Raw genomic sequence first — 72,089 nt, 5'->3', positions numbered from 1 at the left:
GGAACAGAAGAGATGTAAGATTTGTTTAAAGCCCCACATTTCCATTTAAGAACGTGATTGTGTTTGCAAAGATCCCTTTCAATCTTCGCATCTCCCCCTCTCTACCCCTCAGCGTCTCCGAGGCTGCTTTGCAATTCATAGAATTGGTAATTTGCTATTGGGACAAAACGTGAAGGGAAAAATAATCAGATCAGCCGGGAAAGGAATACGGAGGAGGCCAGAAGGGAAAAAAACACTGGATTTCTCTCAAAGTTACTGTTTAGAAAAATGCTTCGAGTGAAGATACTGTCAACACACCGCAGCTTTTGTTTGGACTTTGTATGTTTGTTAAAATTTGTTGGCTTAAATATGAGTTTATTAACCCAACAACTGAAATTAACTGATTTGTAAAAGCTCAAGTGATGTTTGCTGAAATTTACTTCAAGTGAAATGTATATGAAATAGCCTACTAAAATGCCTACACACTGCATAAATAAAACGAGATGGATAGTGATTTTTATAGGCTCGGTGGTATTGCTTATGCATATATGCATAATGATGCGATTGTCTTGTATGTTACAGAGTGGGCGGTCTGTATTTCTGTGTGATGTTTTATTAATTCGATGCATGGTTCTGTGATTGTGCATTTGTTTGCTACTTCAATAACACAATCGTCAAAAATAATTGTGCATGTGCATATAACTTAAATTACATTTCTGTATAAACATATTTTAATGTACCTACATACTGATCTTCATCTTTCTCGTGGGTGGCTCCTGAGATACTTTAGCATACTAATCTACTTGCAAAGAGGAGCGGTACAGTTACTAAAAGAGGCAACGCAAGACGGGTCATTCTTCCACCCCACCAAAAAGAGTACCACACTCCCCCACGTGGTTATTTGCAAAACAACCCTCAAAGCCCAATAATTTCCTACGGTTTTGCTGCTCACGCTCTCTTGACTAGCAGGGAGAGGAGAAGAAAGGGAAAAAGGGAGAAAAAAGGGAAAGCGTCTAGTGAAAGCGGCCAATTGCGAGTAACTGGGATCACGGCGCCCGGCAGCCAACCAAGCGGCCCGCGAGAAGTAATAAGGAAACCTGGTGGGCTGTAGTCGGCGAGGAACCAATGCACGCGCAGGGGAGGCGTGTCTTAGCTCTTCCCTAAGACCTCCCAGAGCAGGTTGTTGCATTTCGGGCTCTAAAGCTCAAAGATCTCCGAAGTGCTTGTCAGTTTTCTAAGTCGGAGCCATGGCGACAACAGCTCAGTATATTCCACGGAATAACTCATTGCCTTCGAACCCGCTAATGCATCCGGATTCGGACAGGATGCACCAAGGGACGACCTACAGAGAGGTGCAGAAAATGATGCACCACGAGTACTTACAAGGGCTAGCGACCAACACGGGACATCCGATGAGCCTAACGCACCACCAGTGGCTGCCCACCTCCAACACCGACTGGACCAGCGGCACCCACATCGGACAAGCGGAGCACAACAAAGGCAGCGTGCAGAGCAGAGAAGACCTAGGGAACGGCTATCACAGATCTCATCTGGTCCACCAGCCGACACAAAACAGCCACCACGGATCATGGGCGCCGGCCACAACGCACCACTTATCCCCGCTCTCGCCCGCCTCCAACGGTCACCAGTCGCTGGTCTACTCTCAGACGGGCTACACTATGTTAAGCCCCCAGCCGTCGCTGCACCACGGCTTGCGGGACCCGCTCCACGACGACGCGGGGAGCCATGATAACCAGATGGAGTCACCCCAGCAGCCGTTCAGCCACCATCAGGACCACTCTGACGAAGACGCGCCAAGCTCCGACGACCTGGAGCAGTTCGCCAAACAGTTCAAGCAGAGGCGCATCAAACTTGGTTTTACGCAGGCGGACGTGGGCTTAGCGCTGGGCACGCTCTACGGAAACGTCTTTTCCCAGACCACCATCTGTAGATTTGAGGCTCTGCAGCTGAGTTTCAAAAACATGTGCAAACTTAAGCCTCTGCTTAACAAATGGCTCGAGGAGACAGATTCAAACACGGGCAGCCCCACGAATTTGGACAAGATTGCAGCACAGGGCCGGAAACGAAAGAAGAGGACCTCCATCGAAGTCGGAGTCAAAGGGGCACTGGAAAACCATTTCTTAAAGTGTCCCAAGCCCTCCGCCCACGAAATCACCTCTTTAGCTGGCTCTCTGCAGTTGGAAAAAGAGGTAGTGCGTGTGTGGTTTTGCAACAGAAGACAGAAAGAGAAAAGAATGACGCCGGTGGGGGTCCCTCATCCAACCATGGAGGACGTATACTCACAAGCGGAGACACCCCCTCTCCATCACACGCTACAGAGTCCTGTCCAGTGACTGCTATCATAAACAGTGTCCTTGTTTGAAAAGAAACTACAATGGATTTTGTTTATCCCCTTTGTTTGATTAGGCCTATCCCAAGACATCAGAGACAGAAAGTTTGGGAAGAGTTCGCTGACAGTGAGCGGACAGTTCACGGGACGCCAGTAATTCTGAATAACGTGAAAATGCATTAATTACCGCGCAGGCTTCGCGCGCATTTATCAAATCAGTACCAGTGTTTACGAAAATAGTATCGTTTGTGCCACTCTGGAAAAAAATCGACTCTTCACCGCCGATCAAAGGAAAGCTACGAGCCACAAAAAGGGCAATGTCTCCTTGGACAAAGGAGATGGGACAGTGATTCTATTAAAGCGAGTAACCAGATTAATTATCACCGTGAATTATCTGATATTATTTGTGTTGTTCACTTTATTTGGAATGTTTTAACGTTAAGATCCTTTTTTTCTGTCTAGCGAGTATTTTACTTTAAATTCAACTAAGACAGAGGAAAATCTTGATGTAAAGAACAGGCACTTGGTCAAAACCTCCAAAACAAGCAAGTGCGACAGAAACTGTTTACAATAATCATTTCTTAGCACCTGAAACCGTCTGAAGATGCATAGACGTTAAAATGGCAACATGAATACACTGTCTGAAACAATATTTTAGTCATATTGAGTTCTACTGCTTTCATTTTTTTTTCCTCTTTGCATGAGGCACTTATAATGTTATTTTATTATTATTTTTATTATTTTCTCACAATGTATTTGTTCGAGATATACGACATTAATGCTTTGCTTGTTTACAGTTTCCTTTTCCAATTTCGTGTTATTTTGGACCGGCACTATTCAGCAAGTCTGCTCTAGCTAAACATATTGAGAGTGATGCGTCAAAATGAAAAAGAAAGAAATATCTCAGGTAATTTTCAGTGCCCAAAAATCGTGCTGTACTCTTAGTTCTTCTTGAATATTGGCCAATTCTTGACACTCTCTCTATGTCAGCTGTGCCCGTTTAGTTTATGTGAATTACATTTTGCATCCTACTCATGAGCCTGGACAAGGACAAAAGTAGATGTTGTTGTGAATAACGGATGTGTTTTCGGGACTTCTTTTCAGGATGGGGAAAAAAAAATAGGAGGCTGATAACGTTTCGTGTTGTTTCTCAAGGTCTGGCATTTTTCATTGGACTGCAGGTGTTCATCTCTCCAGTGTTATTTGAAACCGTGTGAATATACAACCTTTTCCAAAAAAGTAATAAAAATAAAAATAAATTACAAGATAAAAGATTTTAAATAAATAGTTGTCAGGATTATTTCCAATATGTAAATATGTCGAATATGTAAACATATGTATTTGTTCTGGGTTAGTTTTGTTTTGTTTTGTTTTCCGGGCAGTTTTGTACACTTACTAATTCCAAGAAGATATTTTAATATTTCATTTATGACCATTTATATATCTATATATTTATTTCCTACGTGTGTTTGGAGCTTTTTTTGTTCGGCTCTGTTGATTATGTTGCAGTGGATTACAAATGTTTTCTTTACTACATTGGTTGTTTGTTGATTGCGAAATGTAGACTGCAAAGTCACGTTTATATTTATGTTATAGTAATATTTTATTACTTACATAAAACATATATACAAGAACACGACTTCTGTCTTTTTTTGAAGCACATTTTCACGAATATTATGGTGATGGTGAACGAAATAAAAGTTCATGAAACGACTCTCAGGATTTTGTGTTTGTTGCGATTCGAACCTTGAAAGCATTGGGACTCACACAATCTCACGCTATACTATATTGTTTATGCACGGTGAATTAATGAAAAATTATTTACATAAGAAACTACATTTTAACGTAGACAATCACACAGTTAAAATAAATAAATAAACGTTTTAATGTTTTAACCTATATTTTGCGCACTAGAAATGTTGCCCTATTGAAACATAAGCCTAATTAAAACTTCTATAAATAAAAATGTACAATCTGTGTGAGAACGCTAAAACATAACGGAACTATTAGGTCTACAACAATCCATTTATCTATTGAGGTGTGTCAAACAGTTAAAGTCTAATACACCATTCATTTAATACATTTCCAGTTTTTAATTCTATAAACTCCAGTGGTTTTTACATTTTAAAAGGTATAGCCTTGTGGTTGTTCTGACTAAAACCCAGTGGATTTTGACAGTGATCTGTTTAGAACACCAAAATCCTGATCGTCCAAATTTCAACTCTTTATGGCCTTGACTATTTTCTAAGAAAAATGTTAAATACGGAAAAGGACATAGCTAAACTCGTTTGATTTCACATGAGCGTGGAATAAGCTGTGATAGTTTGTTTTTACCCGTGACTTGCGAATCAAAATCCGAAGATTCTTATTTCTCTTCTAAGCATCTTCTTTTGATGATGCTGATTTCCCGTATCAGTTCATGAATATATAGTTGTTAGCTCTCATTAACCGTTATCGTTTGCTATGATATAGCTTATATTTCTCCTGTTTAATAACTTTTAATAAAGGCTTGAGACTAATCAAACCATATATGCTCAGGAATATAAATATAAATGCTGCTTAAAAATGAACGAGGTCATATGAAATCTATGATTAAAATGGGATGTAAATAGTGAGTGATTTAAAGAGTAAAAAAGGGCATTGCCATCTTTGCAGACAGGGTCTAATTAAAATGTGATAATATTTTAAATCTGTCGATGGAAATGTAAATATTTTTCCAATTTAATAAAAGTTTTCATTAACTAGGCTTTATTATTTCTATTAGTTTTCCCAGGCTCTTCTTCGTTCAAATTGTATAAGGGCTGCTTTGTGTTGAAGAGAACGTATATTTATACAAACTTAATTAAAAATAGTTAGTTTATGTAGTAAGCTACAAATCATTTTTACAACTATTATTATTTTTTTTTAAACTATTTTAGTATAAGTTAATCTCAGCACGAACAAGCTTCACCAATAGTCAAAATTAAGATAGCCTACCAACTGAGAACAGGTTCGTTAGCCTTTAAAATAAACATAAGTGACAAAGTTTAAAATTCTTTTACCTTCTTTTCTATTATTATTATTATTATTATTATTACTCATTTTCTCTTAGACAACTAACATTTCTGGTTTGTGATAATAGGCCTATGTGATGCGAGCTGTGTGTCCAATTATTCAGGCATCGCATAGGAAGAGAAGTTATGAGAAAACTGATTCCCAAGCGCCCCCTAACGACGTAAAAAATAAATGCACGAGCTACGGTGCAATAGGTTCATGATTCAAGTTAACAACAATCCTCTTCAAAAGTCACCCTAATAATATATTGTTTCTCAATATATTTGTTTTCTTTAATCGCATGCTAACATTTATCTAAAAAATAAAAATGAAGTAGCCTAAAATAAAAATACCAACATTTCAAATAATAAATTATAAAATAATGTAATAACTTAGTCCTTTTTTATAATAGATTGTGTTTTGCCACACGTTTTGTTCTAATAAATCAGCTTCCCAAAATGGAAAATTATTTCTAAAGCTTAACAGTCTATAGGCCAACTTTAAAAGAATATGTATTACTCCATTATTTGCTAATTTATTATTTATATCAGTTGTAAAAACAGAAAAAAAAGAGACAAAAGGACCAGAAAATATATAAGCATCTTATAATATGCAGTAACCTGCTGGGTTTTAGCCCAGCCTGATACAAGGACTGTATGGTGAAGACTGTGGAACTGAAGAGCGATGTTACCTGGAATGCGAATTTGTGGCACAAAGACTATTCAATCATTTAGAGTAAAAGCCAGGGATGTACCAAGAAGAGAACATAACTTTGTTTGTGTGTGTGTGTGTGTGTGTGTGTGCGTGCGTGCGTGCATGCACACTTTAACATATGTGCATACACAAGTCTTTTTTTAATAAGCCATTACAACTACTAAATGTGGCATCATATTAATCCACAACTAAAAATGACTTACCACTGTGGATATAAATAGACACAGTAAACCATGAATGAATGTGTGTGGAATGAGTCTCCGGGGCCAGAGTTTGTCCAGATGTCACTATGAACGACAGCTCTGTAGGAAAGCAGATAGCATGTCCACAGCAGACAGTATTCCCAAAGAGTTAGGCTTTTGTTCAAATGGGATGTATGCCCAGATTGACTGTGATTTATGATTTATTAAATTCTGGACCATACATTTCCAGTGACCACCAGCTTAACTCTCAGGACAAAAGATGTGCATTACTTTATCCTGCTGTGAGACTGTAAAAGTCATATTATGGTGGTTTGCTGGATGTTATAATTATATTCCATTATTTCAGTTTCCCAGTGGTTATGAAATAACCATTCGTATATGTAAGACATAACTGATCAGTGCTTTCTGCAAAAAATGGATTCTCCAACTGCCTTCGAAAGTTCTAAAAGTTCTCAAACTTCACTATGGGTTTAGTGTCTAAAGATACAGAATCCTTGAAACACCCATTCTATAGGAGAAGAGCACTTATATGTGCAAGTCTGATGAGTACAGCTTTGTTACGTATGCATAATTAAGCCGAAATGCACTCTGGGATGACCAATGCAGTCAGGCCTACCTTAAAACCCAGTGGCTTCTTTCTCTCTACAATGTACAAATCACTTCCAAGCTCATGCCCATGTCTGGCGAAGCACAGACCCGGGCAACGCCACCTCCTTCATCAGTAGAGTATCATCAAACACAGGAGATGTGGATTAGCAATGATTAGCAGGGATTATAGCTGGTTAATGGTGGGAAAATACATTAGGAGCCACGGGCTCAGGGAGGGATTTCGCTCACGCTAGCGGATTTGCATTGATCCAGAGCAAATGAATGAGGATTAGCCACATCTATCTACAGATAAATAACATTAAGCATATTATTTGGGCAAGAGCTGTTATTAATGACATTACATACACCACAACAATGCCGGTAATTATAACAAATGGGCCGAATAAAAGTATTTTTAAGTTTGTGTCTTGTTCTAAGAGGGTGTGAAGATTTTCAAGAGCTGAGATTTGTTTAAAAAATAAAAAAATAAAAAAATACTGTAGTGTGAGATTTCATATTAGAAGACTTTAAAACTTTCTCTTAAAGGGATAGTACACATTAAAAATGAAAATTCTGTCATCCTTTACTCTCCCTCATGTTGTTCCAAATTTGTATGACCAACATGCAACACACGTTATGTATAGCAATACTCGTTTTGACATCTAATGTTTGGAGAGAAAAACTTCTAATTTCATGTCCTGCAGAAAAAAGAAAATTATACATGCAGGGAACGACATCAGGGTAAGTAAATGATGACAGCAGTCATTTATCTTTTGAATTAACAAGATAATTGTATCTAAAACATGTCAATTTTGACAATTTAAACAATTTTGTTTTTATGTCCATATTCCAACCCCAAAAAGTAAACACCATTTGTTGCTTCTGTGCCTTTAAGATTCCTACAGTAAAGACCCTTGTATGTACATATGAAATGAGTAATAGCATATTTACACACAGGTTATGTGTTTTTATTTTGATCTAATACTGTAGATTTTAAACACATTTTTCAATAACAACCTGTTTATGAAATCTACATTACATTCTGAAAGAATTTAAAAACAATCTATGCTGAAGCATGCCACTCAAACTGTGAAGATCAGATCCTAAATGTAATTTAATTTAATTTAATTTAATTTAATTTAATTTAATTTAATTTAATTTAATTTAATTTAATTTCATTTCATTTCATTTCATTTCATTTCATTTCATTTCATTTCATTTAAAAATAAAATAAAATAAAATAAAATTAAATAAAACTTCAGTTGCATATCTTCAACACTGGTAATTTCTAGAATGACAGAGCAAGCAAACAGCGAGGAACAGCATTATTATTATTGTTTCATTCATCATTTGTTATTCTGGTGTTTAATAAAATTAATAATAATATTAATCTCATTTATACCAAATTACTGGACAGGTTAACTTTCAGAAAACAATAAATAAGTATAAAAGTGGGCAGTTGTGTTCATCTCTGGGACAAAGCTACAGAGCCATTTCTGGAGCTAAGTTTCAACAAATGCTCTTATTTTAACTGTGGAGGATGTTTTGAGTTCTGAAAGTTACAGTATGTTTTCGTAGCACAATGAACCCTTTTATCTCAAGACAACAAGGAAAATTTGATTCTACATGATATGACCCCTTTAAGTAGAATTTCTTCAGCGACGGCCACACATTGTGGTGCGTGATAGCATGCTGCTGCACAAGGCTGTGTTTGTCCCATTCAAAGCAACTGATGGGAAGGCAGTGAGGAACAGAAGCACGGAGAGACATGTGCGGTCGAGCTTGCATCACCACAGTTTCCAAGCAAGTGATCTGATAATATTTACCATTGTTCTGTCTACCCTAGTCTCCTACACTCACAGCCTACACTCGACTCTCAGTGCGCTATCATTTATGTAATAAACACCTGACCCCGACAGTGAAGGGCAGAGTGGTTGAGAATCAGAGGAGGAAGGAGGGGAAAATGTATTTTTTTTTTTTCATCAAAAATTCTCTCTCTTCCATACCTCAAGGTTTCACCTCAGAGCTGCATGAAAGATGGGCAACAATGTGGCCACACAGCGATCAGCTGTTTACCATATGAAAAGCTTTGGCTGAGCACAGGAGGAATCAGATTCTTAGTTATTTATGATGCCAGGGCCCTGAATCTATATGGACCCTCCTTCAATTTGATTCTCAAATACAGACCTGTATATAGAGGGTTCAAGTAAAGTCATGGAGAGTGCTCCAACCTTCCCACTGCTTCTCTCCTTCGCTTCAAGTGGGCCGCAGCACCTGTCTGTGCCAGTGCTCTGGTGATGTAATGAATCCTCAGAACTGTAAAGGGATTTTTGGGGTTAAAACTTGTGCTTCTAAGGTCTTAAATATTTAGTTGCATCTCAGGTTTGCAAGAAATAAAAATCACTTTTACAGTAATGCGACTGAAAGTCCAAAGGTCATTTGTACTGGAGGGTTTAAATCTAAAATTTGAAGTTTGCATTTTTGTTTAAGCACATACAAAAATGTTTATTATCTCATCTGTAAAGTCCAAATCATCTTTTTGAGATGTAATGGTTACATACATCACTTTTTTGTATTCCTGTGTACATCAAGGTAAAGTTTTTGAGATCACTGGGTTTAAATGCTCACAACATAAACTGGAAATCCTCGATTGCAAATAACTTTGCATAGACGAGGTAAGTAAGAAATTATGCTTTAAACTTCATATATTCAAAACAAATAATCCTACACTTAATCAGTGTTTTAGTTTAATAATCCAGTAATAAAATTTAAAAATCCTTGCAAATCAAGTTACTTGACAAGCAACACATAGAATATAACAATGTTTATATGTGTGTATTTTGCATTAGATTTCCATTTGTTTTAAGTATGAACAAGGGGAAAACAAGTGAGAAATCTGCCAGGGCTGTAAAACAAAAACATTTATATTTAATATACAATCTGAAATATTATAAAGTGTTACTTTTAAGCAAACATTACGATTTCAGATGCAAAAACCTCTAAGTCTGTCTGAGATTTTCTTTCTTTTAAATGAGCATTTTTATCAGGCTCCTTGTGTTTAGGTTCAATAATTTTACTTTAATTACAATAAAAAAGGTTATTAGTTTGTTTATTGGTTATTAGACAGTAATGTCATATTCTCAAAAAAGTAAAAAAAGTAAAAAAGTAAAAAAAACTCCAGTGTTATTTACATAGGAGTATGATAAAAATGCTCATTTAAAAGAAACAATCTTAAATGAACGTATATTTTTTTTGTACAGTAGTTTAATTACATAAGTTTTTTTGTTGTTGTTTTTTTTTTTACTGTAAAACAAAAACAAGTAAAAGATACAAAAAAAATCATTATGAAGTCATTTTTGTGGTGTATAACTGTATGACTTACACCTCTAGGTGCATTTTACTGTTATTTGTTTGTTTCTGGGGCAAGTCATGTATTTACTGTTGTAATTAATGGTACAGTGTAGTCACAGATGCTCACAGCAAATGTTTTTCTCTGGAATGGTCATTTAATCTTCATTGTTGGAGTTTGGCTTATTAATTAATTAGTCTCTTTATTACAAGAGAAACTGAACATCCTTGATGCATTTATTTGCTCATGCACTGATATTGTGTCTTACATTAGAATCATGTGCCTTATGATAACTTTGAATGGCATTATCAGAACAGTCCTAAATTCCTCTCATCTCTGATTTGCTACATCTCAAATATTATGTTATAGTACAGATGTCCAGCTCTCTGTCCACTATCATTTTTTCTAAAGCTAAAAGCTTCATAAAAGCTTCTTAGGAAGGTCACAAGTTAATAACTCACCCCAAAGGCCTTCTTCTCAAAGGTGTAAGTCAAGCTATAGGTTCTCCAATACTTCACATTCAAAACCTAGCCTTTGTGTGGTGGCCATAGGGGACAGCTCTTTCAAGAATTAAATCACAAGGCTGACAGCAGCTCTAGAAAAACAAAAAATAAAAATAAAATGACAGAGTCTGAAAGAAGGCTATGCTAAACAATGGGAAGGTCACAAGGGCTGGGAGATTTCCAGGGTCCTTCAGACAAAATCTGTAGGGTTTTGTGTTTAGCACTTCTAAAAGCGATAGATAAACACTTGTTGTGCTGTGCATTTGTTTGTATTTCCACAATTCTGCGAATGGTCTGGGTTCAACAACATGTTGCACATGAAGGTTTTTCTTTTTTAGTAAGCAAAGAAGAAAACTAATCAGATGTCTGTTTTTGCTACAAAATGTAATATGGCATTCGCCCACAAACTCAACTTGACATTACGTATTTGAGGGTGATGACCAACTTCTTTGAAATCTCTTTAATATCTATGCATGTTCTGGTTCAGGCCCACCCTCATTGCCCTCCAAAGCACTGCCACAAGAGAGAAGAGCAATGTGCAAACGAGCCCTTCGGCTCACAACTGCCAAAATAACAACAACAACAACAACAAAAAGAAATAAATGAGAAAGATGAAACGAGGGGAGACAAGGAGGGAGCGCGAGACGGATCGAGATGAAATAGAGACCTGCTGCTGAGCTCAAGGACGCAGCGCGCGACTGCGTAATTAGAAATGTACACAGACGATTTAGATGCAGGGATGTGATTAGGGAAAGCAGCCCGGTCTTCATCTTAATCAGCTCACTTCTGAGAGCTCCTTATGGATGGGAGGGGGACATACTCCCAAAGAACAAGACTGAAACCATCCACTCAAACAGACTGAAGAACTGAGGGAAAGAGAAGGAGAGATGTGAAAAATGGTGGAGAGTAGGAAAAGATTGACTGGCAACAAAGAGAATGGAAAGAGAAAATGGAAACATTAACGATGGCAACAGTGAACCATTTTCAGAAGACAACTGGTAATAATAGTAAGTCAAGTAAGAGTGAAGTAATGCAACATTAAAAAAGAATGAAAAATGTATTCCAATAATGTGATCATAACTATAAATAAAAACATAAAAGAATATATAATAATAAGTATAATTATTTTAAAATAAATTACATGTAAATCGTAAATCGTATATATATTTTTTAAATCATAAATAATAATGTTAAAATTATTTAAAATCAGTGTTTTTTTAAATATTGTTTAAAAATTACTTAAAAAAATAAATTCTCAGATTTAAATATGAATGTTTTCTTGGGGGGAAAAAATATAATTTTAGGTGGATTAAGAAATGGAAAATGTAATGTGAAATTAATCAAAATAGTTTCCTAGACAAATACTAACCATTTTGTATTAGACACAATATTTGGTGATTTGACAGGTGACCAAGAAAATGTGCTTATGTGTTGAATTAACTGATACTATTTAAGTAAAACAAAATCAATGTGACTGAATCAATCTGTATGGCACCTAATGGCACATCAGTTTTTGCAGTGTATGCAAGGCCATTTTAATGTGTACATAGTACTGGGAACTAAGAGACATTATGCAATGACTAAATAGTGGACAATAGAGGTAATCACAGACAGCAGAGGCACAGAGAACAGACAGATGCTAATGTCCACTATCCATCACTGAAATATGCCCACTCATCCACCTCTCTTAGTTAGAGAAAGAACAGTTCTGCTCATGAGATGCACACACACAAAAAAGAAGACTGACACACAAATAGTCAAATAATGAGTGTGGGCATTTAAAAAAATAATACTCAGCCTCCATCCCTCTCTTTCTCTCTCGTTCTCCATATCACCAGCCATGTTATTGATCACCTTTAACCTCTGCTTACAGCACTGTCAAACCTACCATTTAGGGCCTTCCCCAGGGCCGAGCAGCCATCAATGACACCCCTGCCCCATAAATCATTACCAAGCCTGTGAGGGTCTGCTGCCCAGGGGCCTGACATTCAGGGGCAAAACCCAGCCGATCTCCCTTAACACGCCCCCAGGGGTCAGAGGTCATCCCATCAACCCTGTGCCATCCGCTCCCTCGGCCCACTGCTGGCACTCGTTTGATTTTTAAATCAAAACAAAGGTCAGGAAGATCGTCCTCTTGCTCTTTGCACCACACAAGTGACACTTTCACACTGTTAACACTCCTAATCGGGCTCACAGCCAACAGGACGTGGTCGTTCGACAGGGGAGGCAGGTGGTGTCAGAGGTGACGGCTCCAAATACTTCTGGAATAATCTATAAGCGTGGGCCTGGACCTTGTCGGGTTCAGGGAAATAAGATGATTCATTTATAGATACCATCAAAGTTAGGAGACTAAGAGGTTTTGTGACTAAACTTTCCTCATCACTGATGTGGAAGTCTGTGAGGGCTAAAAATATTGATTTTTATGATTAATTGCAGTCTTTATATGAACAATCCTGATATCAATATTTTAAACCTCAAAAATAATATTTTACTTTATTATAAGTGTCTGCATGAAAAATGCATTTGTACAGCAAAGTAAATATACAATAGCCAATTCATGATCATATGTGTCTTTATGAATTGGGGCTTTTTATGGATTCAAAAACATACAACGCAACCAGTCTGATTCCCAAAAAACGAATTTCTAGTAACTGGCTTTTAAGCTTTTAACAATTAGCTTAAAGGAATAGTTCACCCTCATGTCTTTCCAAACTTTTACACGTTTATTTCTTATGTTTAACACAAAGGAATATATTTAAAATATTTTTTTTCAAGAACCAAACAGTTGTTGGTCCTTACTGGCTTCTATAGGGAAAGAAATACTATGGAAGTCACTGGGGACCATCAACTGTTTGATTACCAGCATTCCTCAGAATATCTTTTAATGTTCAACATAAGAGAGAAACTCATATAGGCTTGGAACGACGTGAGGCTGAGTAAATAATGGCTCATTTTGGGGGTGAATTATCCCTTTTAAAAAGCGAGTTGCCAATTTGAATTGATCTGAAACTGCCCTGTATTCACAGCATTAGCTATGAAAAAAAAAGGATATTATGACTGAAACACACCTAAAAGAATAAGCTTCTAATAGTTTCAGAATAAAAAACTGGACCGAGAGTTTGTGAATTAGAATTGAATCAGAAAATGTATACTGATATAATACAATTGGATTACAAATAGTAAAACAAGTAAAATACAGTTTCACAAAAAATGTAAAAAAATAAAAAATAAATAAAAATATTATATATATATATATATATATATATATATATATATATATATATATATATATATATATATATATATATATATATATATATATATATATATAATATTTTTATTTATTTATTTATTTTGTAAATTTTTCTATATATATATATATATATATATATATATATATATATATATATATATATATATATATATATATATATAAACAAGTTATCACATTTGAATAGTACATTTACTGTACTGTAAATTTTATTGTGGTAAATTTACTGCTATTAATATTAGTAAATGTTACTGAACTTTCATTCATTTACACCAAAGAAATAAATAGTTAAAGGTCAAATCAAGTAAAAATTTCAGTGCCCAATACTAATATAGTGCAGTTCAGTGAAGTTCAATTAGTACTCTGTATATACCAATTAGTATATCTATGCACCCTGTTCACAGATAATTTTGTAAGACAGAGAAAGTTTACCTTAAAATGCCTTCAATATATACTTCTCAGTCCACCACATAATCATATTCCCTTAGAAAGACTGAGAAAAATCTATGGTACTCACAATCCAACTCCGATCAAACACTCTCATTTTCAAGTTGCAGGGTTTTGTTTCCCAAAACATGAATGATGAGCTGATAAAGGTGACAGCTGGATGTGAAGGAGCTCGGCATCCCCTCAGGAGGAAAGCCTCATCCCCCTCGTCTCTCCCCAGTCTGGAGGTGAAACAAAGAGGATTAATTGGTTTAGCGCCTTTTTCGCTATGCTTGGTCCCAGCAATTAAATATTGGCCCTGGGCCCTCTGTGACCATTAGCGTACAATGCCATGTTAACTGGGGCCGCTCCGGTCTCATGTTTGTGTTCACACAGGACCACGACCGCATTAGCGAAGCGTTAAAAAGTTAGCCGGACTAAAATTCATCTCCACGTTCTGAGGGCCAGCGGTAATTGGTTGTTGTGCTCCACACTGATAAGTAGTTTCTCAAAGGGAAAGGAAAGAGAGTAAATAAGGGATTTCAAAAGCTTATCGGGGTTTACTATTTACAGAAAAAGTAAGGGACGAGGCACAAGAAGTTGAATGCACTAAAGAAGAAAAAGCAAATAAAAAAGATAACTCGCATTTTAAGTCTGTATACGCCGGGAGGAATAGTTTAGTGGGGTGGGTTTAGCAGCTTTCATATCTTTCTTTCCTTCTCTCTGTCTATGTCGCTTCCACTCCCTCAAGCCGTCAATTAGTGGGCCCGAGCTTCTGAGGGCCAGGCTCTTCCTCACATGTCCCTTTGTTGCAGTGACATTGACTCTCTCTCCCAGCAAGACGTTTGAAGGTTAGGATAAGACACTGTCCAGGTTATCCATGGGTGCTCTCTGGGGTGCTGGTCTATGCCTCCCAGGATGAATAGTGTGTTGAGGAAGCAGGCTAAAGGGCCTTTCAACTGCACCAGGCTGCTCACACACAAGAGTAGCTTGGCTTGGGGCCAGTATTTGTGCACTCACAGAGTGCTTCAAGTTGTCTTCAAAGAGCTATTGAATGCTGGAGTGTCCAGCTGTGGAAACTGGACTGAAGAGTCAGTGGGGACATGCTTGCCGTTTTCGCAATATTAATCAGAAAAATGGCTAGTTACGTCAATGCAACCATTCCGATCATGGTGGCTAAGGCGAGTTGTTGTGGTGTTCAATGTTGGACTATCTAGACCTTCTAGAGCATCTTTAGGACTACATTCATCACAGTGTCTGCTATACACACCCCCTACACCCTGCTGGGAGACCGGCGCCATAACTCAACCCTGACATGACCATCGATGTACCCTCTCTGCACTCGTTTGGGCAGGTCCAGCCGGCTCCTGTCCTAGACCGCCACCCCCACCTCTTCTCCAGCTCCATCCATCAATCCTGCCACGCTCAACAGATGAGTGGCTTGTGTGCAAAATGCCAAGAAGCCCCAAAAGGGACCAATTGGTGGAGAGTGACAATTGTGATGGCATTTTGAAAGAGCAGGTTGCCTATCGAGCAAGATGTCCTGTGTTCTTTTCGGTCAAGATTTAGTATTTATCCGACATTAATAATGGAAAAAAAGAAGAATTTGTTGTGAAGTCTCAGCACTGAGTGTATTCATAATCTAGTCCGGAGCTTCAGAATGTGAGAAGGCTCTGACAATGGCACAATTGTACTCATGGCCGACCGTTATTAATTATGTATGTGTCGATTGCTGGACAACAACAAAACAAGTGCATGGCATTATCACTAACAATAACATTGACTATCGCTCCTACACAGCGTTGGTTTGAAAGTCTGTCTGTCTGGGTTCGGTCCAAGAAGACTGGATATTTCCAGTCCACTATTTAACATGAATTTCCCTGCTGAAAAAAAAAAGGTTTAAATCAATCTAAGCTGTTTGCTGGTCTTAGTTGGTTTAAGCTGGTCCTCCCGGTCTGAAAACTAGCATAAAAAATGAAAATGAATGAAAACATTTTTGTCCCTTGAAACAAACGTAACTGTGAAATACACTTTCATGACTCAAACACTAATCCAAATAAAATGAAATTGTGAGAAAATTATTTTAGACTTTGAAACATTTTATTACACCTAAAACTAGATATAAATAACTAGATAACTAGATAAAAGATGTACTGTGAAATCTAAGGGCATTAAACATTTTAAGTGAATTAAAACCATTAAAATTAAACAATTTAGAGAATTAACTATGGTAGATCTAAAAATGTAATTAAATTAAAGCAAATTAAATTCAGGCCTTAATTCTGCCCTGGCTAATAAACCATTAAAATTAAAACCATACAATTTTACCATTTATAGAGAATTAATTGTGATATCTCTAAATACATAAATACATATATACATATATATATAGTTTAAAAAATAAAATAAAATATTGACAATATTCTAGACTGGCTAAATTGGTATTCAGCTGGTTTATCCACAAAAATGTGCAAAATCCCCATAAAACCCACCAACAGACATATTACATATTGCCTGCTGTAAAATGCAGAAAATGAACCATATTTATGACCATTAGACCAAATGCAAGCGTTTATGAGTTATCTCAACCCATTAATAGTGGGTTCAGCAGAACTAAACCAAATTGTTTACAGCCCACTCAATGGACCCACATGAGCACTTCTCAGGGTTCAAGGGTGAACGGCCCACCCACGTCACTACACGGTGAGGAGACACCCAGGAATGTTGAAGGTCAGTGCCACGCAAGACCATATCTCTAAACCCCACGGGACGCACGCCCCTGCCCTGTCACACCCCCATCAGTAGCCCATAACCTCTCCTGCCCTTCAATACCCTCAGTCCTGAGCATATGCACCCTAAAGCCTGCGAGACCCTTGCGTTTGTCACTAAACTTCTGCGTCATAGCCGGCATACAAAAGCAACCCAGTGTTTGCGTGAGCATGCGAGCGCGCGCCTGGGCGCAGATGTCCTGCAGCGGTGCCGTGTCAATGCGTCTGTTGTGAACGCAGCAGGGAAACGCGTCGGAGGCCTGGCCTACACAGTAGCTGCCATCTGAATGGATGGAATTCAAGATGGCAACTCTGACGAGCTGAGCATGCAGACGCGAAACAATACCCCTCTCTTTCTTTTCCCTCGCTCGCTTTCTCGGTCTCTTTCACAGTGGCTTTTCATTATCCTTTCATCCCATTCTCTCTGCTCGCTGGAGTCCCATGCGGCACTATCGCTGTGATGGAGACCTATCCGGGGTTCTTTGGTGCGCACGGATATCACACTTTGCCCCAGCAGACTCGGGCTGATTACAACGGAGAGGCCTTCAGATGTGTGTTAAATCACAGGGCTGGCTTATAGATTTTTTATGTTGAAGTGGGTGAGGCTTGGGAGGTGAAGAATGGCTGAACAGGGTAGTGTACCTCCTCTGATATTCCTCTGTGCTGTTCCATGCTCTCGTTTTCGCCACCTCGTGCACTTCGGAACACTGTCAAACACACTACTCATATTTTAAAGAGAAATGTGGCAGGATAGAAATAAATGTGTCATAACTACGCCCCGTTCGATGGAACGTTACGGAGGAGAGTGCGCTACCCTTCGGCAGCAGATGATTGATTGCAAACGATCATTCTATGATTGATCTATTGATTATGTGTCCGGCAGCCCTCACCCGGTTAACAGGAGACATATGGCATCACTCTGGGGACATTAGAAAGGCATGCCGCAGCCCATAATGCACCTCTTCCATTTGCCCTATAGTCTCCCAGCAGGTGAAAAGGAGTCTGGAAAAGAAACAGAGGAAGTATAAGTACATTGCATCAAGATTCACATTATAAAAACTCATCTCCCAGCATGATCTGAATGATTCATTTGAATGAATATCATGTTGCCCTCGGAGCACATGTGTTTACCTCAAACCCAACAAGGTTTGCGGCTAAAGATTAATGTGTGATCCAAAGGGCTTGCTGTGGATCACTGACACCATAATGGGGGTCTTTCAGCGGACGTGTATTTTCCCACAATTAGCAAACAATGTAATTAATGTAAAGCAAAGTAGTTTAAAACTAAGGGGTCTCTGGAGAACGCAACTGTAGACTGAGGCTGAAAGCCAGCCTGTAACTAATTATTCATATAGCTTCTTTGAAAAGATGTTAGAAGGGATCTGCGGTATATCATTTCAATATCTAAAACAGGAAGCAGTGTGTTCAGATAATAAAGATTAAGAGGAATGGAAAAACATGAATTCTCATCAAACAGATAGAAATCACACAGATGCTGATAAAAGCAGTTGATCTCCAGGTGAGTTCATGACTAAAGTACATGAGTGTGAAATTCAGAATTAAAGAACTGGCTCGCGTTCATAATTGTGAATTGGCCACACCTCACATGAAGTTTAAAAGGATTACATCTAATTATCTATCTATCCATCTATCCATCCATCCATCGTTTTCTTTGTCCATAAGGCCTACAAAACATTGGTTATCAACATTTCTAACTCACTTTCTGAGGCCCCTTATTGTCAAAGGCAATATCTGAAGACACCCTCAAATATTTCTTGCACTTTGGCTGTAATGACAGACCTATTTTTACAACTATTTTTATTTATAGGAACAACAAGTTGAAATACAAATGTATTTAATTAACTGAATAATTTCAGTAACTGATTGCGATCCATCGTTTATATATATATATATATATATATATATATATATATATATAAATTTTTTTTTTTTTTCATGAATTAATTTACTTGACATTTCTACTCATTTGTGATCACAGGGTTTTTTCATTTTTTATGTATTTTCAAAAATAGCAATTTCCAATTAAATTCCCAATAAAAGCTTGACATAATTAGGTAAATGTACATTTCAAATGTACATTTCGCAGAAATTTCAATTAATTTGTAACATTTGATCAATTTACATTATTTCTTTAACTAAAATAAGAAATATGATATCAGCATACATCTCAAGTTTCTGATGTTTTAGCTTATTTTAAAGTTTATAATTTTAATCGACATTGCAACCCCCTTGGAACGGTGCTGAAAGCCCCTAGTGGTCCCCGAACCCCCGGTTAAGAACCACTGCTATAAACCCTCAAACTTTAGGGCTTTATAAACTTTTTTCAGAACTTTCAAACAAAATGTCAAGCCAACATTTCAAGTGTGTCTTGACAAGCATTCCTTTCATATAGTTAGAATAATTAGTTATGTGAATTTCAATTTATATTAATAGTACGTACTTTAAATTACATTCAAATTTGAATTACAATTCAGCATCCTGTTTGTTTTCTCAATTCAGTTTCAATTCAAAGTCAGTGATTAAATTGGATTTTAAAAAAGTATTCTCATTTCATTTCTGAATGATGTATTCTCTTTATAGTAGTAAAATAATTTAGTAAGAATGCATGTGAGAAAAGAGAAGGAGGGAAACAGATAGCGAAAGAGTAAGAGCCAGAGAGTGAGAGAGTAAAAGAGCGCAACCAGCTCTTTGCAAAGCAGCCTCTTTGTTCCCAGGGATCCCAGCGGTGGGCGGATAGCCCTAGATGAGAGAGAAACATTATCTCTCCGAACAGAGCCAGTGCACTGGTTCCAGAAGCCGCACTGGCACGATTCGCCCTGTCCTCTAGGTAATTAATTCTCTGAGTGGCCCTTGTCTCATGGGAACAATGTGGCTGCTTGTCAGAGCAAAGTGTTCGAAGATCAACCAATCTCGCTGCAGACATGCCGCAGGACTACCAGTGTTCAAGAGCAGCCACGTGTTGGCTATTCCACGCCCACAAAGGGCCTCTTCATCTCAAAATTTAGAGTCTCATAAAAACATTATTGTGCAGCATCGGGATCATTTGTCCTCTTCACAAAAGACTCGAAAACCAATACATTGACCCCTCTGGTCTTTCGGGGTGCATTTTTTAAATTCTGACCCCCTCCCTGCCACTCTTGTGCCCACACTGACGTCCCAGCAGCGCTCCTACGCAGCCAAAGTCACCATGAAGGTATTTCAAAGGTTGCGTGGTCAAAGCCGCCACCATAGAGGCTATTATGTTTTGGCCCTCGTTTTGCCACCAAACAGAGGAGGCTCTGTTGGGCGACTGCGTCCATCTATTGCGTATTAAATGTCTTTCGCTCACTCTGATGGTTCCTAAATGCATGTTTTTGTCCCTTGTTAGTTCACCTCTTCTCCTTTCAAACATAGCCATGAATCATCGGGCCCAACTCTCCATCAATAATATTCTAAATATGGCTGCTCCACATGGCTCCACTCTTGCACACCGTGTACCTGCCAAGCGCTTGGGCAAGGTCATGTCAGCCTATTAACCATATTAAAACATTGCAATTATGGTAATTGGCAACTACTAATGCAACTTTAGGTAGCTTTGCTCCAGGCAATTAATCATAATGGATTAGCCACTAACGTGTAGGGGGAGGGAGTCGAGAGGTACAAGGTCACATGCTTTAGGCCCATCCGACTGGTCAGAGCTTGACCCTGATTGCACAGAGCTCATTCAACTTCATTGCGCTCATCTAATTTGCAAAAATCATAGCGGAAATAGACCTTGTGCAAAAATAGTCTTAATGGCTTTAACATCAACAGATGGCTAATCATGTCTGGTATATCTCAAGACACGGATTTTGGAGAAATGCCCGTCTCGGGTGATACACATATAGAGTGACCTAAAGATTGTTGCAATGAGCAGACATGCAAAATATTTTCCTTTACTTTGTCACCGGGGCTTGAATTTTAAGGGTATTTTGTGACGTATACAAAACAATGTTTTTATTTAGCAAGGATTACATTTATAAAAAGTCAAAGTAAAAACTTTCTAATGTAATAAAATAATTTTGTTTAAATAAATACCTTTCTTTTGAACTTTCTGAACTTATAGAACTTTCATCAAAGAATTCTGAAAAAATGTAAGTTTTCGCAAAATATATATATATATATATTAAGCAGCACAACTGTTTTCAACTGTGTTAATAAGAAATGTTTCTTAAACAACAAATTAGCATATTAGAATGATTTCTGAAGGATCATGTGACACTGAAGACAGGAGTAATGACTGCTGAAAATTCAGATCTGCTATCACGGGAATACATAATAAAATACATTAAAATTGAAAAAAGAATTCGTACTAATATTTCACAATATTCCTAATTTGACCTTTTTTTGGATTAAATATATGCAGCCTTAGTGAACATAAGCTACCTCTTTTAAAAAAAATATTATCAACCATAAACATATACATTGTGTTGTATATATATGTATGCATAAATATATTATATATTTATAGTTCTACTGTCTACATGTATGTTTTTTTTCATGACTATTCTTTAATCTCTAATTGTGGTGAGGAAATGTCGATTATGTATCAAGTTGTTGGCTGAAGATGCCATGCTACACAGTTCGTCCAAATTGCAGAGTTTGATTGGGAGGAAAGGAAGCGTCATCCCTTTTCAGTACCAAACTCTCCCTATCGTTCCACTGTGCAGACCCCCTTCACCCCTCCTCTCCAAGCGGCCCTTACTGTTTCTCTCCGGGAGGAGAGCGCATTCTCCTTTCATCCCCTTTAGAGGACAAACATCAGCCCCATCTTGCCGCCATCCATATTCATGAGCCTCTTATAAATATCTGATAGCGACCGCTCTACAGCTGTTTAGCTCTGAAAGCAACGCTTAGTCCATACACACACACACACACACATAGGCTTTAACGTAAGCACTTACTGGTCTGTTCTCGGGCCCTCATCACCTAGTGTGCCCTGGCGGCCCCATGATAGCATCGGCTCATTGCCGGGGTATCACTCTTGGCTTAATTAAAGACTAAATGTGACCGCTAAATAAGAAGAGAATCCAAAAGAGCTACGCTTACCTTCCACATGATAGCACAGCGCTTATCTAAAGAGAGAAAGAGACAGAGCGTGCATGATAGAGAGAGAAAGAGATGGCAAGGATATACAGATTTCAGTTAATTGTCAGTTCCTCATCTCACCAAAGCACAGTACAAGGTGACTGCTATATCAATCATGTACGCTTAAATTATTCAGTTCTGTGTGTGTGTGTGTGTGTGTTTTTGTATCTATATGTACTATATATATATATACATACATATATACATAAATATATATATATATATATATATATATATATATATATATATATATATATATATATATGTGATTTATTGCATATTATTTACAGTACTATTATAATATAATAATAAAAATACAATATATAATAATAGACCTTGATAAATATGGAATAAATCTATATATAAGTTCAATTTCAATGTCTCAAAATGTAAATGTACATTTATATATGATTATTTAAATATATCATTTATTTAAACCTACAAATATGATTTGCAACATACATAATAAGTAAAGAAAATTATTGTTATTATTATTATTATTATTATTATTATTATTATTATTATTATTGTTATTATTATTATAATTAAGGAGTTTCTGGGTCTGTAAATGTTAAAAAGCCTCTTAATAGCTGAATTTGACATGAATGCCACATTAGTCAAGCCAGTCACATACAGTACACAGAGAATTTTGTTGTCAGATCTAACCAAAAGACATCGGCTGGCTTGGACTCTTTACTAAATGCTAAACTATAACTAGTTTATGAGGTGGGCACTGTGTGTTCTCAACACAAGGCAGAAAAGAACATTTGTGCCTGCCTGAGAAACTGCTCTTTTTCCCCTCAGATAACGCTTCCAGTCTTCCTCCAACTCATTAGGAACGTTAGAATTGCTGATCCAGGCAAGAAAAAATGCGCTTTGCTTCGTTTTCCAGAATATTCTTGTTCTGTTTCCAAAACAAATAGCAAGAAATTTAAATATTGCTCTTGTGGTGTGTGTGTGTGTGTGAGAGAGAGAGAGAGAGAGAGAGAGAGTGATAGAAAGAGAGAAAGACAGATTGTGAGGTTTAAGATAAGTATCACAGTACCCAGTGGACTGGATGGGTTTAAAGTATTAACATTAGAGAATACAGGACGAGGAGAAGCAGAACAAATCACAAGGAGGGAATGATAAGAAAGAACATACACTAAAAGAAAAAAAACCCACAAAAAATGAGGAAAGTAAAGCACTGTGCACACATACAGTGCATCAAATAAAAAAAAAATAAAAAGGGCCTATGAGACACTGAGATTTTACGGAGTCTGAGGAGAGAGAAAAGGAGAGATGGGGGATTTCTTTACCGCTCATTAGCCATGCACAGTGATCTGGCTTTTCTCCCACACCTCGCGGCTTATTACAGCCCGAGCCCTGCCTGCCAGCACAGCCCCCCTCGCCACCCTCCTCCCCCGGCCCCCACAATCACGCCTGCAATCACAGCCTCTAATTAGGTTAATTAATTTGTATCAGCCCTTGTAGGGACTTGGCTGATGAGCCAGCCATAAGAGTATCACTGCTTGGACCTCATTAAAATACAAGAAAGACGACGAGATACGGAGAATGTTGTTGTTTGTGTACGACAGGACAGGACAGGGTCGTAAAGCATTTCAGATCGGACCCCAACCCCGCTACACACCCCCACCTGCTCTCTCTATTGCCACCTTGTGAGATGAGGCTGCCCCGTTCAGCTACAGCCAGGAAGGATATAGTGTTAGTGCTCAGAAAGGAGGGGTCTTTTCGAAACAGAGGCATCACATTACAATCAGCGAGGGCCGCTCATCAGGACACTGACGAACACACTCTGATTAACAGCGCGATCTGATTACAGCAATCACACAGCCCGTAGGACCAGTCCCATGAGAGAGGGAAAGAGAGAGAGAGACTGCAAGCTTTACTGAGAATGTGTGATAAGTATACTGTGGAATGCTCATTCACTCTGTTCTTACAATAACGGGAATATCATAACAAAAAAAGTATTATTATACAGAATAATGCAGGAAATATTAAAGATTTAACCCTTATGTTCTGCTTGGGAGTCTGAGAGGCCACAAGAGCCTCCAAAAACATACTTGACACTGAAGTGTCAGGTTGATAATTCATATTTTAGCAAAATTTCAAAGCGATAACATAAACTCATTGAAAAATGTTCCATATGTTGGTGTTCTTTGAAAGCATGAATAAATGTAATGAATTTATGCTAACATTCGCTGACTGTATACACACTGTAGACATACTGCTATTTGTTTAAATGTACGTTCTACAATGTGTTTTGCTAAGGTAAAATCAAGAGCAAACCAATAATGTTGACAGAAAAGATTCCAATCCAGGGATGCACTGATATTAAAGGTCTGACAGTTTTTTTTTCTTCTTCTTTTTCTTTTCAGATTTGCTAATAATAAAAGCCTGACTGATACCAATAAGCCTGACCGATATTGCAATTATGGACAATATTTAAAATTGCACATTATTTTATCTGATTAAGTGCAGTTTAAAACAATAAAAACTAAAATTCATTATTTTAATTACCTAGGAATCACAAGGTTATAATGTACATTATTAAACATAAATATTTATTTTGAGATTTACTTTTGATAAAATCTAAATTTTTTTCTTAATCAGTAGTTAAAACACAAAAATTCTATTTAGAAATGCTATAAATGAATCATAGCGTTATAATAAACTATTTTTTTCTTCTAATGTTCAGATTTAACAGTTTTATTTAATTATTTAATTATTATTGTTTTTTAAAGATTAGAATTAATTGAGCATTAGATGATGGCAAAAGTAATCTTAATGCAAGTAAATATAGAGGAAATGATCATACAGAATTAAACATCCAATAATACAATTTTTTTTCCATTTACTCACCTTCATGTCATTCCAAACCTTTATGACTTTTTTTCTTTTGCAGCACATAAAAGAAGATATTTTAAAGAATGTTGGAGTTTAGACAACATTGGATCTAGATGATCACAACTTCAATTTCTTTGGTTGAACTAGTTTTTGAAGTAATACTGGAGAGCATTTTACAAAAACCAGCCGGGAAACTATGTGGCAAACAACAATAAGGTGCATCCGTAAACAGGCCATAATAGACCATAAAGCCAGACTGTTGTTCTATAAGGCTGAGTGAAGCAGAGTGTGGATGGATATGCAGAGATAGACAGACAATGACACCCGGCTGCCTGCAGACAAGGACAGATCCAGTAGTTAAAGTGTAATGAACACATCCCCCAGGCACACGGCTGCCAGTGGGAGAGTGATGGACTAACGGTAATACCCAGGCAGATGGGTGCGCGCCACGCCTTGTCCTGTCCTCTCACCCGCAGCGGGTCCCCCCCATGGGCCCGCCATGTCTGGGGAGCAGAGGGGGAAACGAGCTTCACCGGGGAGGAGGCCTTAGCGTGATTTAGACTCCCATGCAAATTTAATCAATTCAAGTGCCTCTTCCAAACAGGCTCATGGCTAATTAGTGACAATTTAAAGGGGTCTCTGTGATCCCACCTCACACACACACTCAGACACAGTATAAAGAATTTCCTTCAATCGTTTTCCTTCTGGAACAGAGACGAACCCCCACCCCTCGAGCTCTCGCTACAATCCGCTACTTCAAAGCCGTGTGACAAACTGCGCTGCAACTCAAAGGGGCAGATATAAGAACCTCAGCCATTTTTTCTCCACACGACCCACTGATTCTACTGTTCACCCACTCGGTAACCCTGCACCATAATTGGCAAATCGATTAGTGCTGTTCTTAACCTCACTCATGAAAGGAGTCTTTGAGGCACGGCAGAGGAGAGGAGGCTAAGGGCTTGACATCCAGCGGGCTCAGGTGCTGTAATAACAGCCAAGGCCATCATTCTCTGGTCAAAACTACTCCAAGTCACCAACGCTGTTATGTACAGACAGTGATTAAGAAATGACCTTACTTCCAGGGTGTTTCACGATGCTCTATATTCACTATACAGCTGTAAAAAGCTCTTGCGTTAATTGCTTGCATAATAACACTTTCATATTATTCATGATATACTATGTGCCCGAAATCACAGTTCAATCCATGGAAATTGTTACAGCGTGATGTACATGAAAAAAAAAAAACCCTCCAAATAAAACAAAAATAGAGAGATACAAATCAGCAATAAGCAAACTGCTCTGCTATGAAACGGTTCTTCCCACTCACTTACATAGTGAGGGGCCCCAACGTCATTTACAGCTCATTTTATTAGCACCATTCAGAATCACTTCATTTTAATTACTCAGGAGTCAGGTTAAGACATTATCCCAATTACACATCTTAATGATTTCACTACGGTATCTTTTTTCTGTAAGAAACACTTGACAGTTCTAATTGAAGATGACAAATATATGACCTCTATACCCAGGTTCTTGATATATTTGAACCCCTAATGTGGGCTTAAAACATCTCGAGATTAAAATGGTGTTATTTTGAACAAAATAAAAATATCTTGATTAGAATTCATCATGAAATCCCCCTTATTTTTTTTAAAATGCATGTTAAAGATCTTGTTGTGAATTTGTCCATGCATCGTTTTATTATTATTATTGACCTCCATCTTCAGGGTAAAATGACCGACTTCTCTTTGAAGTATCCAAACATGTAGTCTGCTTAAACCCCGCCCCTTTCATAAAATCAAATTCAGCCAAACCTGCCTCTATCCAATCAACTACAGACTGACAGAACAAAGTCCCTTATAAAACTTATATTTTATTTTTCGCTAATTTGTTTCACTTGGATTTTCATCGTCATAAGAGGGAAAAGCTGACTCATCGCTACCTCTGTAAGATTGTGACTTTAATGAAAAATTAGCTCTCCTTCTAAAACTACTTTTATTGTTTTAGATCACATTTGGTTATTTGATTTAGTGAGCAATGCTCACACTTCACAACTCAATCAGCTCTAGCACCCTGTTTGAATGTTACATTACATAAGCAAAAAGTTTCAAACAACAAGTTACAATGACTTTAAAGGTCTTAAAACCACACTATAGCTAGCTCTAAATATACAGCATAAAGCTGGTCATGTGACATCAAAATGGCTCTCCATGAGGCGACCCACTTTTTCCAGGCAACTTCATGTTGTGAGTGTACAATAAGTGTACAAACAATTTTTATGTCTTTGTGTAAAACTTTTTAATCGCTGTTAAAAAAAGTTCTTTAGTACCTTAATTCTTCTAAATAAATAAAAAAATTTATTAAAAAAGATCAATTTATCCAAAACAACAATGATGATCTGTAGTACCTCTTTGCACTTAACACATCAGTACAATTGTATTTACAACACCAAAATATACAACATAGCTAAAAAACAACAACAGCAAAAGCACTGAGTGTCATTGTAGACTTCCAATGGCATCCCATCAAATGAACCTATTCAAAACTATTGTCAACTCAACCTTTAACAAATTACTCAAGAGCTCCATAAGTGCCACAGGAGGCCTCTTTTACATCTCCTTATGTGAACAACATTATGGGACAATGGTGAGGATTTTAACCAATATCTTTCAAATCTAGGGGTCACTACCAACACCGCACTGGTAGACCTGCAGCCATGACCCCTGTGCAAAAGCTGATCTGAATGAAAGACAGGCTTCAGTAAGAACAGTGGCCTTCTGTGTAACGCCAGACGGAAGCAGAGCGGAACTGCGCACACGGCTGCATGACCCTCCACTCCAAACCGAGGCGGTGGCAGTGACGAATTCACTAGCACATGACGCACAAACTCTGCCTGTCACTCTTTTTGGCTGAGGATTGTGCAAACACAGAAGGTCAATATTGATAGGTCACACGGAGCTGCTTTGTAAATATCACCAGGCTTAGACATGCATGTTCATGTCACTGTGAACATGCACTTGTAAACCCTTTTTAAAAGTGAAAAAAGTATAAAATGTAGGAATTTAAAATGTTGAGAGTATTATAGTACAGAAGCAGTATGCACACAGCATTCATTACAAACATTTTTTCCTGTGGTCAGCGTTGGCACAGACAGACTCCTGGCCTGCTCCTCCCAAACACTGTGACATTTCCCTGTTCCTGATTCACCCCTCCTCTCTTTCCCAGGAGAAAGTAATGGATGGGGCCTGTTTATGAAGCTGCTGCCACCTGCATGATCAATCAACCCACGCAGAGATGACACAAAAAGCTCAGTCTGTGCAGACAGCACACAACCTTTCACATGAACAATTACACAAGCAGGAATGAGAATGGTACAAAGAGTGTTTAAAAGTGGGCCATTTAAAGTTCTGAGAAACTTAACTCTTAAAAACATTATGTATCCAAATAAATAAGCAATAAAGAACAAAATATATATATATATATTTACTGAAAACCATTGGAAATATTACCAGGTTTTAATGTAAAGATTATAATAGGTACAAAAACAAAATAATAATAAAAAAAAAATGTTAAGAAACTAAGATTTTACTCTTTTATATATATATATATATATATATATATATATATATATATATATATATATATATATTTATAATTAAAATATACTTTTATATATTTTTTCTTTGTTAACAGTATTTCTGAATTATGGTAATACCTCATGTAAAATAAACACTACGTAACCAAATAATTTGCGAGTTGCAAACTGAATTTATAAACATTTTAAAAAGTGATGCCTATATGAAGAGACAAAAGTTGCTCAATTTGGAACATGGTTGCAGATTTGACGAGCTCAGATGAGATATGCTAGTGCCATCTACTGTTAAAATCAAAGAACTACAAAACATGAAGGACAAAAATTTATTTAAAAGCAATAAATGATTTTGCAATAAATAATGTACAAACTCCTTGCCTTATAGTGTGCAAGATTCCCAGCATGGCCTCACAGACTACGTTATAGAAGTGAAAGACAAATCCATAGATTCAGTGCACTTCATAGTTCAGGGATCCTCAAATCTGGACCTCGAGATCCACTTTCCTGCAGAGTTTAGCTCTAACCCTAATCAAACACACCTGAGCATGCTAATCAATGCCAATCACTGTCTTTGGGATCATTCGAAAATCGCAGTCAGGTGACTTTGATCAGGGTTGGAGCTAAACTCTGCAGTGCATTTGACCTCCAGGGCAAGATTTGAGGAAGGGGGTCATAAATCAAACGGCTGATTGGTGGCCACAAGACAAAGTGAGTTTCCTCACGGTGCTAATTCAAAGATGTCATCTTTTCCTCTTGGCCTCAAATCTATAGACAGCTGGAGCACTTCCGGTCTCCTCACAGACTTTCACTTTCTTAACCTTATCCTGTCAGAGATAAAAACACAACCCAGATGTCACACAATAATAAAATAACAAATGCATCCTGAAAGCACAACCAATACTTAAGGCCCGTTCACACCAAGAACGATAACTATAAAGATAACTATAAAGATAACGATATTAGCGTCCACACCAGCGAACGATATTGTCTGTGTATTCCAAGCAGACGCACGTCTGCTGCTTTAAATTCTCGAGATCATTACAGCAGGGTTGATTCTGATTGGTTGGCAATGTTTTTAGCGTTCATCAGAAAAAAAAAAAACTTTCTGAAAGTGATTCCAACGATATCGTTTCTCTGTGCCTTTATCGTTATAGTTGTGGTGTGGACTCCGCTATTCTTTAATATTGAGAACGATTTTTAGAACTATATCTTTATCGTTATCTTTATAGTTATCGTGCTTGGTGTGAACGGGCCTTTAGTCTAAGACAAGATAAAAAGTTTCTTAAACATTAGATCCATGGTAAATTCCTGCATTACCAAACTGAAATGATTCTAATCAGTACTACTAAAATATCTAAGTGCCCATGTTGAAGGGGTTTAGGTGAAATGCAGATGAATGCACGCACTTGAAGATCTTTTCTAGTCTGGATCTTTTGACTAATGACAAACATCTTCTTTTCTCTGTCAATACGCTGTGAAAGCCTCAGATACTGAAGTTCTCTCTGCTTTGCAAGTTTCTAAGAAAGGGGGAATAAACATAATAGAGAGGACAATAAATGCAAAGAAGTTAGTGTTAAAAACTGATTTTTCACAATTATTTAAAACAGGATCTGCATTTTCATGGGTTAAAATTAATTACATATATACACATTATTCAACATAATTAATAACCAAGTCATTACAATAACTACTATTAGTTACAAATATGTACACCGCATGCTATACAGTGACTGCATTACTTTTATACTCCGAGGCTCCACTGCTCCCACAATGCTTTTCTTTTCCAGGGTCTCTATTGTAGGTCTGTTATATGCTCGTCCCACCAGTTCAGGTACTGTGTTGAGGTGAGTGGCCAGGTCAAAGGCCTCCACTAGCATGAAAAAGTAACAGATTTGAAAATAGAAAAATGAAAAAATAAATTATGTCTAGCTCAACAAGCGGTCTGCAGCAATGCAGCTGTTGGTCCACCAAGTATCATTTGATCTCAAACTATTATGACAATGTACATTAACAAAAAAACATACAATCATACAGTATTTTGAGCTCTTTTTAGCTAAAGTTAAGAAGCTAGAGGCATATGCTTTGTATCAACCACATTAAAATATATATATATAATATACATTACGTTAATAATGATTATTCTACTGGCACAACAATGTAGGCAGCATAAAGTGTATAAAAACATGAATATGATACTGGTTTAAAATGCAAAACTGAATTTATTACACTATGCAATTAGACAATATTACCTTCTTTTTTTGAGTCCACATAAAAAACCTGTTTATTTTTCTTTTCGTCATCAACATCAAGAAGGTGGAGCTCTGATTTCATTCTTTCGATTTTCTGGAAAAAAAATGTTTTTACTTTAAAGGGATAAAGTCACAAATACACAAATAAATGGGAATATCCAGCTCTACCTTCATCTCCGACACTCGCTTCATTTCCACATATCTGATGTCCTGGGTCCTCATCACTTTCTTCTGCTCCTCTGTCATGGTTTCCTCTTTTGGTTTGAGCATGTGAACTCCATCCTGGACAGTAGCAGAATGAACAGAGGTCACAAAACCTCATAGCCACAATTTTATTTTTTAAACTACTGTGGGTGTGCTCTCAATGCAGTTTATGATAGTTGAACGCAGCAGTAGTACTAAGAGGTGACAAACCTTTAAATGGTTGTGTATCATTTTAAAGTGAAATTCATCAGGGTTTTTATCCATGGCCTTCTTGCGCAAGGCCACGAGGGTCTTCTGTTTCCGGTGGTAGTCACTGCATTAGAAAAAACAGGTTGGAATGGACACAGCGGGTTGTAAACTGTAAACGAAATTATAAAGTGTACTATCTGAACTTCATTCAAATTACAAACAAATCAGAAATACAAAGTCCTGCTTAATATTATCCTTGTTTTTGTTTTTTTACACTTGTAAAGCATTACATCTAAAGTTATCATATCTAAACTCGCTGTTATCACAATGTATCAAGTACATCATATTTACCACTATCTTAACTTAAATACCTCACATTTAATACTTACTTTATATTCTTGTTTGTGAAGTAAAAAAAAATTATAAACATTGAATTTTTTTCTGATTTATTTGAAAGGATGACAAATTGCTGCTTGTGTAACATCAAAGAGAAGGCAATAAAACCTCTAATAATGGGAGAGAGTCTAAATGCATTTACCAAACAAACATAAAACATCCAACAACAAGATACATTTTGTGATTTCTTACTCTGCACGAAGTTTGTAGTCCTTCTTCTTCTCTAACAGTCCCAAATGTTTCCTGAAACCGAGCTGAGATGGGAGAAAAGTCAGGTTAATAAACAAAATAAGTTATGGAAAGCTAAACCTTCTTCTCATTCACTGCAGGGAAATGATAACGTTACATAAACTAAAGCGGCCGTCGGATTTCAGGAAACCCCTCTATAAGCCCCATTCGTTTGCCACTACAACTACCTCCGTACATTAATTTATTATCCGTGAATTATTAATATGTCAGAATAAATGCAACTGAAACACTGTTGAAACAGTTGAAACATTGTTTCAACAAATAGCTGAAAACGATAACGTACTCAGCAAGGCAGCACGCAAGTTTGAACGGTTTAAACTGAGCCTACCTGTGATCGCTCTTTGTGGTCTCGTTGTTTAGATTTCAAGGCTTTTCGAAAAGAAGACATGGTTGTAAATATCTGAAAACAAACCCAACTGCGACTGATTGAAGGAGAAAAAAAAAACTAAGACAGGAATGTGTATGTACACCCCACAACCTCACATGTACGGTTCTTAACTCACGTGGAAACGATGAAGTACAGTAGCTACTAGCAACTTGTTATTTCTCAGCAGCAGATTCGCGGCGGAGATTTTATCTTTCCATCCTGATTAAAAGTATTATTAATATTATTAATATTTTAGACATAAAAATAACAACTATGAGATTAAAATTAATAGAATGCATAGAATATGAACAACATATAAACGATAAATTAATATACATGTTATATACATAATAAATGATCCTAAATTGAATATTTTGCTTAATAAAAGTACAATTCTACAGTTACTTTTTCCACAGTATTATTTAACCGTGTAAAAGCGGCGCTTTAACAAAAACATATATTTACGTTTATTTAATGTTAAAAGTAGTGTAAAAGAAATGTTGACGAAGTGTCGACAGCAGAGGGCAGTGTCCTCCAACACAAGCTCATATCCTACCTTTACTATTTCAAAGTTTCAGTCTATTAAAGTTGTTTTTGATTTTCAAATTCAGTGTTTCACTCTTGTTTCAAAAACTGCACTTTCTGAAAGTCACAAAGTTCCTGTAACACGCTGAATCATTGACACGCTGAATCATTGAGCGTACACCACAACATTAGCTTTATATGGCCATCTAATCAGTGATATCCATCACAAGATTTGTCTACTGTTTTGTATGAGGAAGATAGCCAGGCTCAAGGCAGGGAAGATCTCAATAACAAACCTTGGGTGCTGAGACACTTAGTTTATATATCCTGGCCAGTGTGTTGACACTTTAAATCACTTTGGTCATGATAATGACAACCTTTATCTGCCAAAGAGATTGGTTAACACTAACAAATAATACTTGGTGTTTCTCAAGCAGGGTCTTTAAAGGGTGCTCTACTCCATTCCAGACACCTAATTTGTATCTTAACCAGAAGGATAGCTTTCAGCCATTAGAATGACAAATGTCAGAGCTAAAGTCTGATGAAGACACCTGTGTGCCTCTTACAGCTCTGAAGGTCCGGTTTGTCCATTGGTTGGCTTGTCTTCTGAGAATGAAAGAGTGGGAAGAAATGGCCGTTTGGTGTGTCAAAACATGCAGGGCATGGGACATAAGCAAGGGCAGATTTGAAATAACAACCAGCTTTTCCTCTGGCAAAAAAAAAAAAAAAAAAACCTGTGTTTTTCTCAGAAATACAGAACATCATGTTCCAGTGCTGCGAGTCTTTTCCCACTATTTCTTTTATAACACACAAAGCACTGTACAGGTACGGAGGAACTTACCAAAAACAAAACACTCAAGTTTTAATATGAGGTACTTATATGAAATAAAAAGTATTTTCATTTGTAATTTAATACTCACTCTATTACCTCATATTACATGTTTATCCTCTTTTTACTGGGCAATGTTTAAATTTTTTTTTGCAAAAATTCACAAAACATGCAGATTCTGAGAAGGAAACCCTTACATGGGGTCACTTTTTCCATATGATGTCATAGACTGACCCAGGGTTTGTGGGCTTTCAACTTCTTAATGCCAGACATATAAAACCAAGTGACCCGATGGACTTTTCCTACAGAAAATAAACCACAGTAAAGCATGTGAAACAAAAACAAGAGATTTAAAGCATTTCCCTGACTAAACTTTTATAGGATTATATATGTTTCTCAACAAAAAAAATATCTTTAGGGAACAACTAAGTATTCAAACCTGTGTTTAAGAGAGGGCTGAATGTCAAATGGGCAAAACTAGGGGTTATAGGTTTATGATAGCTTGGAGTTTCTGGAATGCCCTCGCTTGACAGATATATTACTATTTGGTTTTTAATATAGGCCTTTAAAAATCACACAAATGACATAATGTTACTGGCCAGTAGCTGAGCTCAAGACCTTGGAATGCCTTTCTTAACCAATGTAGGGTTTCTATACACAAATAGTGAGATTAATCCGAATCGAGAGGAGCTCCCGTATGAATTATACTGTATCATAGTTCATAAATCAGGTTTCAACTCATTTTTGAGTGGTCGTATTCAAGTAATAGATGTAGTTTGCTTGATTCCATTCATACAAATTGTAAATGGTGGATAGCCTGCATTCTGGGAAATCGTATTCACGTTTTACTCCTGTGTCAGCGGGAAAGGTTTTTAAGGAGTATTTCTGTAAATCAGAGCAAACCATTTAATAGATTTAAAACTTATAATTTCAGGTTTTACCAAGGATTTTAACAACACTGTCTGAACCCTATATCCTTCCAGGAAAAGGCCTCTCTTGAATGTTTGGTTCTCACTCTCGAAATTCGACCACAAAACCCTGTAAAGAGTGGATATGGGGCAATTAACAGTCATTCCACTATTTACATTACCCATTTTGAGCTGGCAGTACAAAATGTCAGTAAAAAAGGGTTTTAAGGTCCTAAAGACATGAGAAACATCTAAAGATATGATAGACAAGGACACACTTGTCTGTTTTTTTCTTTTTTCTCAGGGAAAAGTGAAATAATTATCGTAAAATGTGGAGGTATTCACAGTTTACACTTGATTAAATTTGGTGTAATTTGATAAACCTTTCTTTTAAACTTTTAAAGAGTGGCAATAAAAGCCCAATGGGATTACAGTCCTGGCTCTGAGGATCAGACATCTGGTACATCATACCATGTTAAAGAGAAAAACAAGAGGTGTTGTTCTTGTTAAGGGTGTAATTGAATGAATTTGAGTATGAACTCATTGGTAAGGGCATGCACGATGGAACTAAATACCTGTTTTAAGGACAATCATTAAATCACTTTATTGTTAGCCAATCATACAAACAAGTCAACTCAAGATACAGTTACAAATTTAGTTTCAGTTATATAATCTCTAATGAGATGTCTGGACACAAACTGCATCATTTCATTTACAACAATTGCTTTGTTTGTGTTTTCTGCAGCTGCCTGAATTATAAGGACAAAGTCACTCTCTTTAATCTAACAAGAGGCTCTTTATATTGTATCTGTGTATCTTAAGTATTACATTACAAACATAACCGCATAGCGAAAACTAATATCAATCCAACACTTACCTCTTTGTTACACAATAACATATGTACAGTAAGTGCCTGAAGAGTGTTTTCACAGAAAACTTTTGTGAATATCATGTAGCAATAATTTGTTCATCCAATACTGAGGACAGCAGGATAGGATTTTTTTCCACCACAATGTCATTTCCATCCCATCTCTTTTACTCACAACTAATTTTAACATCAACCACAGTAGTGTGTTAAATAGCATTCTGTTAACAAGTGGTATAAAAGCAAATGGTATTTTAAATATTTTGGAATAATAAGTACATTTTTGCAGCTAATATTAAATATTAAATCAGATTTTAAAACGTTTTCATATTCTTTCATATTTTCACATTCACATTCATCACACCATAGCAACTTGCTGGGATTTTGAAAATCTTTACATAAAAGGCATTTGAAAAGTAGGCTACGTAGCAAAAATAATGACATATTCAAGACAGCTGAAAACTTTCCATTGATAAAAGTTTCTAAAACAGTTTAAATGTGACAATATATTTGACCATATTCTTAATCCATCCCCCCATGACCAGTGCGGTTACGGAGTGAAGAAAAAATAGTTTTTCATTGTCATGACGAATAATTCACCTCAGATGTGGGTGTCAAGTAACAGGTATGTATTGTGCTACTTTCATTTATACAGACAGACATCTCTTACGCTCTATGTTAACTGCAAACGGAAAGTCAGACAAATAACAATGCAAACTGTCTCAATTTAAAGATCATTCAATGAAACGTCCTTCAGAGAAGAAGGAAGACTGTTCATCCATTGGGGCGGGAGCTTGTGACTCACTCAACTTCCTTTATAGTAGCGCATGGAAGAGTTAAGCGCAAGCGTTCTCTCATTCGGTGCTTTGAGAGGGAGCGGAACACTTCTGCACACCCCTGAGGAGCAACAGGACTACAGAGCTATTAAACAGGCCAGCTAAACTGACCCCAGCACACTCGAGACAGAGACTGAAAGAGTTTTGACAGGGTAAGCGTACTTCTTAACTTCTTTCCCCCCGTCATTTAAATTTAAACTCGCGTGACAGAGACCTAATGATTTTCAAACGGTTTTCATTCATAACCAGAGAGTAAAAATCGATGACTTTGTTCGCCTGTGAAAGTTTTCATTCATCCAGGTTATGGGAGCATGTCTTGTAGAAGTGTTAGAAAGTACACTGTTTTTCCTCTGTACTTACATATTTTTGACCAACTCATAACACTTCCATAGCTTCCATAGATAAGTTTTAAAAAAGTGAAAAATAATAAGGCAAAAGTATATACATGTTTTTAATCACACTATTTAAAAGTATAAATAAAATTTTAGATGCATGGAAGAAAATCCTAGCATCACCTGTTAAAAGTTTTCTCATTTTGGACTTTAGTATAAATTGTAATTAATTCTAGGCCATTCATTCCTAAGTGATCTTCAACTCTGCCTCAAGTCAGAGTTTCATGATATGGTGAACATTTTGTACTTCACACACTTAGAATTCTCAGAGGAATCTGACACACGTGTCATGACTTGACAGTTATTTGTTTAAGTTTTCTGACAGTCAGACCTCAAGTCTTCATTGTAATTAAATGCACACGTGCAGATAACCATTAGAAAAACAGAACAAATGCATAACATGCCGTAGGGGTCTGACATATTCCGAGTTTAGTCAAAGCTGATCCAGGTTGGAACTTGATTGCTCATCTCTGAACACACCTCATCCCAGACCACATTGCATTCCAAAGGGGTAGTGAATACTTTGAGTAACTCATCGTAAGGTTCCCATTGCAAATGACTTCAGAGCACATTTTTACAGCCCTGTTCACTGAGGTAATAATATAGAACCCCATTCAGAATGATAATACTTATGGTTTTCATTTTTATTGATTTCTTTCATAATATGTGGTGTGTGTTTATAGAAAGTAACCTTAAGTTAAACATAAAACAGGAAATGGGTTACGCATATCAGTGAGTGATGTGATTCATAAAGACACACCTTGAGTGACTGGAAACAGGTGAGTGGAAATCATTTATCTATCAGTATCCGGTGATGATGACTAAAATCCTTTGGCAGACATTTGCCATTTAAGCAATATTTTCTGTCTAAGGAAAGTCTTGACAAGACCGAGACAACAGGGCAAAAACTCCAGTGAGTAGTTCAGAAAAGTTGACAGGAAGAACAGAGTATGCGTCCTCTACTCATTTCCTCTTTCTTTTTTATTTTCAAGCCCAGCTGCTGAGACTGGCCACTGTTTTCTGACATCCTGTAGTCTACACATAGGCAGCCAGTCAGTTGTCTCGTATTCAGCGACTCATTGAGTTTTTAACCCTTAAAGTGTTTTTTAATGAGTTGTGCTGAGTGTTTTAAGTGTAGTATGGCATGTGCTGGCATGCAAATGTTTGTGCGTGTGTGTGTGTATGTGTGTGTGTGTGTGTGTGTGTGTGTGAGTGTGTGTGTGTGTGTGTGTGTGTGTGTGTGTGTGTGTGTGTGTGTGTGTGTGTGTGTGTGTGAAAAAGCAGAGAGATCTTTGAGGTGCATCACTGTGTCTTTTGGTGCATTAAGAAGCCTTTGAAAGTGCTTTACCTCAGAGCCAGATTCCCATGCTGTCTGCCGCCAGCCCTCTGCCATTCCATTCCCATTCATTATTCCAAGAGGGGGAGTTCAGAGGTGATTGAGGAGAAACAAAATCATCCCTTTGAAACTTAAGTTCAATGCCTCTCATATACATGCCACAAACTTTATGAGGCCTTAGTATGTCTCATAGTATCACTGAGTTAACTGCTCCATAGCAACTGATTGCCACATGCAATATAAAACTCATTACTTTATCAAAACACTTGCTAACATGCCAGTCCTTTATACTCTAATTATAATTACAAAATTATTATTACAAAAAAAAATAAAATTGCATATGCTACTGCACTGTGTTTCATCATATTTTGTATTCATTACAATATACTAGCTTCTAAGCCAGCTTTAAAAAAAAAGTGTTCAGTGGTTTATCTGCCACAACAAAGTGTCTTTATTTGGGGGCTTTTCTCAGCATTTATTGATATGCAATTAATTCATTAAATGTAATGCATTTTATGCAGTTACTCCAATTGTTTTATTATTATTATTATTATAATTATAATAAATAATAATATTCTTTTTCAAAGAAATTACTTTATTCAGCAAGAATGCATAAAATATCACAAAATTTCAGCTGGACAAAAATACATTTGAAAAATAATTAATATAAAGAACGGTTCAAATAAAAGTAGACTTGTGAGAACTTATAAAAAAAATTAAAAAAAATCTTACCTATATCATTTACATATTTTAACTATATATTTTTTATTTTTATGACCAGCCATATAATTAAAAAAGATATAGAAAGTTATTTATTCCGACTTTCCTGTCTCCACCATATTCTATACATTTCATAAAACGTGCTTGTAAATAACTCCTAGTATTGTCCATCAAAGAAATCCAAGTTCGTAAATTGGGCTGTATTTTATTTACTAACCACAACAGGGCTTTCTCTTATAAGGACCATGGTTTCTGAAGTGTCCTGCTGTGGCAACAACATTTGGTTTGTTATTTTTATAAAGAGTCTTCTTGTGGTTAAAAATCCATGCACTCTTTGGCAGTCTGTAAGGTCCATAAAATAAAGTAAAAAGTCCATAAAGTGTGATTTTGTCATCTTCGGAGCACTTTTTTTTTTCTTTTGGTGTCTGGAATATTCAGACCCATTGAAACTGAAGGAGGCTGAAAATGCATTTGTTTTTTCCCTATTGGGTCAGGGCGATGTGACTGCAGTGTGATCATGGCCACATTGTTTGGAAGCACTGTGTTTTGTTTTCGGAAAGCTTTATCTTACGCAGAGACTGTTGTTCATCTGTGATGGGACAGAGCGCAATGCATTTTATGTTTCCCATAAAGTGAGCTCTGTTGAAAACTGCAGTTATATGTTATACAAAAAAAAGGCATATTGTTCTCACTATACATACTATATACAGCAGCATTAAAAAGAGTAGTGTGGTATTCTTTTCAAAAATTGGTCACGAAACACACAGAAAGTAGTTGTCCATTCACAAGTCACAGCACAACACACAGAAAGAGCGTACATGTGTGCCCAAGCCATAAACATTTATCAGACCGTCCATATGCAAATCAACTGGACTGAACATCTGTCCATCAATAAAGCAGCTCTGTAGTCAAATGTGTAAGATAACGCCAAGCCAGAGACAATAAACCCTTTAATTCAACTCTAAAAAGAGTGCCTGATGAAGCAATGTGAATTCAGATCTCTTGAATTGGACAACACATACCAGTACACTGTGTTTACTGTCTTCTTTACATCATCATGAGTTATTGTATCAACTCAGGGACCGTCCCACACACAAGCTCGCTGTGCGAAAAAGGATTCAGACCTTTTGTGTCCTACTGCCACATTCACGCTCATAGGGGACATATAACTGTTGTTTGGAGGGTTAACTTTGAATTAAGGGAAGTAACTGGGAGTTTCCTGCGGGGGACTCCAGGTGCGTCTGTGCTCCAGTGTGATGGTGGCTTCCTCCCAGACAGAGGAGAAAGAATGGATGAAATCAGATCCTCACAGCCTGGGCCCCAAGAGACGCAACCCCTTGCTCGGTGTGCTATCTGGTCACTTGTACTGTTTGTTTACCTTTCCCCTCTTCCTCTTGCAGTCCTTATTGTCCTTCATGGATGGTTAGTGCCTTGCTCTGAGCCACTTGTTGTTAAACTCTTTCTTCCGGTCACTTCTTACTCACTTATTGTTTGCGCCGATATGCTGCTCTGTCAACGTGACCAATGGGTCAACATTCAGCTGGTTAAACTCCTTCTGTTATAATATCTGGCTTTAAAAAAAAATTAATAAAAAATTGAGCGAGAAACGTTAACAGAACCCATTCCGATAACGATTCTCAGCCTTAAGTTATCCTGCTGATTTGAACGGAATATAGTATAAAAATACTGGCACACTTTTTCCTGCACTACTATTCAGTGTTGCCAATGTATTTTTCAATGTAGTTTGATTTCCGAACAACTGACTCTTATTACTCTTTGTTTTAGTGAATTAAAACCATAGACTTCCACTAATATAATTCAAATCACAGACAAATGATGAATCAAATCAATAGTAAATTAAAATTATAGGCAACTAGTCTCGTCTGATTCTCAAATAAATGACTCATATTAAGCGGATTTGTTTTAGTGAATCAAAACCTTAAATGTGTAACTAGTGTAGTTCTATTTCTGAAAAAAAAAAAACTTATGAGTGGGTTATATCTAGAAAAATTTAATTGCATTTTGATGCTTAAAGGCTTGGGAGACTTAAATCAGTAGTTTTACATCAATTATGAACAATATCTCATCATTTGAAAATGTAATTGCATTTGTTTTTCCCCAAATAGGCCTTTGTCAAATATACTAAATAAATAATTCATGGAACCAGACTGTGAATCATTAAAGTCCTTGCATTTCCCATTATAAGCAGGCATTCAAAACTTGCTGAATCAGACCTTACAAGTGTGATCATCAATGCCAGATGGCAAGTGTCTGTATGCATGAGTTGCATCAGTAAACGTCTGTGGGTTACACAGATTAAGCAACTGCCATTTTTCTAATGGTCAATGCTTATGTCTGTCATACCAGCTGTATCACAAACAACATATGTTACTGTGCAGTCTGTCCATCAACACTCTTCTGTCACCCAGCCACAGTCCCTGATTCACCTTTTGACACACCCCTCATCTCTGTACAGATCCAGGAATTCGGTCACCCTAGAGGTGCGGGCTGTAATAGACAGACACTGTAAGCGGTCCGGTCACAGGGTTGGGTTCTTTCACTCCTTGTCTCGCACACTTATCACCAACTCCCAAGAGGGAAATTTCCCAAATCTGTCAGAGAGATGCATTCAACCTGACAATGAATACCCACATTGGAACGTAAACACTGGTCCGTACTTGTAACAGTCACATAAAACGTGTCTGGTTGGCATTCTAGGCAAGCTATGACCCTCAACCTCACTGTAACATGCTATCAGAATCAGAATGAAATATTTGTATAGCAGCAGGGAGTTTCCTGTAAAATCTGGATCCAGTGCAAATACAATCTGTAGTTTAGGGATGTTGGAAAACCAAAGCCATGGAGCAAAGCTGTAGAAATCACAATGCATTATCAAATTGTTTATATACAGTACAGACCAAAAGTTTGGACACACCTTCTCATTCAAAGAGTTTTCTTTATTTTCATGACTATGAAAATTGTAGATTCACACTGAAGGCATCAAAACTATGAATTAACACATGTGGAATTATATATGGAATTGTATACATAACAAAAAAGTGTGAAACAACTGAAAATATGTCATATTCTAAGTTCTTAAAAAAAGCCACCTTTTGCTTTGATTAATGCTTTGCACACTCTTGGCATTCTCTTGATGAGCTTCAAGAGGTCGTCACCTAAAATGGTCATCTTGCCAATGCAACATAGTAATGAAAAAGCATATTTTGCCTGAACATAAACAGCACATTATAAATAGTGAATAGGGATGTAGGTTGATACAAACAGCTCTCTTCTCTTTATGGCTGGGAGTTGCTCTCCATCTGACGGTGACTCACCACATGCTGGAAACTTATGGTTCAAACACCTGTCCTGCAGACTGATTATTTTGACTTGATTTATTCTTGCTGATAAATCAAACTGTTTCCTAATGTTCCGTCTGTTGTGCCACCCTCTCCGTCTTGATGAAATTAGTCAGTTCTTTGCACTCCACACGGAGAACCTTTATCAGTGACATCAGTTTTAAGTATTTAAAAACGCATTTCTAAGAGGAAAAAACATTCAGTCACAAAGCGAAATGCATTAAGAAAACAAGTGTAATGAAAAAAACTGGAATGGGACTTACAATTTTACAACACTTAAATTTAACTTAAATGCTTAATGCAACATCCACATGAATGCAAGTAAATTATTTAATGATGCTGTTGCCATTAAACTTGGTAGTAACTTAATAGTTGTTGTTGGACATCAGATTTAGGGTTTAAATATTATAAATATTAAGTGTCTTATCTTGCAATATTGCATTATAAATGTGAAAGTTTCTTTTAAAACATATACTTTTATTTTCAAATGTTAAAAGCCTACAGCATATGTTCCATTAAACAAAGGACACAACTGGCCAAATAATCATTCATCAAAAGAATCTCTACAGGGCAATTTAAAATACTTTTACTGTCACTATGTCTTTTACACATGCCCAGTTACAAACAGAAAAATGTAACTCTTGAGTTGTAATTAGTCACGTAGGGTCAGTTTGATCCAGTAAATGCTCTGCTGGCTCTTCAGTGGTAAAAGCACAGAAGCATTAAGAGAATAATAAACTAGATGTACAGTGTAGGAAAAAATTTAAACTAATATTTGGATTTGAAACCACTGGTTGTGAATCAGAGACAGTGGCCCATCTGCTTAGCTTTTTACTTGGCCTGGAATCGCTAAGAGGAACCATTAATTCTCCAACAAGCCATTTAAAAAGATTAATCACAATCATTACAATCTTACACGTGCAATTCACCACCACACAGTTCCTGTTTTTTGCACAGGACTTATCTGAACCCAAGCACACATATGCACATTATAGAGTGCCAAGTCTGGATTGTAAGTGCTGATCAGTTCCCAATGCTTAATTAGCCTCCACATCTGTAAGAGATGAGAGCGAAAGGCTGACATCATTTCAGATGAGAGGAAATCTGAATCAAGTGTTTCCATTCCGTGATGATGAATGACTCATTTTGGTTACTTTTGGGCTTCTAAACAGACCTTGACTTTGACATCATACGAGCCGTCATAATCTTTTATGGAGCACGATGAACCGGCTCGTCCTTGCTGACCTACGGAGCACACTGCAATGAAATGCATTAAAAAAAGCTGTGCTCACTAGGATAATTTCTGAAATTCTGTCTCTCCCTCTCCAATTTATACTGATGTTTATGTGATGCACAGCTGTGCGAGAGTGTTTCCCTCTTAAGTAAACAGCTGCAAAATACTTGCATCATGGAGAAATCTTGTATTGCTATGCAGATGCATGTGTATGGTCAAATGCACTTGGATATGAGTGTAGACATATTCGGTTTGTAAACAGGCATGACAAAATAAATCTGTGCGTTGCAATAAAATTGAAGATAACTGCTGGTGTCATATAAACATTTAATTTATAGTTCTGTATGAACTATATATTCTGTTTGATAGGCTATATATCAGTATTTCTATCACACATTTACAATCAGAAGAATTTTCTGATTTACATTTTTACTGTCTGAATAATAAAAATAAAAAAAAGATTTGTCATGTTTTTGAAAGAAGGCTGCATTTTATTTGCTTAAAATATCTGTTTTAATATATTTTCAAATCTATATAATTTATTCCTGTGAAGAAAAAGCTGAGTTTTCAGCAGCCATTACTCCAGTCTTCAGTGTCACATGATCCTGCAGAAATCATTTAAATTATTTGTTAAATTCTAAAAATATTTTACAGTATTATTGATTTTGTGCTTGGTTTTACATGCAATACTTTTTTCAAACATAAATTAATAAATAAATAAATATTCAAAACCCATTTGTATAAGGGAATCATGACATTTCCCTTGTATTGATGGCCACTAATTTTTGTTAATGTGACAATACCTGGCACAGAGGCTCAATGTTCCATAGAGCAGGGAAAGCGGAGGTAGCTGTCATCTTCTGTGAGTGAACACCTTCACAAGACTTTCGCTGACCATGGCTCTGCACTTCACAGAAGCCCATAAATGGGAGAAAGTGTCCTTGTTGTGTCTATAAAAGGATGGCGGCTATAGTGGATAGAAAGATGAAGATGATTTAGTGCAGAGGGCCTGGATAAGAGCAGAGGGATGAGAAAGCAAAGACACTTGTTGTCTGACACTTGTTGACAAGGCCGCCTTGAGCAAAACCTTGAGAATACAAAGACAGAGCCCCTTTGAATGCTTCGGTGATTTGCAGTTGCGCGTGAAGTCTACCAAACCATGAATTGCTTTTAAACGCACTTCTCAACCATCGTCATATTTGGATGCAGAGTATGTCCGCATGCGGATAGTGTCAAAACTCAGTCACTCCCAATATAAAATAAACAGCGCTGTCTACACTGCATGCATCTTGCAGTGTTGACAGCTGGGTTGATTATAATGGGGACCATCTAGTTGTGTTGCATTACGTCGCATCCTGTCATGCTGCTTGCATTACAGATGGTCATTTTCCTCTTTCAGTGAAGTTCTGCATCTCTTGTCTTTTTGCAAAAACTTACAAGTCAAACTGTAAACCATATAAAGGATATTATACGGAGAGGCCATATTTTCTGTCCCTCCAGAAAAGTCAAAGCAGTCCTTTATTACGATTTTTCCCAAATAATAGATCTTAAGAGGAGTTCGAGAGGAATTAAATTGACTGAATTGGAATGAGGGGTTCTTCAATTGTGTTTCTCCCCACGGCATGAAATTGCCATTTTTTATATACAGGAGACAGAGGGATATTGAACCAGTGCAGGAAAATGGATGAGATGCATAATTACACAAAACAAGAGCCAGATTGCCTACACTCAAATGCAGGAGTGCTGACACTAAAAGCAGTTGCCTCACTCTGAAAATAACTAACTGCTAAATGTTAAGCTTAAAGCCTTTTTGCTTAATTATATACTGTTTATGATTATGAAAACAGAACAAAAAAAAAAAAAAAAACTTAAATGGATAAGAATGGGAATGCAGATATTTTCTAATGTGCATTATGCTCTACACACAGGAATATTACACAGAGCAAAATGCCTTGACTCTGAACTAGGCTGCAAGCTCAGCCCAAAAACTGCAGTCTTTCCTATTAATACGCAGCTGTCTCGACTAAATCTATATTTTTGGATGATCTATGATGAGATTTTCAGAAAGCCATGTGCAGAACCTGGCGCCACTCGCCACCTAAGACCGATGTCTTTACGTCTGGCTTTGGGTCTGTTTGGCTGTCTGCGTATTCATTTATCTGTGGTGAGCTGCTCCACTTGGCCTAAAAAATGCACAACTGCACCGTGGAACTCAGTTTGTCAAGTAAATCAACCAGGTTTGTTTTAGTAAGTGGAACAGATGGAGGTTATAAAGGGTTGTGGGGTTTAATGAGGTTGGAAACATCATGGCAGAAAGCTGTGGATAGAAGAAGGTACCCAAGTTTGATAGACACTTAGATGAGGCCTTCTGATTTGATATCTGCATAACTATACAGTCTTATCTGCATTCGCCAAACTACCTATGCTAACGTTTTTTTGTTTTCACTCAAGAACGTACATTTTATCACTTGCAATGAACAAGGCACTGAAGACAAATGGTGTTTTTGCATGGCTGCATGATAAAGAGAGTCCCACGTGACGCAGCGAGATAAGACCATGATGAATTGCCCTTCTTATCCTTTGCAAAGTCAAAGAAATGTATTTTTTTCCCCAACTTACCCCATCAGACTTAAAAATCACATAAACAATCAATGTAGAGTATTACAGTTCTTACTGAATGCCTTAAAACAGACTTACTCATATCTATAAGATGACAACTCCTACACCATAGTATATTGTTCCAGATATGTGAATGTGTGCTAAGCTAAGTTGCGTGCTAATTTGTGCCCTGTGGATGCATTGTTAAAAGCTGTAGTTACACAAATAGTAAAACTATTGTGATGATACAACTAGCAAAACAAACCAATGTTAAGAACTATTAAGTCCATCGTAAAGTACATTTAAATGAATGTCAAGTTCTGTCATGACACTCTAAATATATAAATATAAATAATCTACAACAGCAGCCAACAGGAGCAGCAGCGTAGCAGATCTATTCCACCAAGACCAAATACATTAACATTGTCATATCCAATACCATGTTAAAATCTCCAGAAAGTTGTCGCGATAGGAATAAAACAGAAGTGCACTATCCTGTTCCTGGAGATCTACCTACCTGCAGAGTTTGGCTCCAACCTAGTTCTCCAACCCGATCCTAATTAGATGGTTCAGTTGTATTTGACCTTTGCTGGAAGGTAGGGGAACCAGGAACAGGATTGGGCACCCGTTTTAACGTCCACCAAGTTAACCTACCATTGATCCGGCAACCGACCACAGGCGCCATGGGAACTGCAGAAGAGATTGACAGGAGTTCACCCACAATTACCTCACCCATCTCGGAACTTCTGCTGTCACTTGACCTAATTTTGGTACCTCTGAGATTCAGATTTAGGATGCCAGTTAAGGGACACAGCCACAGATATGACATTTTAGCATTAGTTTATGGTGTAGCTGGACTGAACAGTTTTACAATCAAGGAACTGGCGAATTAATCAACAACCCGTACAGGGACTGTGCAGAAGTCTGTTCTCGGAGTCTATGAGGTAATGCTTCTCCACCATCTTGAGAATGACAGAAGGGTTTTTGGGGGATGGTGTAGCGGATGGCGGGGGCACAACTGTTTGATTTATGGTCACCTTTGAAGTGAGCTCATTCCAGCAGCGTGGCCAGTGCTTTCTGGTGCCTGGAGCTCAGTCCCCTGCGAATGGAAACAGGGAAAAAAAAAGACCCCTGGAGGTCGCCAACACCCACAGCCGTTTGCATGCAAAGTATACGCTTCCTCACTTTATTGCAATTTATAGGCATGCGTTTAGCCATGTGCTGACATTTTTTTTTTCTTGGTTTGCTTTTCTGCATGTGACATTTATCTTGAAGGTTACAGAAAAACGTGGCAGGAAAAGAGAAGGAGAGGATGAGGAAAATAAGGGAGGTGGTCTAGATGAGTCCTTGGAGAATCATAAAAGAGGACCAAGGGAGACCAATACAGCCGCCAGTGGCGGTTGTGTTTTTCTTAGATCGTTCCACTGGAAAAAAAAAAAAAAAGTGTGTTTGCACATGTGCGCACATGTACATGCAAGTCTATTTTTAGGAGCATTTATTTTCTTCTTCATTGAGTTGAAACAGCATGATTAATTTGGATTCTTTGCTTGTAATCTTGCGAAGTAAATTAAATAGTGATAGGATTGTAATATTTTGCAGTATTGACTGGCTAATGACAAATAATGGCACAATAGTCAAGTTTAGCAGTAATTTTACAAATATATTTGACTGCAGATATCCTCATCAGTCAGAATCGAGTATTCCAGAGTGCTATAAAATCATTTTTTATTCATCCACCATTGGGAATTAGACCTGACAGTCTTGTGCTTCTCATTTCCAAACTTTATCGCATTATATAATCTTATCTAGTCTGTTGGATTAGAAGTGGGCCAGTGTGGGGTTGTGGTTACGCTGTGGAAAGCAACCACCAACTGAGTTAGAGAAAAGATGTGTGTATGCAGCTGCTCGGAGTGTCAGCCCCTCCTGAACAACTCCCCCATTGTCTCTAGATCCTCTGTTGCATTTATTTTCATTTTTGTGCATGTGTGCATCACCATTATTATCCTCCATGTCTGTCTTGCTTTTCTGTCTGTGTTACTAACAAATTGTGATTGTTTGTCTAGCTGTCAGATGCTATAGGCAGATCTCTTACTGAAGGGATATAGGAAGAGACGACCCTGAGAAAACTGAGACTTTCAGTTAATATCCAATGAAAGGGTCTCAATATAATGATATGAGCACAGCTTTGCTTGGACTTACAGAAGTTCAGATGTTTTATAGATTAGGTCTGAGATCAACTGACATAAAGGAAGACCCCCACAATGCAGCTGAGCTATAGGTCACGTTACAGCAGGAAGTCAGTTTCTGTTGTATTGCCAGCAGCTGAACAAAAGACAAAAGACATCAGACCTTCCTGGCTGAAAAACAGCAGGAAACTTTTGATATTTTTTATATTTGCACTTGTTTTTTAATTCCTACATTTTTAAATATACATTTTAGAATATATTTTATATTTTTATAATTATTTATTTTATCTTCAGTATATACTGTTTTTAGTAAATTTAGTAAATTATTTAATAGACTAATCTGGTTAAGCTCTATTTGAGGTTTTTAAGTTAAAAATCCGTTTTCCTATGGAGAAAGTGAATGAGATTTTTTTTTTTTATTATTATTCTGGAACCCAACTCTTACAATCCATCCCAACAAATTTCCTGTTTTAATAGGAAATACATCAACGCAAGACTGAAAACTTGTGCTGTTTATTTAGAAACTGCACTGGAACATTTCATAAACTGTTGGAACCTGTGAGACTTCATTTGGTTACGTTCCATGAGGATAAGCTATAACGTGTGTGTGTGTGTGTGTGTGTGTGCGTGTGTGTGTGTGTGTGTGAGATGCCCATACAGTTTACATGATGAAAGCTGGGTATTTTATTGCTCTGAGGACCCAGGGCACTGTTTACATGTTTCCAAGGAGAAGAGCCATAAATGGGATGGTAGAAAAATAAAAGGATATTATCCTGGAAGACTTCCGATGGTAAATCATAACGGACACTTCCCATTTAGCAGGATCCCTTCTCATGCTGTAGCATTATGAGATTTTTTCCCCTTTATGTCAGCTTGCCTTTTCCAGGGACAAAAAGTGAGAGAATCTGTTTCCCGCCACACTGCTAATCTTTAGATGTGATAACACACAAGACAAACATTTAGCCTTGTGAGAACTAAATGTTTTTTTTTTAAGGCATTGCCTTACAAAATAGTATCAAGTTACTCATCAAATGTCATTATTTACTCACCGTCATGTTGTTCCAAACCCTTACTTTTGTCTGTAGAACAAAAAGTAGAACATTAGACATTTGAGTGAGTAATAGCATTTTACATTTGGGATGAAATTGTCTTATATAATAGTAGTGAAAAGTGAAGACACACATTTCCTCAGTCTGACTATATTATTATATGGGTCAAATTTTTGTCTGTGTTTTTTGAGGTTTGATTGCTTGCAGGTGTGCAGACTGACCCAGCAGCCGCTGCTTCTCTCATTCTGGTCAGGTTGACCTTGCTGATTTAGTGCCTTTTCATTAAAAAACTAAGTGAGAAAAAGACCACCTAGGACCAACTAGCTACTGTATTCAACCCAAATTAGCCCCATGTTTGTGCTGTGCAGTGGTTAAACCCACTGACATGCATTAAATGAAAGTGAGCATGCACTCTTATACTGTGCAGTGCTAAACTCATATAGTCATTACAAACACTATGTTCCTTTCATTTGGGATGCTTGCCATGAATGGAAACATTTGTTAAGCAAATCTATTATTAATACAGATCAAATCTATTATTTAGGTACACATCCAGAAATAAGTATCAGAGAGGAAAACCATTCAGGAAAAGAGAGTTTTAACCACTCCATGACCTAATTTAATTCCTGAGACAAATGTCAGAGTTTGTCAGAATCATAATACTTGTGGTGAATGATGCCCGTGCGAATGCACATTTTGTACCAGAGATAAAAGGCACTTTCCACTAAAATGGCAAACTGTAGAGATAAATTATTTAACCTAATAATTAACCTAGAATTAAAAGTCTATTCAAAATGCCATGTTCGACCAAAAGTCAAATGCCCAACACAGTTCTCATTTTCCCGTACTGCGCCGCGTTGTTTAAATAGCAAATGCATTTGCGCCTATTTGTGCGCTCAGGGGTGTGCTGTTCTGAAAACGAGGTGTGTTCAAGCGCACTGTTGACGTGTTGCTACTTTGAGGAACTGAAAATAGACTGCGCCATAGACCAACTCAAACGTGGTCTAAAGTTTGGCGCAATGTTTTTCTTTATTTAAAGAGCGCATTAGTATAGACGGGTCTACAGAACGCATACACGCTCATTATCACACACACAGGGACGCAGAGCAGCACACAAACATGCCAGATATAAAAAAAATTAATGATTACATTGTAAAATAATATTATTGTGTAGGCTACATCAATATAAAAATGACTACATGTTATAATGAAATCAAATTCGGCCATATACTGTATATAGCAAACCTGTCATGGCACAAGCACAGATGGCTCTTAAAGGGAATGGGAGATAAGATTCTGATTGGTTTATTGCATCTTACACCCTAAAACACCCATTACTTGTTATGAAAATAGGGATAACCCGTTTAGACCATGCACCCGGGTGTGCCGACTGTTTCTCCGTCATTAAACTAGCAAAAGTGAATTCAGACACGCCCTTAGTGCACCTGCTCCAAGCACTTTAGACCATGAGCTTATATCATTAAGTTAGGGCCCTTGGTGTGCATAAGAGACTTGCTTCAAAGAAATCATACTGATACCAAAATTTTTACACCGTAGTGTAATAATACCCATTCTGGTATAATTTCTAATAGCACAAATCATAGTTAGAAACTGCATTTTGATGTGTACAATTTTCCTAACCAGAAAATTTCGTAGTTAAGAATTTTAAATAAAATAAACACCTCTATTCACCGAACATTTATTGTAAAATAAAGGTGTTTCAGTGTATACTCCACCTTAGATTTTGAAAAACAAAGTACAGCACTTTCAGTTAATTTACTGTGTTGACATGAGAAGGAATGTAGGAGATAGCACGAAGAACCTTGGAGACTAGACCTAACAGGCCGCATTTGAATGCCAGCACATAGCAGTTGTGACTAGCAGAGAGAAGTACAAACAATGAAAGCAAATAGGAAAGGCCTTGAACCCCCTCAGTCTGCTATGTTGGCACTTAAAGGAAAATCACAACTTGACTCAACTAATCAATTATGTTCCCACTGTTCTCATTGTTTTCCTAACTTCAAACAGGTCAGAGCACATCAGCTCAGAAATGACTGCTGCAAACTTGGGTTCTCAGAAATAAGTCAAACGTTTGGGGTGAAAAAAAGGGGCGAGAGATTGAAAACGACATAAGAGTTTTACATAAATTTCTTGGCAACTGACTGGATGAATTTGGGCTCTTCAATTATACTGTTGTTTAGTCAATGAACAGCGTCTCAGTAATTTGGCAACCGGGTTTGGAAAGTCAGACATGAATGTTACGCTCAATCTACCTCGCCAGTGATTATTCTAACCATTGTAAATAATTTGTCATGTTGAGGATGAAGAGTGCTTAAGACCAGTTTCCATCAACAACATCAAAAGACATCTGATCAAGGCAAGTGTTTCAGAGGTTAAAAAGCTCTCTGCTACAGCATGTAGAAAAACCACCAGTGAAATTTAGGAGCCCACCCTTAGCCCAAGGAAATGCTTTACAAATGCCCCTTGTGTTTGCCAGACCACCTTTCTCTGTCTTTATTTTCTACTCTGCATGGAGAAGAACGAGTCCAGACATCTGACTTGTAGCACTGCCAAGCCTCTGCAGCACTCTGCTGTAATCGTAGGGTTGTTCTGGGAATATACAGAGCAATATTTTGTCCCGGGCAGAATTCAGGCATCCAGTGTCCACACTTCACTTCTAATGAGTGATCAGTTTAGTTGGTCCCATATAAGTCGAGTGTAATGCAGCTTCAATGAGAAAGCTAGTTACTGATTTTGCCATTTGAGTTTGTCAGTCAGTCAGTCCAATCATCACCAATTTTGCTTTTCATTCCCTCTTTGCTTTCTTTTTTTTGTCCATTTTCTTTTCTATTCCTGTTTCCTTTCCCTTTGCGTTTTTTTCTCTTTTCTTTTTCCTTGCCTTCCTCTTTTATTTCCCATTCCTTTCCCCTTTTCCAATTTCATTACAACTTTGCTTTTCTCTTTCCTTTAACCTTTGATTTCCCTTTACTTTTCCTTTTGCTTTCCTTCTTCCCTTGCATTTTCTTTTTCCTTTACTTTACATGTACTTTTCAACTTATTTTACCATTTGCTTCCTTTTTTCTTTTGCTTTCTTTTTTCCCCATTTCCTTTTCCCATTGTTATCCTCTTTTTCCCTTTGTTTTCCTCTTTCCCTTTAATTTCCTTTTCATTTGCCCATTGCTATCCTCTTTTCTTTCTAAATGAATTTCCTTTTCCCTTTGCTTTCCTCTTTTTCCCTTTAATTTCCTTTTCCTTTGCTGTCCTTTTTCCACCCTTTAATTTTTTATTTTTTTCCCTTTCCTTTCCAGTTACTTACCCTTTCCTTTCCTTTTCCGTTCCTTTTTGTTATTTTATTCCCCATTTACTTTTACCCTTTGCTTTCCTTTTCCATTTCTTTTCTCATTGCTTTTCTTTTTCCTTTTCCCTTTTATGTTTAATTTTCCCTTATTTTTGATTATTTCCTTAATAATTATATTTCCTTTCTATGTACATTTGTTTCCATTTTCTTAGCTTTTTTTCTTTTCCTTATTCTCCCTGTCTTTTACCTCTTATTGCCCTCTCTCACATCATCCCTTCATAGATGCATGTGTTGATACTGACCTGATCTTATGTGACTTTAGGTTATGGTTCTCAAAGATTAAAGCAAAGGCACATTCAGTTACAGAAGGTTGATGACACATGGAGGACAGTGACGCCAATGACCATGTTTGGTCATAAATTCTACTCTGCGTAGCCACTGGGAAACAGAGAAGCGAGCAGGCTCGTGGGATTACAATTGCGTTTGTTTGTTCTGGGAGCAATAATATACGCACTGCTTTTTTCTTACTGTCTTACATTATCCTTTGAACACCCCTCCCCCATCAATGACCCAACCTTAGTCGTCTTCACTCCAGTTAAGACTCCTTCTTGTTCTGACTCTCTCCACCGCTCTCATTTTGCCCTCCTTCTCTCCTCCTTTTAATGCAACAAAGCTGTGAACATTTAATTCACCAGGTCTTTCTCTGGTTTGTCTTGGATTCCATGACCTGATACAACTCAAACCATACAAACCTCCTCTTTCTAAGCTTTTCTCTTCATCCCAGTCCGCCCTATATACTGTCAGTTTCTATCTTTGTTTTCTTCTTGCCTCTGAAGCACTTACCGGCAAATGCCACAGAAAGTGAAGAAAAGACAGCCCTTCCTGCATTCTTTGGGCAGTAACTCTCCAAAACCTACTTTAAAACTCTGGAGTCAACTGCATACTTCTCTCAATAGAAAGCAGATGTTAAACTCTAATGTATGGACGTTTTTCCCTTCTGTCTCTCACTACACAGTGAGAAATATGTAGGCAATACCTTTTTTTAACCAGCTACATGGACATAAATACAGATGATGAATAAATCAAATTCTATTTTCACCTTTTCTTGGTACAGTAGCTTGAGCAGAAGCAGACATGAAATGCAGACACAAAAAAGTGTCACCATGTTTATTTCATAACATTCTGTAAAGTAATACATTTTTAAGGTATTTAAATAAGATTATGTCACAGTGCTGTGCTACCTTTTCAGTACTTCTCAATCATCAAACCCATGGTAAATATACACATAACTATAAAAAGTTTGGGGTCTCTTATGTTTTTTTTTTATGTTGTTGAAATTAGTCTCTTATGCTCACCAAGGCTGCATTAGTAATAAAAAAAATAAAAAAAATCCAATTGTTTTCTTCTTTAAACCATAGAATTTTTTTTACTTTAATGCATATAAATACATAAATGTGTTACTTAATATTTTGAAACTTATATACTTTTTTCTGGATTCCTTGGTGAATAGAAAGTTCAAACAGTAGTTTCTGTTTTTTTATGTAAACATACTTGTATTTTACATACTTTCTGTAGCATTGTGTATAGGCACGCACCAGTTAACTTTATTTTGTTTTGTTGTGCCTCTTTTTCCCCCCTCACTTTGGTTTAATGCCTCTCTCATACAGAGCTGTAGTTTAGAATAAAAATTTTGTGAAACAGAAAATTTCCTCCTCCTCAGGGCCTTTGCTAAATCACAAAGGTTTTAGCTAGACTCTGCTGACAATGACTTTGGGAATTTGCTAATTGTCTGTGCAGCTCTGCGTGTCCTTTTTAATGACTGCTGCGCTAGCCTTTAGCTAAACCGTCTTGGCACAGATCGAGTCTAAAATGTCAAACAGCTATAATGAAAAAGCCAAAAGGGTCAAATAAGGCTACTACTGTTGTGAAGGGAGTTCCAGTTGCCGTTGGATGATGGCTTACAGACACATCCATATGCCTCTTAAAGGGTTGGTGGTTTGTGAAGGTGATTTTCAGGGCATATATCCACACCTCCCTTCTGCTCAAAAGCTAGGAAAATGACATCCTTGTTAATGTTAGCTGCCGAAGCAGGTGCTCATTAATGTTCATTGATGTTTACGAGGTGAACCTGACTTTGCCATCCTCATGTGGCACAAAGCTGTGTTTTAAGGGCTCAATGGAAATGACATGTTTAGGCCTGGTGTATGTCTGTTCTGTGTATGTCTTGTTCCTGTCTCACATCTAACATGCACTTAAATAGAATAGGGTCAGAAACTAATAAACAGACCCATACTGATCAGTCAGCCAAGAGTACCTGCCTTCTTGCGTCAGTGAGGCTAATAGTGATTTAATCTTTCGCAGGGGTAAATAATACTTTGGGTTGATAAAAAGAGTTCGAAAGAAACGGCGTTTGTTTATACGGCTTGTTGTCTGGTTTACGTCAAAGCTTGTTGTTTTTGCAAAGCTGTCTCGGTGTGGATTATTTGCTGATGATGGTCTTTCTGAAGGATAACTGTGGTCAGTGACGTCTGTTCCACATGGCTGGGCCTGTAACAGAAGATGGATTCATGGTATAAAGTGAGATCAAGCCCTCTGCGGTTGCGACATTTGGTGTCTGGCCAGTACGAATGTTAACTGTTATCACCGTCACACTAGAGAAAATGTGTAGGTTTTAAACTCTGTGGCGGCAGTCGAACAAATCATTTACTAACACTGTCAAAGCATCCTCTCCAGGGAGAGTAAACAACAAAGGCCCAATTTCACAAGCAAAACCATTAACAATAGGCATATTTTACAGCAGAAGATCTTAAACAGTGGTCCAGAGATTAAAACAAAATATTTATTTAGCTTTGTATTCAATTTTAATTTACTCGGTAAGGTAGTTTGCATGACTGTTCAGCATGTGAACATCAGCCGATGTGAGAAAACGGCTATATTATGTACTGTATTGTATATAAAAAAAATAATAATAATGTAAGTGGAGATTACTCTTCTGTCAAGCATCGAAAACTGATAAAGATAATGTGTGAATGAGCGAGAGCAAACGTTCGGATTTGTTTTTGAATGTTATCTCCCCTTTCTTTGGCAATTGCCTCCCTGCTTCCTCCGATAAGACTCGCTCTCCCTCTCTTTCCTCCTCCTCTCTGCCATTTTGCTTTATCTGATGTGGTAAGAGCCGATCCTAAAAGGCACATAAGTGCACATATACCCTACATCTTCTCCACCACGGCATTCTCATGTTCAATTGATACTGTGACTTTACAACAAAAACATAAGTGTTTTGTCTGGCAGCCATCACCTCCGTATTGTCTCTGGAACCTGTCAGCTATTATTTTTAGCACTTCAGATCTGTCAAGAATATCTGACCTCTGAAATTCATTACAGAGTCAATGTACTCCACTGTCTTCAAGTGTCATTTTACTGTAGCATTAGTGATGGACTATCACTGTGTTTGTTATGGCAAAAAATTGTGGATAGAAAAAACTAATTCTGGGCCAAAATATTACCTCCTAAGAATAGTGTAAAAGCTGTAATACCTACCTGCCCTTCATCGATCTGTTTTGACCTTAAAGTTTCTAAAAGCTACATATTAAATAAACAGTGCATACTATTCTTTTCTAATATCTAAATGAGAATATTACATTTATCACATTTGCCACAAGCCTGACCTTATGTGGCCTCAGTATTAATCTGACAGAATCTATTCTGCAATGGGATGCTTGATGCAGAAAAGGGTGTTATAGAATATTTGATTCACTGATAACTATATCTGACAATATACAGTAAAAGTAGGTGAGTTATTGAATCTGGGGTGTTGTGTAATAGTCACGGTGAGATGGCAAGCAGCCATTACCTCCTGTTGCCCAGGCAGATGTTTGACAGGCCGAGCTCTGGCTGGACCCTAGGAACAGGAAAGGCCCGGGTCAGTTTCCCAGCGGGAGGCACAGCCGGCCCATTTAAAGTGAAGCGGAGCGTGATGGGAGTTTGGTCAGAGGATTAGTGCTGTTGTCTGTGAAACTGCAGCGGGACAGGGGTCTGCGTGAACACGCTGTCCATGCCCCTACTGCCCTGCTCCCTTTCAGTCTGGCCTCTCTGAAGTTAGACAAACATGCCATTGTGGCCTTGTCATTCCCCAAGAATCTCACAGACTGTTCTGAGAAGGACCGCCATATCCTTCAGATACAGATAGGACCAGAAGGCAATGAGATAGCTGCTTTGAAATATTTAAGAGTTGGCCTAAGGCCGGTAAAACAATTATTTCCTTCATAGTAGTGCAGGAAGACAGCCTGGCAGCATTGGAAGTGGCCAACGAAAGTATGTAGCAACTGTCTACACTGGAAGCCACAAAGCTGCATCTTGTGCAATCAGCAACAGTAAAAGTCAAATAACTGTTAGTTGGTTAGTTTGTTGTTTAGAGGGACAGTTCACCCAAAAATTTTAATTCTGCTGTTAATTACTCAACCTCATGTTCCAAACCCTTAAAACCTTCGTTCATCTTTGGAACACAAATTAAGATATTTTTGATGAAATCCGAGAGCTTTCTGACCCTGCATAGACATCAATGCAACTGACACATTCAAGGCCTAGAAGGGTAGTATTGACATTGTTAATGCATCATACGTATGCGTCATGGTATTTTTGTGAACACGCATCAAAGACTGACATTGAAGAGAAGTTTTTTGTTTTGTTTTTTGCGCACAAAACGTATTCTTCTAGCTTCATAAAATTATAGTTGAACCACTGATGTCACATGGAATATTTTAATCAGTGTCCATACTACCTTTCTGGACCTTGAACGTGTCAGATCGATAGGTAGATCAGTAGATAGATAGATAGATAGATAGATAGATAGATAGATAGATAGATAGATAGATAGATAGATAGATAGATAGATAGATAGATAGATAGATAGATAGATAGATAGATAGATAGATAGATAGACATGGTGTGATGTGTTCTGATGGTTTGTCTAAAAGCAGACATTTTGCAGACTAGATTAAATAAACAGAGCTGATAGGTCATGGTGTTTTGTTGGATATCCTCAACCCTCAAGGACTGTTTTGCTCAGAGTTCTGGTATTTTACCTCAGACCAGTTCATCATTCACAAAACACTTTGTCCAAAGGAGAGGAAATTCCCGATAACACTTTCAGCTGCAATGTGTCAGAGGGTTCCTTGTGGTTCTGCATAAAATACCATCTAAGCTTTCAACCAAAGCCAGCTCTGACTTTGTAAGTGAAGGGAGAGGTCTTGCTTCATTTTCCCAGCTTCTGGATTGAATCACTTCTGGACGTCTAGCCCTGGGGTCACTGATGACATCATGCCCTCCACCTTAGTCCAAACTGGCCATTTACTCTCATATTACTTGTTTCATTTGTTGCTCTTATAAGTTTTAGAAACCCAGAACAGAAAGGAAGTAATAACAGCCCCCGCCCTTGACAAAATAAGTATTTATATATAGTCTTAGCTGCAACAATATTTCCCTCGTACAGTGAAGGACTCGGTCCTACCTCATCTTTAATGATTACCAGGAGGCGAGTTATTCTAACTAAAGCTCACGTCTCCCCAGAGACCGTAAACACACTTGTAGTCAGGCTGCAGAACAGCTATTGTTGACGTTACTTGGGTGAACGATGAGGCCTTCGAAGCACTGTTGGTGATCCTTTCTGGCGTGTGCAAACAGCCTGTTCTGTGTTTAGATGAAACTGAATGTGAAATTTAGCATATGCTTGCCAAATCAAAGAAAAAGAGATGCATAGATCTGTCAGCTTTCATTATAAGCAATGCATTTTCTTCACATACATTTAAAAGATGCTTATCGGACCTCCATGACTTCTTTTTTAGAACATGCTACATTTAGCACTAAGCCAGGTTTCAGCTCTCCTTCTTGCAGCCTAAAAAGTTGCCAGGAAATGACAACCATTAGCTCTGGCGATCTGAAGAAAGATGAAGGAAGTAGATGGCGGTTGTGGAATGGATCCCAGGTGTTCACACACCTGCACGAAAACTGCCTCTGGTACTGACTAAAGATCCTGTTACTTGTCATCAAAGGGCAGCAGTGTTGTTATTGTCAACTAAAACTAAAACTACAAAAAAAGTTGTTAATTGAAATGAGCCTGAAATAAAATAAAACTGAAATTGAAACTGAAGCTAATAAAGTTGAAGTACTAAAATAACCAACTGAAATGAGAAAAAAAAAAAACTAATTAATAATAAAAATACAAAATTAATGTCAACAACAACAAAAAAGAACGCTTTAATTTGATTCAGTTTGGTTTTGAAAATTTTCCATTATTTTCTAAAAAGTTTTATATATTTTCATGGTCTAAACATATTTTTTTTTTACATATTATGAATTATTCATTCATAAGTATCATACCATTTTTGGAGAGTCACACCACATGACATTTTACAACATGAATCTGCAAAGCCAAATTATATCTGATTCTGAAAAATAGAATTCTTGCAATTTAAATGTACCTTTGACTAATTAAGGACCAAGACAAAAATGTGATGTCATTTACCAATCAACAAGAAACACAGAACCATTATAGCCTTGATGGGAACAGAGAAGGTTCATATTCCCCCTCAAACGTAGGTCTGTAATGATGTAAACCATGGGCCACCTCAGGCCACTGGAGCCTTTAACATTAACACTCCCTAATTTACGAGCAGATCCAGGGCAGAGAAGCTTTTAAAGCAGCTCTCAGCTGAGAGTAAATGGTATCATCGTAGTAAAAGAGTGTCAGCTGATTATTTATGAAGCATTCGGGAGGTGCGTTGCCCTTTTTTTATCTTAGCCTTTCACACCCACGTTCATTTGAGCCTTTTGTCATGCCAGGGGGAAGAGGAAAGATGAAACACGGTGGTTGATATCTTTCATCTTGCATCCTGTGATTACACCCTCCCTGTGGGCGTGTGTAAGACAGGGAGTGCAAATAGATTCATTATTTTAGCGGTGGCTGATTATTATTATTAGCTGGGTGGAAACTGATACACTGAGCTCGTCTCTTCCAGGGAGGCCTATCACTTATCATAAGGCTTTCCTCCAACATCTCAGTAATGTTTTGGCAACCTGATAGCGTTGCCGCAACGCTGTAACAATATTATTCCGTGACGGGCACTCGCAGGGCTATACACTCACTTTAAGGTCAAGCTGGTGTTTTTATTGCACTGTCGGTTTATGTGATTACTGTAAATGGTTTTAACGCCTTGCATTGTGAACATGGGCTATGTTTTTGTACTGAATGTGAACAAAAATCTGATCCATACTCCCCTATGAAGATGTGTGTCTGATGTAAGACAGGCATTACAAAATGAAAAACAAAAACCCATCTGTGTTGTTTGGGATCAGTGCTTGGTCTTTCAAAAAAAATTAAGAGTTCTTGTCACTTTTGCGGTTCTCTAAACAATCTCCCTAGGTGGTCTGCACATCCAAGGCAGAAGTGTTTACTTCACAAATATTTGCTGGTGAAGCATGCAAATGCACAGACCTCCAACAATATAGTCTTACCACTGTGATCTTGCAGGCCTTTTATTTGTGAGGCAGTAAGGGTTTGTCTTTTTTTCGGCACGTGGATGACCAAGTGAGAAAGTCTGAGTTAAGCCCAAACTATACTTCTGCATGCACACTGGAAAACGTTTTTTTAGTCTAGTGTCTGTGCTATAGTGTATTCAAAAGAACCGACTTCGGTACCAATAGGCACTGAAATTTTAAAAACGTCCATTTGCCGCTAACATTTGAGCAGTGTTTAGGAATCCATTCAACAGCGTTCAAATGATTTTCAGTTTTCAAATTTTCAGTACCGACTGGTACAGAAGTAATTTTGACAACGCTACTGAGCTATAATTCTTCAGAAGTTATGACTAATAAAAATGTCTTTGTCACAGATAAAATGTGAAGTAATTATTTGGGCTTTGGATAGAAACTTAAGAAATTTGATAAACCTGTAACAAAGAGGAACTCAATGTTCATTAATTGCCAATTTGGCCATATGTGCAAGCAGTTGTTCAAAAGATTATGCTCATTAATAACTGGTTTGTGAAAGTTAAATTTAGATTTTAATGTTTACCTGATTATGTAGTTTTACATAACTTGCTAAAAAACTAGCCATGTTAAAGGGTCATTCACTTTCGTGCATTTTTTGGGGAAAAGACCTTGGTGCTTTTTTAGAAGTTAAAGTACTTTTACCTTGCTACAGTGTCTCAAAAACACAATCATCACAGTGTGACATAGTGAAAAACATTAAGAAACTTTGGTCTTTGCTCTGTGGCCAAGCAAAACAAATCTCTTAAAACACAATGATCATCTCTCAAAACTTAGAAATGTCTAGTGACCTCCCCTTGAAGCGCCGCTACAGCTGCCACGTCACATGCAGCACAAGGTTGTGTGCTTGCTAAAATTCCAGCTTCCTCCCTCTCATTTCCCAGCTATCACCACAGAGCTATAAAATTTAATAGACGTTTTGCAAAGTGCTTTGTGACAGATCTGCCTGTTTTGTTTGTTTGTGTGTGACTTTTTTTCTCAGTGCGATGCAGCTGTGATTGAAAGCTCACCTCCCTGAACCTTCCTTGCTTTGTGTTGTTACAGGGACCGACTCGGATCAGAGCAACATGAGTGAACGCTTTGACTGTGACAACTGCAAGGAGTCCTTATACGGCAGGAAGTACATCCAGGCAGAGGACAACCCTTACTGCATCCCTTGCTACGACAGCCTGTTTGCCAACACCTGTGATGAGTGCAAAGAGCTGATTGGCCATGATTCAAGAGTAAGTTTTGCTTATAAAAGCGATAGTTAAACTAATTGAACTCACCCTTGTCATTTCAAACCTGTATTACTTTATTTCTTCTGTTCTTTTCTTTCTTTATTTCTTTCTGTGGAACACAAAAGAAGATATTTTTAAGATGCTCTTTTAAATACAATGACAATAAATATGGACTGCTGCTTTAAGGTGCAAACACATTTGTGACCATGGACCACAAAACCAGTCTTAAGTGTACATTTTTTAAAATTGAGATTTACACAACATCTGAAAGCTGAATAAATAAGATTTAAGTTCATGTATGGTTCAAAAATTAAGTTTTTTTATATTTACAGTAGGAAATTTTAAAAATATCTTCATTGAACATGATCTTAACTTAATATCCTAATGATTTTTGGCATTATAGAAAAATCGATAATTTTGCCCCATACAATGTATTTTTGGCTATTGCTACAAATATACCCAAGTGACTTAAGACTTTAAGGTTTTGTGGTCCAGAGTCACATTTTGATGAAGAAAAAATGGAACATTATCAGTAGTTTGGCAGAAGTCACTTTCTATAGGCTTTCTACTTTTTATTCTTTCTCTCACAAAATTCCAGATGTGACTTTGTATTGGAATAACTAGATTTCTCCTACAAAATTTAGCGAATGACGATAAATTGACCACACCTTTAGAACTCCAAAATTTGAACTTCTGACTGAACGATTCCCTAAAAAAAGACATGCAAAATGTTGATTTTATAGGAGCTTATCCATGCTAGTTGGAAATTTTGGAGACTCAATTACACCGTAAAAGCGTTTTTATGTGGTTTCAGGCTGAAACTGTCCATTTAGCAGTTCTTTTGAAAAAGGCATTTATTGTCCAATTAGAAATGTCATTCAACTTCAGTCAGGCCAACAATGTTAAACACCTAAGGCAAAACATAATAGCAACCAATTGAGTTTTTAATCCTTCCCATTCTGAGGGCAGCTAATCCCTTCGAAATTAAATAAAACCAAGCAATGCAGTTCATTTACCACAGTAGTAAACTCCCCACAGGAAATCACGAGTCCGTGTGCTTACAGACAAAGAGTCTGATGACTTATTGACAATAAGGGACGGCAGATGCTAAATTAAGTCACTGTTTTTGTCTTGGCAATTCGCAGCACAGGTCATAAAGTTCACCCTCTCTGTCTTATTACTATGTGTTTACATATTTTACATGAGGAGTTGACCCAGGCACAGACACACGCTCATAACTAGATGCACATGTGCTAACGTTTGAGAGGCTGAATAGCCACTACTTGAGATCTTAATCAGAAATGTTCTTGGGATCGAGGAAAAGCGGTTTAATTTGTGGCCTCTTCTGACTTTTTTTCACATAATCATGACTAAACTGTTGTTATGTCAACTTGTCTTTAACAATAACTGCAAATTTTTATATATTCTAATGTGAAGACGCCAGTGCACATCTTCTGCTAATTCATGTTTGTGGTGAAAGTGTCTTGGTTTTCACCTTAAAAATGAACAATCTGTCATGATTTACTGACCCTAACAAAAGTACATTCTTCAACATTTTACCTTTTGTGTTTCGTTGAAAAAAGTTAATACCACATGATTTATGTATGAACACTCACCTTAAAGGGGTAGTTCACCCAAAAATGAAAATTCTATCTTTAATTACTCACACTCATGTCGTTCCAAACCCAGAAGAGCTCTGTTCATTTTTGGAACACAAATTAAGATATTTTTATGCATTCTGAGAGTTCTCTAACCCCCGTAGACTGCAATGTAATTAACATGATCAATGTCCAGAAACATAGCAAGGAGATCAGTAAAATAATCCATGTGAAATCAAGGGTGCAACTGTAATTTTACGAAGCTACAAGAATACTTATTGTACACACAGAAAACAAAAATAATGACTTTATTCGACAATTCGTCTCCTCCATGTCACCATAGCATCATTTTGAAGAGTACTTGTAGTGCGGCTGACACAGAACAGCATAAGCTCTTTGCATTCAGTGGATACTCTGCAAAATGGCACTATGGTGACCGTTTCCAAATTTGTGTTCCGAAGATGAACAGCGGTTTTACGAGTTTGGAACGACATGAGGGTGAGTAATTAATGACAGAATTGTCATTTGTGGGTGAACTAACCCTTTAAAGGTTCATAACATCTCTGTTCTTGTGATTCAGGAGCTATTTTATGAGGACCGTCACTACCACGAGCACTGCTTCCGCTGTTTCCGCTGTGACCGTTCGCTGGCAGACGAGCCCTTCACCAGCCAGGATGATGCCCTTCTGTGCAATGACTGCTACTGCAACGAGTTCTCCTCCAAATGTGTGGCCTGCGATAAAACTGTCATGCCTGGTATGAATGATATCAGCACACATCATCAGTCATAACTCATGTAATTACCTGACAAATCCTGTTCAGACTGGTCTCAAGTCTAGTCCATTCGTACTCTGGCACCGTTCCTTCAGTTTGTTCTCAATACTGTTGTGTAAGACTTCAAGTCTTCACACTTGTGAAACAGACAGCATGTCACGGCCACAGGTATGCAGGTAACACTAGATTCACAAACATGAAGAAGCCAAAACTGAGAAAGGGGGAAAGTTGCAAAGTTCTGCCAAAGCAAATCTGAAGTACCAGAGGCATGACTAAAATCGAGAGAGAGAGAAGTGAGGGAGTGTTGCGCAGGTTAGATGTGACAAAATAATTGCCAGTCTGCCTGGCTTGCCATCTCTCAGCCAAATCATTGCGCATGGCTGCCATCCAAGCCTCTGATGATAAGAGGGGATAAGGCAGTAAACGGTTTCAGCAAGGCTGCATCCATCTGAAATTCAGGTAACGATTCCAAAAGGTTACGTATGTTGTTCTTTTACAAGGCATACAAAGTGAGCCCTGTATTGAAAGCCCTTTTATGTATTTTTCTAATGCCTCCAAGGCATTGATTTTCCATAAATGTGGTTAGAGTTGTGGTTAGAGTTTGTTTTTAACCCAAGTATGAAACTTCTGCAACTTATTCAGCCTAAACCACTTACACTACTGTTCACAAGTTTGGGGTCAGTAAGGATTTTATTTTATTTTTTTAGCAATTGCATGAAATGGATTATTAAATGGATTACAAGCGATTTCTGTTTCTATAAAACATGTTCTTTTGAATTTTCTGTTCATGAAAATAAATGTATTGCAGAGAAATATTAAGCAGTACAACTGTTTTTAACATTAAGCACAAATCAGCATATTAGAAGGATTTCATGTGGCATTAAAAACCAGAGTGATTTCTCGCTGAAAATGTTGCTTAGCCATAGTCTTGGTCAAGTCAAGTCACTTTTATTTATATAGCGCTTTAAACAATACAGATTGTGACAAAGCAGCTGAAGAGCATTAAATAGAAAAATATCTTGGTGAACATAATAGACTTAAAAATGCTACAAACTGTTTTGTTAATTATTTCATTGTTAGTTGTATTAGACTTGGATTTGTAGCTTTAAACTTTGCATTGTTAAAATGTTCAGCACCAACAGTGATGTTGTCATATTATTTATTTGCATATTTATAGTAAATGCAAATATACTATTTGCATATTGAACTCTTCCTAGTCTTGGCGCCTGCACACAAAAATTATTCTCATAGCTCCATAAAATCTTAATTTGTGTTCTGATGAACAAAGGTCTTACGGGTTTAGACTGTCATCTTTAGACTGCAAAGACAGAAATTGTAACATTTATTTAGCTGCCTTGAAAGTTCTGTTTTTTCCTACTGTAAATGTAAATCTAGTTGCTTTTGGCATTAAAAAATGTGTGGCTGTTATTTTCTGAGGTAAATCCAGTTAACAAATCAAGCAGTATTACAATCTCCAAAAATTGCCAAACCAAAAACAAGAAGCTAAAAAATATTCTGCCACAATTTTGAATCCTGGTTCATGCATGTAACCTGAGGGCTACACTTACAGGAAGAGGAACACATTGTTAGTGGTTAGGGCCTCTGTTTGTGATGTGCAGATGACAAGGGAAAGACAAAGGATTGAGGGGGGCTCTCGACTATAGTTCATACTTTGCTTTGATAAATGTGGTGACACATATTTTGGGGTGATTTTTGAACTTGAGCGAGGCGGCCTTGCTGTAACTTGATATTTCTTAGTGTTTTTTGTTATCCAGGGGATTATGACCTTTATCATTTGCTCTCTGTGTAAAGCTTTGGTGATTTTGGGAGTGGGGCCTCTTTAAGGAGGATCTCCACGGGGCTTTTGATCTGGGTGACGTGTGAAACGCTTAGTGGATTATGAACGTCAACCTTTAACCTGCTAATCATTTGATGAACCTTGACTGTCAGATCATCATTTTGTCTCTTTGAAAGCTCAAATTCATCTTTTGTAGGGAAACCCCAGAGATAAGTAGTCCTCTTAAAAAAGTCTTTCAAACTGGGTAAAGTGACTGTTGGTGACATGCTCATCAACATGTCCCACAATGGGAAAATGCAAAGAATCAAGGTAATTACGATGGGCCTACTATTTTTGTTATGCTCACTTTGTGGTCCTATACGTGAAAAGACTTTTTCTATCATAGAATAAGAAATATCATTACTCTTTTCCACCAAAATGCCAGCATTACTTAACTGGGAGATCTGACATCTCTGCAAATCCCCTGATTAAGGAACGAACAATGGCGTAATTGACCATGTCTTTCCTCTAGTTTTGAGAGAATATTTCAGTGCTTTATCCTATCACAATCAAGCTTTAATAAATGTCAGAATTATTTCAAATATACAGTATTTACATGTTTAACTATATGCTTAATGATTCATTTAATTGAAATGAATTTAATTAGCACATCATGTCCTTAATTCGATTCAAATATATGTGACCCTGAACCACAAAACCAGTCATAAGGGTCTTTTTCTTAATTGATAGCTGAATAAATAAGCTTTCCATGGATGTGTTGTTTATTAGAATATGGGAATATTTGGCTGATATACAACTTTTTGTAGTCTAGAATCTGATGGTCCAAAAAAATCTGTCTAAATGAAGTCCTTAATGAATTATTACTAAACAAAAACAAAAGTTTTTATATATTTACTGTAGAAAATTTGCATAATATCTTTCTGGAACATGATCTTTACCACATATAATCAATTCAGTGTGCTAGTTATATATGTAAAGTTACATCAATAAATTATAGCGTAGCGTCAGTTCTGGCAGAGCATTGTTAGTTAAGCTCATATCAGCTGACTCTCAGCGGAGCCGCGTCTATAGTGATGTGATGCTTATCACAGCATTCATATACTGTATAATGTCCTTCAGTATTATCATCACCAGCTTCACGTTGCTCAATAGCTAATTACCCACCTCCATCCCAGACGACTCCTCTAATCAGGATTTAGCCTCTGATTCTCCTTGAATCAGACTAATTTCAAAATGTTGAAATTATTGAACCTAATGAAATCTGCACTACATTTATGTTGGTTCTGTTCTGTTACATTGGGGGGTTATTGCTGCTCTCCCTGCTCATATCCACGCTAGACTGCATGAATGTGCAGGGGGTTCTTTTTGAGAACGAAACCATAATGCCAATCCGTATTGTATGCTAATTGTCAGTCATCTTTGACCATAGAGGTCCTGACAGAATTAAAGTTATACATTTTATGGCAACATGGTATGCACAGCTGTCGAAAACACAGAAATTGTTTATTTTAAAGGCTGCCTTCCTTTTTCTGTCTCTCACAGGAACCAGGAAGCTCGAGTACGCCGGCTCCACATGGCATGAGGGCTGTTTCATTTGCAACAGCTGTCAACAGCCAATAGGCTCCAAGTCCTTTATTCCAGATAAAGATGACCACTATTGTGTACCCTGCTATGAGAACAAGTTTGCACCGCGCTGTACTCGATGTAAACAGGTCAGTGTTGGGTTTTTACTTGCTTCTCTGGCTGAAATCTATAACCATGTGTTCCTCATCAGTCCACACACACATTCCTCCACAAAAAGTCTGAATTCTGACCTCATTTCTCCTTCCTGTTGCATATCAGAAGTTTTGCTGGTCACTGATTAACTCTGGCTGTCAGTTTCACATCCTGTCCTGACAAAGCACCATCTGTTTGGCATTTTGGTTCTACAGTTCTGTGAAACACAACAAATTAATTAATAAATAAATAAATAAACTTTATACACACACACACATACATATATGGAAGCATAGCTTTCTTGAACATTTATAATTAGGAATTTTTTGTTTTGTTTTTGAAGGTCTCTTATGCTCATCAAGGCAGCATTTATTTGATGAAAAATACTGTAGAAACAGCATTATTGTAAAAGTGTAATTTATTCCTGTGGTGGCACTGCTGAATTTTCAGCATAAACGACTTCAGTCTTCAGTGTCACATGATCTATGCTGATCGATGATTATTTGGTGCTCAGTTATTAGCAATTTAGTTACAAGCAAACTTGTAAACTATACACCCATTGTGACCCATCCCAAGCATGCAATTCCTGAATATCATATGAATGTACACTCATGACATGAGGATTTATGCATGTGTTTGAATATCATACCTTTTTCCATGTAACTTGGTTTAGGTCAAGTATACGGAAAGTCATGCTGACAGGTTACTGTTTGTGTCTCTGATGAACTCTCTCCTCCTCAGGCCTTGGCTAAAGGCGGTGTGACCTATAGGGATGAGCCGTGGCATAAGGAGTGCTTTGTTTGCACAAGCTGTAAAGTCCAACTAGCTGGCCAACACTTCACCTCCCGTGATGACAGCCCATACTGCCTCAAATGTTTTGGCAATCTGTACGCCAAGAAGTGTGAAGCCTGCAAAAAACCTATTACAGGTAACATGCATGGATGTCACTTTGGTTTAAAAATAGATAGGGACAGTGGTTCTGTGTCAGGGATTACAGATATCTTAGTTTTGACATCATGTGATGAACTCATCTGAAATGTCACTGACATTTTACATGATTTTTAATTCATTTTAGGTTTTGGTGGAGGAAAGTACATTTCGTTCGAGGAACGGCAATGGCACCAACCGTGCTTCACCTGCTCTCGTTGCTCCGTGTCGCTGGTGGGCGCAGGCTTCTTCCCCGAGCAAGATGAGATTCTCTGTCGCAACTGCAACAGCAGCTTATAGAACGCAACCCCTTATCTACACACCTTCCCTTCCCATATGCACGCATACATATACATGCACATGTCTATTTCACACTGCTGTGCCCTCAAATGAGAACGTCACATCTCAAGTTGCACCCATGCAGATACTGCTTTTGAGATCACACCAACAGTCTGCTCCCACACACACAATAGTCTGAGCTTCACCAAAATACTCAAAGAATAAGCTTGCTGGTTTACGACTTTTAAAAGATGTACCAAAGATTGATGTTGAGTTGTGAAAGCTACGTGATGCTGAGTTCCAACTACAGTCTATCCATTGCACAATCCAGAATCAACATTCCATAAACTTGTAGGTCTATATGCACAGATAATAATATCTGATCTGTCTATTAGTTATTCCCATCTTTATTTTTCAGAACTTTCATTAGGCTGGTAATGGTCATTAATGGTTGGATGTAGTCTGTGTTTGCAGCCTGTGAAAGAACTCAAACAGATTCCTTCATAAACACTCAAAAGGTCAAAGGTTTGGTGTTCTGTTAAAGTGACTGAACCGCTATTTAGAACTGCTCCAAACACTCTGTGCCAAGCAAAGTGTAGGCTACGTGAATGAAAGCACAACTGATTTTGAGTTTTGGGTACAGTTAAGTTACACTTAGAGAAGCAGCCACCAAAAGCTAAACATCTAAGCATTTACACACTATATATGTCACATAAATATGTGTGACTGCTGTAGTTAGTGACCAGTTTTTCTAAAACTTCGCTACAACCTTTTGTCTTTCTTAGCAGAACTTCAACATCAAACAACATTTTATGAATAACATATGCATTCACTTTCAGGAGTCTTCCAAAATGCATAGCAATGTCAGAATAAAAATAACAGCTGAAATGTTTCTGCAGTCTAGAGATGTGTGGGAAAATGAAGTTTGAAATGCATTTTATATACAGGTGGAGGACAGACTTGCATTTGCACTACTATAGCTTGAATTATCTGTAAAAGCACAGAAACTTTTGAGATACAGCACACATTATTACACTGTATATATACAAACTACATATTATTTCCTGTTCACTTCCTGTTTTTTAATTGTTTGATCATTTATTGTGACCTCTACAGTCATCATTTTTTAAATCTTTATAAACCTCTAATGTGTTAAGAGTGACTGAAATGAAACAATATTTGTCAGTATGTCAAAAATGATAGTATGCATGTTGTCAAACTTTGTCAAAATGAGACATTACGTATTGTTATTTTATTGATGCCAATTTTACTAGTTTCACCTTCTGAGTATTTCTAAATGTACAAGTATATATTCACTTTGAGCTTTAATGCAGGAGAGAAAGAGTTGGCTAATGTGCATTTCTTAATTAAAGTGATTCAAGCTTTTTAAGTTTTAGGTGTTTAAAAAAAAAGTTTATTGGTTGATTGTTGATAAATATTTTATAAATTAAACCAATTGTGATGTAATTTTTTTTAGAGTCTACATTATGAAAAAATTGGACTCCGTTTTGGCCAAGGACCCAAGAGCTTAATAGTATCCTCTACAGTCTTCAATCTCATTCAAGGTTACCTTGTGCCTCTAGATGGGTGTGTTTATGTGCAAACTTGCTGAGTCTGCTATTTCTTCGCCTTGATGAGGCATAAGAACTTAAAACAAACACGTGGCCAAATCTGCTCCCTCTCAACACTGGTGAAGGTCTTCCTCCCCTTCTCTTTTTCAGCATTTTCACCAAAGAAGGAAATGGAGAAGGAGAACGGGACATGGTGGTGGGGGAGGGAGGCCTTCTGGTGGAGTTGGGAGAGCATGTGGGAGAGAACAGCTGAAAATGAAAATGAGAGGACGACTGAGTAGAGAGGGAGGGAAGATTGAAGCTTTTGGAGCTGGTCCATGGCACTTCCACTGGGGTTCAGTTACATGCACACAGTCAAGAGGTTTATGGGAAAAAAAGAGAGGGCCAATGGAGGAGGGTTAGAAGGATCACATGAGTGGTGGGTGAATCATTACCAGGAAAGGCCTGTGGGAAAAATGGACACTGTGAAGTTAAAGTGATTCAAAGCTTACTGACTTAAGTGACTACTGTATTTAATTAATCAAGTGATGAGGCCACCAAACCTGATATAGTCTCTGAGATGAATGATGAAGCCCTACAACTACTGAAACGTACTTGGATGAATGATGAATCCTCTTCTATTATTCAGTTTTGAATAGATCAACTTTTGCCTGACATTATCATGTCTGTATTAAATAAGCAAACCAACCATAATAAAGAATTTGACTGAAACTATAAAACTAATTTAAATGGATTTCACTTAAATATAAATTAGTAAAACTGACTGTGGCTGATACTCCAGGTACAGTATAATAGTAGATCAAGAGCAAGTATTGTGGGGCAAGACCAACAGGTTAATGTTATGCTGGTTAACATGACATCTGCTGGTAGATGTGGATACTACGGTACAACCGTTCAAAAGTAGCCATGCTATGTATTATGTCAAAATGCATATAATTGCAAACAAGATATGCACAGTTTGCAAGCTGACAACATTTTATTATTGTTTAGTAGATGTTTCACCAGTTTACAAAAAAAAAAAAGAGAGGACCAAGATCAGATCCCTGGGGAACACCTCTTTTTAAAAGGGCTCTTTTCCACTTTTCAACTCTACTACAGCTTTCATCAGGGTAAGAAGTGAACTGTGTCAGCGATGCCAATTGCTAAGTACAGTGGTGTGAAAAAGTTTTGGCCTCCCTCTTGTTTTCTTTTTTGCATTTTTTTCACACTTTAATGTTTCAGATCATCAAACAAATGCAAATATTAGTCAAAGATAACACAAGTAAACACAACATGCAGTTTTTAAATGTTTTTTATTATTAAGGGAAACAAAACAAAATGTGAAACTACATGGCCCTGTGTGAAGAAGTGTTTGCCCCCTCTGTTAAAAACTGTGGTTATCACACCTGAGTTCAATAGACACACCCAGGCCTGATTACTGCCACTTTTTCACACCACTGTATATTACTGCAGACAGTATCGCATGCAAAGTCCTTCACGGTTGACGGTTCAAATTGAGAAGATTGAGACAACAGAAAGGAGGAGGTCATTGACAACCTCTGGGGAACTGTCTCAGTTCTATATCTAGAATGAAATCCAGACTGAAAAGGTTTATTTGAAACCTGGTGCAACTAAAGCTGACAGGAAAGCTCTCTCCAACACATTTTTGTCAAAAGGGAGATGTAAGATACATGTGTAATTTAAATCTGCAGGATCTAGACAACATTCCTTCAGGATTGGGATGACAACACCAGTATTGTTATCTCATGTCGTCCTCTAGATAATGTAATACAGTAGATTAAAGGTTTAGCAATAGAGGAGTAAGAGTGAAACTAAAAGTACAAAAAAGTACAGAGAAGGAACATTATTAAATTTAAAGGGGTTCTATTATGTTTTTTTTTACAATGTCTTGAATTTGTTTTGGGGGGTGTACTAGAACATGTTTGGTGGTTCGAAAAATGCATTCTTTTTTACATAATTTACATTGTTACAATACCTTTCTCCCCACCCTGGCACAAACGGCTTGATTAGTTCCGGGTTTGATGAAGGCCTGCCTTCTGATAAATGAAATGTAATGTGATTGGTTAGCTGTCACAGTGCGTTGTGATTTTCAAACTTTTTAGACAGTGTTTCAATACTGCCCC

The 72,089-nt window shown here is 37.4% G+C and overlaps 3 protein-coding genes across 3 annotated transcripts; 2 read left to right on the top strand and 1 right to left on the bottom strand.

Moving 5' to 3' along the window:
* Window positions 1-1,040: 1,040 nt before the first annotated feature.
* pou3f1 (POU class 3 homeobox 1) lies at window positions 1,041-3,963 on the top strand. Its single transcript, XM_026283828.1, has one exon. The coding sequence runs from the start codon at window positions 1,227-1,229 to the stop codon at window positions 2,331-2,333; it is 1,107 nt and encodes a 368-aa protein (XP_026139613.1). The 5' UTR covers window positions 1,041-1,226; the 3' UTR covers window positions 2,334-3,963.
* Window positions 3,964-29,060: 25,097 nt separating this feature from the next.
* On the bottom strand, window positions 29,061-32,563 carry LOC113116010 (probable U3 small nucleolar RNA-associated protein 11). Its single transcript, XM_026283827.1, has 8 exons — window positions 32,366-32,563; window positions 31,981-32,042; window positions 31,414-31,516; window positions 31,168-31,281; window positions 31,000-31,093; window positions 30,490-30,620; window positions 30,157-30,267; window positions 29,061-29,574 (listed from the first exon to the last, which is right to left on the bottom strand). The coding sequence occupies exons 1-8, from the start codon at window positions 32,423-32,425 to the stop codon at window positions 29,491-29,493; spliced, it is 759 nt and encodes a 252-aa protein (XP_026139612.1). The 5' UTR covers window positions 32,426-32,563; the 3' UTR covers window positions 29,061-29,490.
* Window positions 32,564-36,366: 3,803 nt separating this feature from the next.
* On the top strand, window positions 36,367-69,847 carry LOC113116009 (four and a half LIM domains protein 3-like). Its single transcript, XM_026283826.1, has 6 exons — window positions 36,367-36,519; window positions 61,129-61,307; window positions 63,483-63,657; window positions 67,016-67,185; window positions 67,931-68,117; window positions 68,265-69,847. The coding sequence occupies exons 2-6, from the start codon at window positions 61,152-61,154 to the stop codon at window positions 68,414-68,416; spliced, it is 840 nt and encodes a 279-aa protein (XP_026139611.1). The 5' UTR covers window positions 36,367-36,519; window positions 61,129-61,151; the 3' UTR covers window positions 68,417-69,847.
* Window positions 69,848-72,089: the final 2,242 nt, after the last annotated feature.

This window comes from Carassius auratus, chromosome 16 (assembly GCF_003368295.1).
Source record: "Carassius auratus strain Wakin chromosome 16, ASM336829v1, whole genome shotgun sequence".
NCBI classification, from domain to species: Eukaryota; Metazoa; Chordata; class Actinopteri; order Cypriniformes; family Cyprinidae; genus Carassius; species Carassius auratus.
Note: the sequence above shows the minus strand (reverse complement) of the source record. Positions and strands in the feature narration are given on the sequence as shown.

Excerpts from the sequence above, each read along its gene's own strand:
- LOC113116009 (XM_026283826.1), top strand. The coding sequence starts at position 61,152 with ATGAGTGAACGCTTTGACTGTGACAACTGCAAGGAGTCCTTATACGGC. Across the intron at positions 67,186-67,930 it reads GCTGTACTCGATGTAAACAG|GCCTTGGCTAAAGGCGGTGT; the intron begins GTCAGTGTTGGG and ends TCTCCTCCTCAG. Across the intron at positions 68,118-68,264 it reads CTGCAAAAAACCTATTACAG|GTTTTGGTGGAGGAAAGTAC; the intron begins GTAACATGCATG and ends AATTCATTTTAG.
- LOC113116010 (XM_026283827.1), bottom strand. The coding sequence starts at position 32,425 with ATGTCTTCTTTTCGAAAAGCCTTGAAATCTAAACAACGAGACCACAAA. Across the intron at positions 32,043-32,365 it reads ACCACAAAGAGCGATCACAG|CTCGGTTTCAGGAAACATTT; the intron begins GTAGGCTCAGTT and ends CTCCCATCTCAG. Across the intron at positions 31,094-31,167 it reads AGCGAGTGTCGGAGATGAAG|AAAATCGAAAGAATGAAATC; the intron begins GTAGAGCTGGAT and ends TTTTTTTTCCAG.
- pou3f1 (XM_026283828.1), top strand. The coding sequence starts at position 1,227 with ATGGCGACAACAGCTCAGTATATTCCACGGAATAACTCATTGCCTTCG.